The 72,089-nt window shown below is 42.5% G+C and overlaps 1 protein-coding gene across 1 annotated transcript; it reads left to right on the forward strand.

The window, feature by feature from the left end:
- The first annotated feature begins 18,409 nt into the window (after positions 1 to 18,409).
- On the forward strand, positions 18,410 to 21,352 carry LOC132225529 (melanoma antigen preferentially expressed in tumors-like). The gene is made up of 3 exons (XM_059680623.1): positions 18,410 to 18,708; positions 19,094 to 19,699; positions 20,797 to 21,352. Exons 1-3 carry the CDS (start codon positions 18,410 to 18,412, stop codon positions 21,350 to 21,352), a joined length of 1,461 nt encoding a protein of 486 aa, XP_059536606.1.
- Positions 21,353 to 72,089: the final 50,737 nt, after the last annotated feature.

Here is a 72,089-nt window from a genome sequence, read left to right on the forward strand (position 1 = left end):
CCTCTCCACTATGTTTTAAATTGTAAATATATTCCTGGATCCAGTAGAGTTTTGGCCAAAGCTTCCCAATCTAGGGGAATTAGCAAAAATTCTGAGGCATACATAACTAGTAAGTAATCCCATCACAAAGGGAGAATGCATGCCATAAGAGTTAATTGATTCTTTTAAAATTTTGAGCAATTTAAATTCATGAGGACAATGAGCCACATTAACATAACCATTTGTATATTGGGGATATTGTTGCAGGTCCTGTGGCATTTGCTGCCACTGTATCAGAAATGCAAGGAAATCATCATCTCTTCTCCATGTGGGAGGAACAATCTCATCTCCAGGTTCTAAATCGAATAATATTTTGTTTATTTCAGTAGGTAAGGGCAGCTGGAACTGCCTCTGTGCCCCAATGAATAATGTGGTGAGTCTGGAGGAGGAGCCGTGGGAGTTACTCCGGGCTCCTCCGACAGTGGCTGTTGAACTGGAAAAGCATTTTTGATTAATTACTGTAACTTATTAGTGGGTTTAACATGAGGCAGTGGGATAGCACATATTAAAGCCCTTATATGAATCAGCAAATCTTTTAATAACTCTTGTTCGTCATCCCTCGTATTGCTTTTCTTTTTTTATCTCTCCTGTTCACTAGAACTAGAATCAGTGCTACTAGTTTCACTTTCTGACAAATCCTGGATGCCCTCTTTATCAGTCTCGTCTATATCTTCATATCCCTTCAACTTCCGTTCAAAATCTTTCCTTTTTTGGTCCGTAATATTTTCATGAGGCAAAGAAGATAATGGTCTATTAGGCATGTCTTTATCAGTTTCACAAGCAGAGTGAGAAGGAGAGCTAGTAACTTTAACTGGAGTGGCCTTATAATCTGATTTTGACTGCAAAGATTTAAGAGCCATAGTAATCAAAGTACACAAGGACCAAACTTCCTTTCCTATAGGATCTCCATTCTGATGGGCGTGATGTAGTGCATAAACAATCTGTTTCCAAACCTTTAGATTTACCTATTTCTGCCTGTCGGCTCAAACCAATAACAATGCCTTTTTATTTCTCTAGCTAATTCCCTAAAAGTGTCTTGAGACAGAATAACCCCAGTGCTTTAAAGCACTGAATGCAGCAGAGTCATATATTGAAACTCTGCAGTTGGGGAGTTCCCCATTGAGCTGCCTGGCTTGCCAAAGGTTTTGCATAAACCATTGTGGATGTCTTCCCTTTCTGTCTTGTGCATTCCCTGTACTCACCTTAAGGTCCCTGTTCCGGCGCCAAGTATTGAGGGATGTTTAATGAACCAAAGACGCAGAGGTAAGACGAGCACACAGGATGATTGATGCCGGACAGAGGGCTACAGCTCGCTCAGTCATGGAGCAAACTTTCCATTCTCACCCCTATTTTTATTGGCGTTTGGTACAAGGTCAGTGCATCCGCAGTTAATCAATTAAATCTATATTATTATATTTGTTCTATATTATTACAAATCTATATTTGTTCTATATTATTACAATAGCATATTAAGGGCAACTTGTAGGTGTGCCCTCCTTTCTGTTCTACACCTACAACTGTTTAATCTGAGCCTTTCTCAGGGAGGTAAATGTTCTTGGAACTCAAGATTGTGTGCAATGTTGACCCAGCGTGGCTCGCTTGCAATTCCCGCTGTGCTCCTAATAGAACATTCACTTCTTCTTGGCAGGACTTCAGATCCTTGTTTACAAATGTCCAGCTACACAGGTTGTCCATTTTGCTAGAGTAGAGTTGTTTGTTGTAATTTTTTACAATCCTTTGTATATCTGTGGGGTCATTTGTTACTTCACCTCTTTCATTTATAATTTTGTTTATTTGGGTCATCTCTCTTTGTTTCTTGTTGAGCCTGGCTAGCGGTTCATGATTGTTGTGTATCCTTTCAAAGGACCAGCTCTTGGTTTCATTGATATTTTGTGTTTTTTTGGTCTCTTTGTTGTTCCTTTCTGCTCTGATCTTTATTATCTACTTCTTTCTGAGGACTTTGGGTATTTCTTCTTGCTCTCTTTCTAATTGATTAAGTGGCAAGGTTAGACACTTCATTTCCATTTTTTTCTCGTTTTTGGAGGTAGGCCTTTAGAGCTATGAACTTCCCTCTCTGGACTGCTTTCATTGTGTCCCATAGATTTTGGATTGTGTGTTTTCATTGTCATTTGTTTCCAGGATGCTTTTCGTTTCTTCTTTGATCTCTTTGGTAACCCAACCATTGTTTAATAGCATGCTATTTAGCCTCCAAGTGTTTGATTTTTTCATTGTTTTTATTGCTGTGGATTTCCAGATTTATGCCATTGTGACCTGAGAAGATGCTTATTATGATTTCTATGCTCTTGAATTTGAAGAGATGTTGCCCGTGTCCTAATTTGTAGTCTGTTTTTGAAAATGTCCCCTGTGCACTGGAGAAAAATGTATATCCAGTAGCTTTGGGATGAAATGTTCTGAAGATGTCAAGTCCATTTGAACTGAGAGTCAATTAGGGTTGCTGTTTCTTTGGAGGTTTTTTATTTAGAGAATTTATCCAGTAGTGTCAATGGGGGATTAAAGTCCCTGACTATGACTATCTTGCTATCGGTACCTTAATACCTTCCAGAAGTGTGTATTTTATGTATTTGGGTGCTCCTGTATTGGGTGCATATATGCTTACCAGAGTTATATCTTTTTGTTGAATTGCCCCCTTTAGTATTATGCAGTGGCCTTCCTTATCTCTTGTTATGGCCTTCACTTTGAGTTCTGTTTTGTCAGATATAAGTATTGCCATCCCAGCTTTTGTCTCATTTCCATGTACCTGAAACACTTTTATTTTCTATCCCTTCACTATCAGTCTGTGTGAATCCTTTGCACCGAGGTGGGTCTCTTACAGACTGCAAATATATGGGTCATGTTTTCTTATCCATTCACCTACCTTGTGTCTTTTGATTAGAGCATTTAATCCATTTACATTTAATGTTGTTATTGATATGTACTTGTTTGTCATTATTTTTATTCTTTTATTTTTGTTTCATCTTGCCTTTCTGTTTCTTCTTTGTACAGCAGTCCTTTTCGCATTTCTTGCATTGCTTGCTTGGTGCCAATAAACTCTCTTAGCCCTTTTTTGTCAGTGAGTCTCCAGATTCCATCTTCAATTTTGAATGGTAGACTTGCTGGGTATGTATTCAGTCCCTTGTTTCACATCACTTTGTATATTTTATTCCATCCCATTCTGGCCTGGTGTGTTTCTGTTGAGAAATCAGTTGATATTCTAATGGAAGATCCCTTGTAGGTAACTTTCTCTGTCTCTCTCTGACAGCCTTTATGATTCTTACTTTGGTATTGATGTTTAATTATAATGGGGCTTGGTGTTGGTCTTTTTGGGTTCATCTTGTTTGGGACTCTATGTGGTTCTTGCACTTGCATAGTTTTTTCTGGCTAATATCAGGGAAGTTTTCTGTTATTATCCCTTCCAACATGTTTTCTATTCCTTGCTTCACTTCTTCTCCTTCTGGTATCCCTATGATGCGGATGTTGTTTTGTTGGGTGTTATCCCAAAGCTCCCATAGGCTCTCTTCTTGCATTTTAAACTTTCTTAATCTGACCTGTTAGTTGCCTCCATTTCATTTAACTCCTTTTCTGTTGATTGCACTTTATTCATTCCTTTGGGGATTGCTTTTTTGTCTCCCTATGTATTGTTGTAATATTTGCATTGTATCTGTGTGCTAGGTTCAACTGCTTTGCTACCCAGGTTCTTTTCGGTGTGTTTCTACTGGTGTGATCTCTCAGGTCTTCTGCGGTAGGTAATCTAGTGGAGCTCCCTTCTTGAGCTATTTGGATTCTCTTGAGGTAGTTGGATCTGGATTGTTAGTGTCTTACTTGTGAATGAAGTGTTATCATGGGTTAGCAATGTGACTAACCCCCAGCATTGTTTTGCAAGGTGTTTTGGATGTGATTATTGCTCCGGCTCTTGTGGAAAAGGTTGTCTGAAGTCTACTTGGTATGTGCTCACTGTTTGTTCCCAAAGACCATTGCCTGGGATTAAGGAGTCATGGGGCCTGCAGCTCAGGAACTGTGACTTTAGCTGGTGTGGTGTGACGGTTGCTGGATTAGCATGACTCTGAAACTCAACTTGTGGGCACAGTGCCCATGAGTGTGCGTAGGCAGGTATCTCGTAGTTTGTGGTTGAGGCAGTGGGATTCTGGCCAAAGTGATTTCCCTCTCTGAATCACGAAGGAGTTTAGGATCCAGCAACAGACTGTCCTGAGGTAGGAAACCCGGCGCGGATGTGGGGCAGTGCCGTGGATACTACTGAGGGAGCCATGCACCCTTGGTTGGAAAGGCACATGCCCAGTGATCGCACACAGAAGGGCCCAGGAGCTGTGTGCAAGGGGTGTGTGCTTGTGGGGCCCACACACTGGATCAGAGTGATTGTGCTGTGCCTCTGGCCCGTGTAGGTAGAAGTCACATTTTCTGCTTTGGGGGATGAGCTACCATAGTTGGAATTGGATGCCCAATGCCTGCTTACAAAAGTGCCCAAGTATCATCTACTGGGGCACTCGGCTCAGGGGGTCCTTGTGCTGGAGCGACGCTGCTGTGGGGACTGGATGCCAGTATGTTGTGCCTTACAGCAGGCTCAGGGGACTTGTGTGCTGGATTGGTGCAGTGCAGTGACCAGAGATCTGCAGATGGAAAGGAGGAAGTCCGACTATCTTCTGCTGGGTCGTTCAGCCCTTGGTTGGATACTAGTGTGCCCAACCAGCCAGGGCACATCTCCAGTTTTCAGATTCCTCCACGGTGTTCTCAAAGATTTTCACAGGAGCCCATGGCTTCCTATGTACGTGCATTAACTGCTATTTCCTTGTTTGGGGACCATTTGGTTCTTTCTCTGACCTAGGTTGACACAGGTGACTGAGACCATGGTCCACCAGGGTAACCAAGCACTGGAGGGCGTGAGGCCGTTCTGAGCTGAACCAGCATGGATGGGAGAAATCTTCAGGTGAGCTGGTTACTGGAGCTGCCTTAGGTGTCTAGAGAAGCCCTGCGCCTCTTCCATTCTCATCATCAGGGAAATAGTTGGGGTCTGCATCCTCAGTCCCCTCCTGGGGGACCAGAAACAGGAGCAGCCATTGTATTCTCAGGTCATGTCCCCCAAAAATCATTTGTTCTCCTGCCTTTTCATGGGGTAAAAGAGAGCGAGCGCGAGACAAGAAGCTGTAGTGTGTTAGGGACCCCATAGTCAGGCAACTCTGCTTGGAGCAGGGCTGGCATGAGAACCCACAGACTGACTTAACTGGTGTTTGGTGTCAGGTAAGTTTTGGACTCTTCCCCTGAGCTTGCACCACTTAGGGTAAGGGATGGTTCTTGAAACAAAGTAACAGTAGTGCCCAACCTGTCCCCTGGCTACAGCCCAAGGAGGTCAGGGACACCTGGGAGCTAGAGATTGGGGATGGAGAGGCCTCGCCCTCATGCATTGCGAGTATCAGGCCTCACACAGATGCTGCTGGTACTAAGGTCACCTGGTGGTAACCTCTTGTGTTACTAGTGTCTCAGCCACATTGAGAGTGGCTATTTCAGGACATACTGGTCCCAGGATCCTGAGAGGAGAGGTCAAGGCCATAACTGCAGGGTAATTTGAGGCAGAGAGAATTGTTAGCCCTGGGCTGCCAGAAGGTGCCCCCCTTAGTATAATCCACCTGTGCAGAGGATGAGGCGGTGGGGCATAGCGGAGCTCAGGCCAAGAGGGAGACACCCTGGAGCTATGCCTCCTGTGGCCCCAGCGCTGAGCTGGGTTCCCACCCTTCCTTTTCCTCTACCTCAGCTGTGGGAGGGGCCTCCATGCATAACTGCTACCCAGATCTTGTGCGTGACACCTCATCAGATGATTTACATACTTGCAGATCATTCCTTTTTCTCCCTGGGAATATCACACCATCACCTCCCCAATCCTCCTGAAGACCTGACCGGGTCCCTACACCAGGGCTGAGCACGGACCTGCCGAGCACCTGGATTGTGGCGGGTGATTGTCACCTAAATGGGCACTCCTGCTGTCTGCACATGACCCTGATGGTGACCACTGCTGCCACACATAGAGTGGCATGTTCCCATTCTCCGGTGACTTCTCTAGGCACACTCCCATCAGGCTGGCCCAGGTGATGGCCATGGGAGCCTTACATCAGGAACCAGGACCTTGTTCTTGGGTCACCATCCCATGACTCACTCAGAGATACGAGTGCAGGCAACCAATTCAGGCCTCAGTTACTGCATATGGAGAAGGTAGTCAGTTGATGGCCCCGGCCAAGGTCTCTTGTCTGGAGAGAGAAGTAATGAGACTTGGAAAGTGAAGTGCTTCCATAATTTCTTAAATTCTGCCAAACATGAGGAATTACTTTTACTCATCATCATGACTCTGACCCAGCTTCAGGTTCGCAATGGCCAGCTCCCAGAGGAGTGTAAATCAGCAACATGGTTATGACTAAAAAAAGGATGGAGAGGTCCCAGGGCAAGCCATGAGGCCAAAGAGCTTCACACTAAAGGAACTCTCCCAGAGACAGGTGCCCACGTAGGCAGCAGGAAGGATGGGACCTTGGAAGCTTATCCAAACCTAGAAAGCAATGTGACAGTTGACCAAGGCATGGAAAAGACTCTCACTCTGTGTGGAAAGTTGTATGAGCAGAAGACCCGCAAGCCATTTTTAAACTACTCTTGAAATAGTTTACAAAGGTGCATGTCAGTTTTCTAATGCTCAAACATTTAAAATCACAAGGTGCTAAATAGTGATTTTACTACTTTATTTATTTGCATGTATTGTATGTTTCTAACAGTTTTTAATGTTGTGATAAAAATTTGTAATGGCCATTGAAAAATAACAACTTTTCCTATGGTTATTAGGATTGCTGGGCAGGGTATGAGCTGGAGGTACCATTATGTGAGTTGTGCTCTACAGTGCAGAGCAAGACCACCCTGTGATTTACTCATTTTCCAGCCCAGTTGTTTTGTTTTTTCGTTTGTCTACTCTGTCAGGTGAGGGTTCGTGCCTCAGAGATACTCTGAGGAAGACCATGACATTCCCAGGAGGTGTCCCTGCAGATCACCCGGAATAGCAGTGATTGCACCTTAGGCACTCAGTAAATGTTCTTGAGTAAATCAAGGATTAAAGTGAGAGAGGAGAGGAGTCTGTCTTTGGCGGGCCAGGATCAGCCGTCCCGTGGACATCCCTGAGAACATGTCCACTCTGTGCCAGTGCCTCCTGCCAGCCCTCAAACAGCGTCCTTGGCATTCAAGGGCTAGACCCAGGCATGTCCTGGATGTGAGGCATGTTCTCATGGGGGATAAAGAAAGAGAGGCAATCCCTTGTTTAGGTCTAGATGTCATTGGGTCTGAAGTGCAACCAGGTCTTGTTGGGGACAGGCAAGTCAGGTCATGCCAGCAGAGACTTGTGAGTTTGAAAAAGGCACAGAGGACAAAATAAGTCAGGGTAGGAAGAGGTCTGACTGCAGAGGGAAAGAAGCCAGCTGGAAGGGTGTCTGCTCAAAGGCTGGGTTAAGAGAGTGGACGATGGGAAAGCCAATGCATGGGGACTGGTCCCCAGGGTCTCTGAAATCCCAAAGAGGCAGGGCTTGCTCTGGAACCCTGGAAGGGCATCCGCCTGCCTCTCTGGTGCCTCTTTGGATCCAGAAAGGCACCTGGGATGTTGATTTTCTTTCTGTACACTGTAGCTTGTCACGTTCTCCAAAACAGCTCAGAAGAATTGGGGAGAACTCCTGATTTCTGTTATCAGTGGGTGTCCCCAGCATCAGGTTCCTGATGGGCTGAATGATATTCCACGGATGCATAAAGAGGGTCCCAGACTTGGAGCACATTCTAAGGACACCCTTCCTTAAAAAGCGGTCACAAGGGCAGATGACCTGGGATCGCAGTAGGGATTTTGTGACTGGAGAAGGCGGTTGCAGAGGACGGCCCTACTCATCTGCTCAGAGGCTACTGTGTCCTGTACATAAGTGAGGGCCATGATGAGAGCAGGTGGCAGGTGACCAGGATGTGGTGAAAACATCCCCCAAATTCATGTGTGGGTGCTGGGAGTCGGCACAGCCTGTCCAATACTGGGCAGGAAGTTCTCCTGCCCCCAGTGCCACAGCACATGCCCTGGGAAAGCAGGCCCCGTATTGGGGGGAGGGGGTGGATAGAGGAGTATTTCTTGCTCGTGAAGAAGGCATGTTCACTCAGACTTTGTTTCTAGGTCATTCTAAGTGGTCCCTCCTGCCTCCTTGTATCTCCAGGACACTGGGATCTCATAGAAGTTTCCTGAGCTTGGGCTCCTACAATTTTCCAGTTTCTGCCAGTGCATGTAATGTTTGTGTTAAAGAGAAAATCTCACCCCCCAGGTGGCACCACTCAGGCTTTAAGCCCATGATACCAAGTCTAGACTCAACTGCTGACCTCATTACAGTTTGAACCTCTTCCAGAAGCCTCATCAGCCAGTCTGCAATTTTCAGGTCAACACCACTGTGGTAATCTGTTACGTGGTCCCTCTGCCTGGAATATGAAAGTTGTTTGGGCATCACAATGCAGGGCGTACAGAAGAGCCTACAGAAAATTTGCTCCTCTCTGCCTCTGTCTCTCTCTCTCTTTGCCCCCCCTCTCCCCCTCCCCGCGCTCTGTAGCTCTCTCTCTGTCTGTGTCTCCCTCGATTTCATAAGATCCAATGTGTGACTCAGTACAGCATGGGGATATCCCAAACTATGGCAGATCCTTACATGCCAAGTACAGCTTCAAATCTTCTGAAGGGGAAGGTGTATCTGTGCACTGTGCTTTGTCCTGAGAGAGGACATCTTCCCTCACAATCTGAGTAAGAGTTTTAGGCCTGTGCCCAAAAGGAGATTTTTGAAGCCAAATTTGCATGGATTTTTTCCTTGGGGTTGAGCAAACATTAGTTATTTCTACAGACTTTGGCAGTCTTGTTTAGGGCCCCGGCCCCTGGAACTTGGCTGGGACTAAGCTGCTGCCTGTGTAAGGTTGGGATGTGGAAGAGGATGCCTGCGCTAAAGAGAATGCCCTCTGTAGCAGCTCCTTGGTAAGGATACACAGGTCTTTTTGCCCACATTTATTTTTCTCTGTGCCTCCGAGATTCCCAAGAGCCCACGACTCTGAGCCCTCAGTGGCTTTCAAAAGTGTATGTCACATCCCAGATTCAGCTGCCACACCCCTCCTCTGGCCTCTCCACAACCCACGTTTTCACATTTAATTTTCTCAAGCCAGGTTGCTGAGCTGATCTGGTTTTTCTGAGAGGAAATGCCCTTTACCTCCACAGAGGGAGGGTGACAGAATCCCCTGCCTATACTCCCCATCAGCTTGGGTTTAAGGGATCCACCCAGTTTCCTTCTTCACTGCTAGCCTTTTAAGTTCTTAATTTGATGCAGTCAGTGTCTCTGAGTTTCCCCAATGTTCACCTTGTCCTGGGTAATTCCCTAGGTCCCATTCCAAATGTGCAGCCCCTCCCTTCTCCTGATCAATCCCTAGATGTGATTTTGGCCTGACCTGCTCTGGGGAAGGCTTGCTCCTCAAAATATGGAAGACCAACTATCCCTCTGTTCCTCTTTGAATGGGCAAGGGGTTTGCAATTGTAAGTAACCTCAGGTCTCAGGGACTGTTTGGTACTCAATACTGTTGCATTGAAATTCTTTTTCTCTGGAGATGATACCACTGTCTCTCTAAAGGGGTGTTAATGGGAACATTAGGGAATTTTGATGTGGCCCCAACACCCCCATTAAGTCTACTTCCAGGCTGGTTTCCTTTTCTTTTCCTTTCATGAATGGACCTAGGGTTCAGTTGGAGGTGTGGAGAGTGCAAAACCCCATCATGGTTAAATGCCTGGAGATCCAGGACTAAGGTTTTGCTCTCAGGTGGAAGTAGCCATTTCAGCTAGGACCTCAAAAGGAAGGTGTGGTCAGACGGGGTATAATGGCTTCTGAGGAGGCCGAGGAGGGAACAGAAGCTAGAGCGTGAGAGTCAATGTCCAGGTCTGAGCACAGGGCTCCCTGCACCACGCCGCTCTGGTGAGTCAGGAGCTTAAGGTGGTCCCCAAGGTCCTGCAAGCCAGAACCCAGAGATTTGTCCTTTTTTCCTTACAAATGAGCAGAATTTGCCTTTGCCTCTGGATGCAGGTGTGCCTTAAACCAAAATGTTTTGATTTCTGTTTTGATGTTTGCCATTCATAGAGGTTCACAGGGCAAGTTTTCCCGGTGTCTGAAAGTCGAGTATTGCTAAGGAGCCTATTGTAGGCCAAAGTGGCAAAATCCTTTTTGTAGTTTTGTAGAGGCCGGGCTGTGTGTGTGAAAACAGGTATTAATGAATGTCTTTCATAACAGCCAATTGATGTTTAGAAAGAGAGGAAGGGAGTGGGCGGAGAGAGAGAGAGAGAAACATTGATGTGAGAAACATCTATCAGCTGGCTCCTGCCCACACCCTACAGGGGCTAGGAATGTAGCCCTCAAGTGACATTTGTGGGGGCACGAGAGGATGCTTAACGCAGTGAGCAACACTGACCAGGCTTTGCAGTCTCTTATTGAGAGGAGCCTTAGTTGTGACATGTGAGCCCTCTGTTGTCATAGATAAAATGGTCATTCTAATATTCATAGAAGGGACACACAGTAAAATGTACATGTTGGAATTAACGGTTATTTTTCTCACCTCCAGCTCCCCCATGCTTCAGAAAACGTTTGTGCTGCTTTTATATGCCTCATTTAAAATGTGTCAAAGGAGAACCAAGATGGCGGCAATATAGGCAGATGTGTCCCAGGTCGTGTCCCTGAGCAAATGGAATGAGCAGCTGAAACTAGTAACACCCACACCGAATTGGCGAAATTGCTCAGCTGGTGAGAGGGTTTGCAGCCGGGAAGAGCAGAACTCCCCTGGAAAGGTAAAAAAAACCAGGGATTTGGGCAGGAAAGTTTGCCAGACCTCTGAGCCCAGAGAGTCAGAGGGAGACCGCATGGCAGACAGCCGCGTCCCCTGGGACAGGCACAGCCCCTGACGGGGGAAAGGAGAACTGCGGGATTCCTGGCGCCACCAGGGAAATTGAGAGCTGGGTTCTGTGACCGTGGAGGACTGAGCCTAAAGGGGGCAGCCTGAAGAGCTGACCTGACCATACAGTCCCGGTAAGAGAAGAAGCTTACAGAAACCAAGCCTTCCCCGTTTCCGCGGCCGGCGTTTGTTTGTCTGTTTTCACTGAATCCTGTTCATGGGACATTTCGGATACAGACACTCACCTGTGCTGAAGAGAGGGAGAGTGTGCAGAGGAGTGGAATCTGGGGAGAGACTGGGGAGAGAAGGGGAGCCGGGAGAGGTGGCAGCGAATTGAGTGCTGAGACACCCCTGAGCCCAAGACTGGCGCAGCCATTCTCTCCAGAGAATGAGACTCCTCTCCCCGGCCCCCAGGCAAGGAGCACAGCCACACCCAGATTCCACCCTGTACGAGATCAAGGATTAGAATAACCTTATCAGTCCCTGGGAGTTAACAGGGTCTGGCCTATAGAGGGATTTTCAATCCCAGCAACAACATAGTGCCAGTAACTAACTATTACGCAGTCAGCTCTGGGCAGTGAACTTCCACTGGAAAGAGAGGCCCTATAGCCTCAGAGGACAACCCCAGAACACTGCCACCCAGAGGCTGACCCACAAACTGACTCTTTGCTAAACACAAAATAAGGCAGTCTGGGAAATAAATGCGACCTGCTTTAAAATAAGGACTGTGGTTCACAACACAGAGGAACAGTATATCACAGGGAAACTCAACACTCTCCTGAATACCTGGAAGGTCTAAGGCGAGCCACACTGAAGAATAGAAGAACCGAAGGACCTTCACTACTGCATTTTTTTTTCTTTTTTCACTTTTTAACTAAGAAATCAATTTTTTTTAATTTTTTTTTCTGTTCTTTTTTTTTTCTTTTTCCATCACCTGATTTTACCCTTTTAATTACCACCTTCTTATTTTTTAACCAGTATTATTACTGCTACCATTTTACCATTTTTTATAGTGCCATTTTATTTTCTCTTTATTTTATTTTGGGATTAGTGTTCTCCATTCTATTTTCATTGTTATATTATTGGTTGATTCTAGTCTGCATCCATATCCAGGGAGCTGTTGCTGGAATTTGTTGGGATTAATGGCTGTTCTATAGGAGTATTCTCCTCATATAAAAAGTCTCTTCCCTTCTTCCACTTCATTCTCTCTTTTCGCTTTTTTTTTTTCTTTTCTTTTCTCGCTTTTATTTTCCCCTCTGCTTTTTCCCGATTTCATTTTTGCACTCCTTTTTTTGGTCCCTACTTTTCTTTTCTTTTTTTTCTTTTATCTTTTTCTCTTCCTTCTTCTTTATACCCTAATTCTCTTAATTCAGGTGGTCACCTTTATTTGGGGTTATTAATATCGTGAATATATTTGTGTATAGTGCATGGTACGTGGTGCCTTGTTGTGTTGTATTTTGTGCCTTTAAATCAATGCAGCAGATCCAAGCAACAGCAAACTCCTGAGCACCACATCCTCTGCTGAGGAACAGCAGCTGTACGTGAAACCTCGCCCCACCAGCCAGAAGAGCCACCACAGCTGTGAACAGCACCCACCAGAGGAGCTGCTGCCAACTGAAGAGCAGGAGCTACCGCAACCGCCCGAAGAGCAACCACAGACCAAGGAGTCACTGCCACCCAGGGAGCAACCACTGAACGACTCAACATCTAGATATGTCAGTGAGATCAAACATGGGTAGACAAAAAAACCCCAAAGGAAAGAGAAGGAGGACTCTCCAGAAAAGCAGCTAAATAATACAGAGGCATGCAACATGACCGATAAAGAATTCAGAATAAGGGTCCTAGAGTGCATAAACCGGATGGAGGAAAAAATCGACAACCTCTTCAAGAAGCAAGAAGAAACAGATGAAAAAATCGATAACATATGGAAGAAGCTAGAAGAAACAGATGAAAAAATCGATAACATATGGAAGAAGCTAGAAGAAACAGATGAAAAAATCGATAACATATGGAAAAAGCTAGAAGAAACAGATGAAAAAATCAACAACTTAAGTAAGACCCAAGAAGAAATGAAGAGTGATATAGCTGCAATGAAAAACTCCATTGAAAGTATCAACAGTAGACTAGGAGAAGCGGAGGACCGAATTAGTGAATTAGAAGACAAGGAAGCAAAACACACCCAAAATGTACTGCAATTGGAGAAAAAAATTAAAAGACAGGAGGAGAGCCTAAGGGAGCTTTGGGACAACATCAAACGAAACAACATACGAATAATAGGAGTACCAGAACAACAGAAGGATGAACAAGGATTAGAAAACCTACTTGAAGAAATAATATCAGAAAAATTTCCTGCGGTGGGGAAGAAAAAAGTCACACAAGCCCAGAGAGTCCCAAACAAGGTGAACCCGAAAAGACCCACACCAAGACACATCATAATCACCATGGCAAATGTTCAGGACAAAGAGAGAATCTTACAGGATGCAAGAGAGAGACGGAAAGTTACATACGAGGGATCTCCCATTAGATTGTCAAATGACTTCTCAACAGAAACACATCAGGCCAGAAAAGAATGGACTGAAATTTACAAAGTGATGCAAAGCAAAGGACTGAATCCAAGAATACTCTATACAGCAAGGCTATCATTCAAACTTGAAGGGGAAATAAGAAGCTTCACAGACAAAAAAAAGGCTAAGGGAGTTTGTCACCACCAAGCCAGCAATGCAAGGAATGCTAAAGGGACTGGTATAAAAAGAAGAAATAAAAAGCTCAGAAAGAAAACAGCCACACACACACAAAAAAAGAAATGGCTACAAACAAGTACCTTTCAATAATAACTTTAAACGTAAACGGACTAAATGCTCCAACCAAAAGACATCGAGTGGCTCAATGGATAAAAAAGCATGACCCATACATCTGCTGTCTACAAGAAACCCACCTCATTCGAAGGGACTCACACAGACAGAAAGTGAAAGGATGGAAAAATATCTTTCAGGCAAATGGAAAGGAAAAGAAAGCTGGGCTAGCAATACTTATATCGGACAAAATAGACCTCAAAGTGAAGGCCTTAACAAGAGATAAGGAAGGCCACTTCATAATACTAAAGGGATCGATACAACAAGAAGATATAACCCTGGTAAACATATATGAACCCAATGTAGGAGCACCCAAATTCATAAAAAAAAATCCTGGAAGATATCAAAGGAGAGATCGACAACAATACAATCATAGTAGGGGACTTTAATACACCATTGAAAGCACTGGATAAGTCCTATAGACAAACAATCAGCAAAGATACAGCAATCTTAAATGACTCACTAGATCAGATGGACTTAATAGACATCTTCAGAACACTTCACCCCAAAGCCAGGGAATATACGTTCTTCTCAGGTACTCGGGGGACATCTTCAAAAATAGACCACATATTGGGTCACAAGCAAAGTATCCCCAAATTCAAGAAGATTGAAATCATAAAAAGCATCTTCGCAGACCACGATGGCATAATACTAGAAATAAACTACAATAAAAACAACCCAAAATACTCAAACACCTGGAAGCTGAATAGCATGCTACTAAATATTGATTGGGTTACCAATGAGATCAAAGAAGAAATTAAAAACATCCTGGAAACTAATGACAATGAAAACACAACAATCCAAAACCTATGGGACACAATGAAAGCAGTCCTGAGAGGGAAGTTTATAGCTCTACAGGCCTATCTCAAAAAACAAGAAAAAATGGTAGTAAATCATCTAACTCTACAACTCAAAGAATTAGAAAGAGAGCAACAAGAAAACCCCAGAGTGAGCAGAAGGAAGGAGATAATAAAGATTAGAGCAGAAATAAATGACATAGAGACCAAAAAAACAATACAGAAAATCAACGAAACCAAGAGCTGGTTCTTTGAAAGGATAAACAATATTGACAAACCTCTAGCCAGACTCACCAAGAAGCAGAGAGAGAGGACCCAAATAAATAAAATCAGAAACAATAGAGGCGAAATAACAACAGACCCCACAGAAATACAAATGATTGTTAAAAAAATACTATGGACAGCTTTACTCCAACAAACTAGACAACATGGAGGAAATGGACAAATTCCTAGAAAAATACAACATTACAAAACTCAATCAGGAAGAATCTAAAAATCTCAACGGGCCAATAACTATGGAAGAAATTGAAGCAGTCATCAAAAAGCTTCCAGCAAACAAAAGCCCAGGACCAGACGGCTTCACAGGGGAGTTTTACCAAACTTTCAAGGAAGAACTAAAACTTATCCTCCTCAGACTACTACAAAAAATTCAAGAGGAAGGAACACTTCCAAGCTCATTCTATGAAGCCAGCATCACCCTAATACCAAAACCAGGTAAAGACAACACAATGAAAGAGAATTACAGGCCAATATCCCTCATGAACATAGATGCCAAAATCCTCAACAAAATCTTAGCAAATAGGATCCAGCAGTACATCAGAAAGATCATACACCATGACCAAGTAGGATTTATCCCAGGGATGCAAGGATGGTACAATATCCGCAAATCAATAAATGCGATACATCACATAAACAAATTGAAAGAAAAAAAAACCACATGGTCATATCAATTGATGCAGAAAAAGCATTTGACAAAATTCAACACCCATTTTTGATAAAAACTCTCAGCAAGGTGGGAGTAAAAGGATCATACCTCAACATAATAAAAGCCATATATGACAGGCCAACAGCCAACATCATACTCAATGGTCAAACACTAACACCATTTCCCCTAAGAACAGGAACAAGACAGGGATGCCCCCTCTCACCACTCCTGTTCAACATAGTACTGGAAGTGTTAGCCATTGCAATGCAGCAAGAAGAAGAAATAAAAGGCATCCAAATTGGAAAAGAGGAAGTAAAACTGTCCTTATTTGCAGACGACATGATATTATACATACAAAACCCTAGAGATTGCATCAAAAAGCTACTAGACTTAATAAATGGATTTGGCAATGTAGCAGGATACAAAATTAACCCCAAGAAATCTGAGGCATTTCTATACACCAATAGTGAACTTTCAGAAAGAGAGATTATAAAAACAATCCCGTTTACCATTGCACCAAAAAAATTAAGCTACCTAGGAATAAACTTAACTAAAGAGGTAAAAGACCTCGACTCAGAAAACTACAGGACGATGAAAAAAGATATAGAGGAAGACATAAACAGATGGAAGAACATACCGTGTTCATGGATTGGTAGAATCAACATCATTAAAATGTCCATACTACCCAAAGCAAACTATAAATTCAACGCACTTCCCATTAAAATACCAACGGCATACTTCAGAGATCTAGAACGAACTCTCCAAAAATTCATCTGGAATAAAAAAAGACCCTGAATAGCTGCAGCAATCCTGAAAAAGAACAAAGTAGGTGGGATCTCAATACCAGATATCAAGTTGTATTACAAAGCCACTGTTCTCAAAACTGCCTCGTACTGGCACAAGAATAGGCATATAGATCAATGGAATAGAATGGAGACCCCAGAAATCGGCCCGAACCAATATGCTCAATTAATATTTGACAAAGGAGGCAAGAACATACAATGGAGCCAAGATAGTCTCTTCAATAAATGGTGTTGGGAAAATTGGACAGATATATGCAAGAAAATGAAACTAGACCACCAACTTACACCATACACAAAAATAAACTCAAAATGGATAAAGGACTTAAATGTACGACGGGAAACCATAAAAATTCTAGAAGAATCCAAAGGCAACAAAATCTCAGACATATGCCGAAGCAATTTCTTCACTGATACAGCTCCTAGGGCACTTGAAACTAAAGAAAAAATGAACAAATGGGACTACATCAAAATAAAAAGCTTCTGCACAGCAAAAGAAACCATCAACAAAACAACGAGAAAATCCACTGTGTGGGAAAACATATTTGCCAATGAAATATCTGATAAGGGCCTAATCTCCAAAATTCATAGGGAACTCATACAACTTAACAAAAGAAAGATAAACAATCCAATCAAAAAATGGGCAAAGGATCTAAATAGACACCTTTCAAAAGAGGACATCCAGAAAGCCAAGAGACATATGAAAACATGCTCAAAGTCACTAATCATCCGAGAGATGCAAATCAAAACAGCAATGAGGTACCATCTCACACCTGTCAGACTGGCTATCATCAACAAATCAACAAACGACAAGTGCTGGAGAGGATGTGGAGAAAAAGGAACACTTGTGCACTGCTGGTGGGAATGCAGACTGGTGCAGCCACTATGGAAGACACTATGGAGTTTCCTTAAAAAACTGAAAATGGAACTTCCATTTGACCCTGTGATCCCACTTCTAGGAATATAACATAACCCAAGAAACCAGAAACACCAATCAGAAAGGATGTATGCACCCCTATGTTCAGAGCAGCACAATTCACCATAGCTAAGATCTGGAAACAGCCTAAGTGCCCATCAGTAGATGAATGGATTAGAAAACTGTGGTACATCTACACGATGGAATACTATGCTGCTGTAAAAAGGAAGGAACTCTTACCATTTGCAACGGCATGGATGGAACTGGAGAGCATTATGCTAAGTGAAATAAGCCAGTCAATAAAGGAAAAATACCACATGATCTCACTCATTCATGGACAATAGAGACCATTATAAACTTTTGAACAATAATAGATACAGAGGTAGAGCTGCCTCAAACAGATTGTCAAACTGCAGCGGGAAGGCCAGGGATGGTTGGGGGGCAGGAGGTAGGGGGGTAAGAGATCAACTAAAGGACTTGTATGCATGCATATAAGCATAACCAATGGACATAAGACACTGGGGGATAGGGGAGGCTAGGGGACTGTCTAGGGCGGGGGGATAAAATGGATACATATGTAATACCCTTTGTAATACTTTAAGCAATAAAAAAAAATGTGTCAAAGGCCTCAATGGTACCCATTGTGTGGGTGTTCCTTAATCTTCCCCATCTATTTTATTTCCTGGAACTTAGCAAGAGGCAGTCCTGGGCCACGGGCTGCTCCCTACTCCAGGTGTTTTCAGTCCTTCAGTGATCCTCAGAAATGTTTTCCCTGGAAAGGGTGGGATCATCTCTCTGGTTTCCCAGTCCTCACTGCACAGCAGATTTGCAGCTAGCCAGTGGGTAGATGCGGGAGGGGTCCAGTGGTCATCTCACCCCTCCTTGGTGCCTGGTTCTTGTCCTTCCAGTGGCAGAGTAGAGGCAGGGCTGAGTGGCTTTGCAACCCTAAGCAGAAAACGGAGTTGGGGTAAATTGGGGGTGCTCCAGTTGTTGCCAGAGCAGTGCCTTTGGCCCTCAGCTGGTCCCTCTGAAGGGAGAAGGACCGGGGTTGCTCATGCTCAGCCTGACAAGATGCCTTGCTCCCGGCTGTCTCCCAGGATCTCTTTCATAGCAGCTTCATGGGGATGAGCCTCCCAGCTCCACGCCGACTCCTGGAACTGGCACGTCAGAGCCTGCTGCGGGATGAAGCCTCGGCCATCGCTGCTCTGGAGTGGCTTCCTATGGAGCTCTTCCCACCTCTTTTCATCACAGCCTTCACTGGGAAGCACAGCAGAGTCCTGAAGGCCATGGTGCAGGCTTGGCCCTTCCCCTGCCTCCCTCTGGGGGCCCTGATGAACCATCGGCAGTCTTACCAGGATATCTTGCAGGCTGTGCTCGAGGGACTCGATGCCATGCTTGCCCAGGACCCTCGACCCAGGTATGGGGGATTCAGTAGCCGGGTCGCACCCTGGGGATCTGAGCAGTTACAGCTGGGATCTGGGAGTGGGCAGGGCTAAAGGGAGAGCTGAGGCAGGCCTTGGAGCCACTCCTAGGGTCATTCTGGGAACAGGCTTCGGATATATACGGCTGATGAAATTGCCAAGGGTGACCGAAGGGACACGAGCCTACTCCTTCCTGGTGGCACCTAAAGGTACCAGGAATGGGGACCATGAAGGATCCCAGTAGCACCAGGTGCAGTTGATTCCTGGGGCATGGAGTCAAAGTCCAGTGCGATGTCTGGCCCTGCTGCCCAGATGCCTAGCTCATGGTCTTACTCATTGTTATCTTAATGCATCCCAGCATATCTCCTATTTTCTCCACAGGAGATGTAAACTGCAGGTGCTTAATTTACAGAAGAGAGTTCATTTGGAGTTCTGGATGGTGTGGGCAGGAACCAGAGCCCATGTGTGCTCACTGCTGGAGCCTGAGGCCCTGCAGCCCATGAGGAATAGGAGGAAAGTGCACAGCTTAACGGCCAGGCCAAATCCACCCTTGGCCCCCGTGGAGGTGTTAATAGACCTTTGCCTCAAGAAAGGTGTCCTTGATGAGTCCCTCAGCAACCTGATTAAGAAAGTCAGCGAGAGGAGAGGTTTGCTGCACCTTTGCTGTAAGAAGCTGAAGGTTTTTCCGATGTCGAAGCAAAACACTAAAATCCTGGATATGGTGCAGCTGGTCTCTGTGCAGGATTTGGAGGTAAACTGTACCTGGAAGCTGTCCACTCTGAGGAAGTTCGCTCCTTACCTGGGCCAGATGGGCAATCTGTGCCGGTTCCTGCTCTCCCACGTCTTCACGTCTTCTCACACCACCTTGGAGCAGGAGGAGCAGTGTGTTGGTCTGGTCACCTCTCAATTCCTCAACCTGCCCCACCTCCAGGAGGTCAATTTGGATGATATCTCCATTCTCAGAGGCCACCTGGATGAGATCTTCAGGTGAGGGGTGGCGAGCTTTCCCTGCCAACCAGAGTGAGTCCCTTTCCATTTCAGTGCACAGTGACGGGCTCTCCTGTGTGCCGTCCCTCAGCAGTGCTAGAGTGCCTGAGCCACTAGACGGGCCACACAGTCAGTGTCTTGTTCACTGCTCTGTCACCTTGCATGTTGTGACATAACCCCCCAGATAAAGGTAGGACGTATGCACTAGGACAGAGGCTACTAGAGGGACTCCTTGCTAGGAATTCGGGCCAGGGGATGGTAGCTTTGGGCATCCTTGTAAGTGGTGTTGAAGGGAAAATGATGCAATAGAACCAAGTGAGGATTGCAATGACAAGGGGAAAGCCAATCAGAGGTGAGGTTTCATGGGTTAAGTTCCGCACTTAGAGATTTGGCCATGGCAGCCTTTCAGTCCAAACCTGCCTCAGTCACCTGTCTGCCAAGGGTTGCCATAGGCTCTCGCAAACGGAATGCGTGGCAAATGCAGGATTCAGGAGGGAGGCATTACGAAATGGGATAGGTGGTTTGTAGACAATGCAGTGATCTAAGTTCCTGGAGGGTGGCAGCCCTCGCTGGATGTTGCCTGACTGTGCCCAGGTTAGCCCTTTCTGCACATCTGCCAGAGGCCTCATTGGGCTAAGAGATGGTGGTGACAGGGGTCTAGGGTGTGGCTGGAAGGAAACCCGAGTTGCAGGCAGTTCAGGACATGTCTCCAATACTAAAATGCACTGGTTGCCTCCTGCTTCAGACCCTGGGGCAGGCTCCTTTCTGAGCTCCTCCCACCTTTATGTTCACAACACCTGTGTGTTTGGGCTGGAGGGTATGATGTGCTCCACTTGACGGATGAGTAAATGGAGTGTGTGAGGTTTCATCCAGTTGAATCCATCACGGAGCAGATAACAGATGGAGAAAGATGCCACTCAAATTTGCTCGGACTTGAATGTCACTTTTCACTGTGCAACATCCTGGGTTTGATCATCATCCGGAACACTGTAGGCTTTGGTGACATGGGCCTCTTTACCCTGAAGGCCTGCATTATCCTCACCTGCCTCTGCTCACCAGGTCCATCTCCCACATGTAACTGCTCTATGTCTCCCCAGGTGCCTGAAGAGCCCCTTGGAGACCCTGTCCATCACTAACTGCCTGCTTTTCGAAAGAGACTTTAGACATCTCTCCCAGCATCTGAATGTCAGCCAGCTGAAAAGCCTGAGTTTCAGTGGGCTCAACCTGACCATTATCAGTTCTCGGTCACTCCAATTTCTTTTAGAGAGAGCCTCCCCCACTCTCCAGGACCTGGACTTGGATGAGTGTGGGATCATGGACCACCAGTTCCTGGACATCCTGCCAGCCCTGAGCCACTGCTCCCAGCTCACAACCCTAAGTTTCTGTGAAAACCCCATCTCCATGACCGTCCTGGAGGACCTGCTTCGCCACGTTGTCGGGCTGAGCAAGCTGAGTTGCGTGATTTATGCGGCGCCCGTGGAGAGTTATGAGGAAACTAGCAGCAACATCAACCTGGGCCGACTTGCCCAGATGCATGCTGTGCTAAAGCATATGCTGCAGGAGTTGGGTCGTCCTGGCATGGTCTGGCTCTGTGCTTACCCCTGTCCTCACTGTGGCTGTAGAACCTTCCATGACCCAACTCCCATTCTGTGATCCTGTTGCTTGAGTGTCTAGATGGGTGCACATCTCATAGGCTTTACTCAGGGCACTTGGGCACTGAAGCCCAGACATAAGTGTACCGTACAGGAACACAGCAGCCAGTTTCAGACAGCTACTCCGGGTTGGGGGGAAATGCTCACAGGGGACTGGATGGTTTCTTTGGGGAGATTTGTCCTAAGGAGTTAGAAATATGCACCTGAATCTCTCAGGGGGAGGAATTGAGGCTTGGGTGGTAGATGCGGGAATTACATTTCTTGAATGGTTGTGAATAAATGTAAGTAATAAAGAGAACTGGATGTTAACAGTCTGATGTCCTCAATGACATGTTAGCCCAACTCTCCCACCTGCAGTTACTGGCAAAGTAAGAAGGCATGAGCATTGTGATGCACAGACATTAGGCTGGTTGAGGTTGATTCCAGGAGATCACATCATCATTTATCCTTTTTGGTTTGGTGGTTCTTTCTGGTGCACCGGTACCTACTCACCTCTGTGACAGTTCAGTGGGTCAGCGCACACTTGTTGCGTCCACAGGGACTGGAACAAGTGGCTTCCAGTGAGCACCACCGAGGTACAACTACTCTGGGGCCATCAAGGGTAACTAGTCCAGTCCCTGGACTCAAACACTCCTCCCCACTGGGAGCCTCCATTGCTGGCCTGTGTCTCCTCCATGGTAGGGCTTCCCTGTGCACAAGTTAGGCCCCCAGTACTGAAAGGGACATCAGCCTGCCAGGGAGCCAGAGCCCTGGCCTCACAAGTCCATGCCTGTCATTCCCCTGGATCCAGCCCCTTCTTGAATTCAAGTTCCTGTGGCCTGTAAACACATTTACATTCTTTTCAGCAAAATACTGAGCTGGAATAAACCTCTGCTTTGTTCTGTGTCCTGTCCTAAGAATAGGACATCCTTTGGTAAAGGATGGCCTAATGTTCGAAGACTTTCCCCTCATGATCCTCCTTCCCATCAATCAAGGAGGTGGTAAAGCAACTCTGAACCAGTGACAGGCCCTGGGTCTGAAGAGTGGACAACCCCAAGCCAGTTCCCGGAGAGCACTTAAGTGGACACAGGTGAAGGTCACCCCGGGGATATGGGGGTATGGAGGGCCACTCTGAGGGTCAATACAACCAAGTGAAGGGGAGATGTCTTAGTGTGCTGTTGGATCCCACAGTCAGTGGACAGTTAGCTGGCCATAGAGGAACAGGCTCCCTGCCCACCTGCCACTGCATTCTGGCCCTAGGCTGTCTCAGTTTGCTCACTGAGTGGCCTGCCAGAGGAGCACCTAGGGAGAAGCCCACACATCCAGGCCCAGGGGCAGGGCTCCATTTGCCTGTATGTCTCCCTAATTGTGAGGAAGTCAATCCTGCTTTTTCTCCTTCTACTGCCTCTCATTCAGTGCCAGCCACTCATGTGCTTGCTGCTCTCTGCTGGGTCTCAGCAACTTCCTAGCTTGTCACATACAGCACCTGGCCCTTCGTTCTCTTTTTATTGCCATTCCTTTCTTTTCTTCTACCTTCCACTCTTCTAGCTTGGGTCCATCATCCTACGAGCTCATTTTTCCGTTTCTTAGTACATTTCCTATTGATTTCAGAGAGGAAGGGAGAGGGAGAGATGGATAAAACATCAATAATGAGACAAAATCATTGGTTGGCTTTCTCCTGCACATCGACCTGGGGATCGAGGCGTAAACTCCAGCTCCTGCTCCAACTGAGAATTGAACTATGTCCTCTTGGTACAAAGGCCTACTGAGCCACACTGGCCAGGCACACTCTGCTTCTTCGAGTGGGAAGAGAAAATGCTGAAGTCTCAGTAACAGTTGCTGAGCTCTCCCCCCCCCCAAAAAAAAAGAGGATAAGAGAACAAGGGTCAGAAAATGTATATCTCTTACAGCAAACGCTCTCTTTCTCTTCCTCTCTCTCTCTCCTATTCCATCTCCCTCTCCCTGTCCCTCTGTCTGACATGCACCTTGTCTTCCCATCCCCGCCTTCACAGGAAATAGTGTCCATAATATGAATCAGAACCTCTAGAATTTGAGGAAAAGCATAACAATTTGCAGGTTCTGAGGGAGGAAGGGCAAAGGCAAAACATCCTGTGGTCTGGGTGTTAATTCCTCCACACACAGAGCTCGTGCCCATTACCTTGTGTGGAGATTCACCTGTGGGGCCAACTTATGTAAAGCTCTTGTCAGCATGTCCTCCTCTGGAATTGCCCACTGTTATTAGCATTGATAGTATTTATTAACCACCAGATGCAAGATAAGGAAGAAAATAGAAGTCAGTGCACCCTGGCCAGGGTTTCTGGGCATTGTCCTGTGCACCAGAAAGTTACCCCATTTGATTTCTGGCCAGGGCACATGTCCAGGTTTCTGGTTCAGTCCCCAGGCATCCAATATTGTATCCCTCTCACATGAATGCATGCTTCTGTGTCTGTCTCACTCCATTTACCTCTCTCTAAAGAATCAATTTTAAAAACCCACCATATTAAGACAAAACAAAAGGAAACTCATTGCTGTATGTTGCCTCTAAAACAGAGTGTCCTGCACTTGACGCTTTATTTGTTCTGTAGACCACAACTGAGAATTAAAGCAAAATATTGGAATCTGGACTTTTCCATCAAAATATTCAGAAAAGCATAGTATCAAGGCAATGAGGCTTATAAAGCTTAGACAGTGATTGCATCTGTGAAGATGGGCACAGAAGGGGCATGGGTAGGAGGTGACTGCTGGTGCACAAGCATCTTATACATGAAGGCCCTATGGGCAGGGTCTCTAGGATATCAGAAAGCAAGCAGGGAGAGGAAGGCACACATAGTAGGTTCCTTAGTACTAGAATGTACCCCAGAGTCCCCCAAACTGCACAGCAGTAAGGCAGGCTGGATACAGGGCAGCTGGAGCACACGGATTCCAAAGGGAAGACTCTGAATAAAGAAGAGCCAAAGCCTGGACTGCTTGTCTCAGTGGATGAGTTTCGACCTGTGTACCAGGAGGTCAGTTCAATTCCCAGGCTGGGACATGTCCCCGTTGTGGGCTCTTAGTCCAGTAGGTGTCTTGTAGGAAGCAGCCAATCAAGGATTCTCTCTCACCATTGATGGTTCTCTCTTTTTTTTTTAATTTTATTGCTTAAAGTATTACAATGGGTATTACATATGTGTCCTTTCCCCCCCACCCTGCCCTTGACAATACCCTGGCCTCCCGTATCCCCCAGTATCTTATGTCCATTGGTTATGCTTATATGCATGCATACAAGTCCTTCGGTTGATCTCTTACCCCCTACCCTCGTGCCCCCCAACCATCCTCGGCCTTCCCGCTACAGGTTGACAATCTGTTTGGGGCAGCTCTGCCTCTCTATCTGTTATAGTTCATCAGTTTATAATGGTCTTTATTATCCATATATGAGTGAGATCATGTGGTATTTTTCCTTCATTGACTGTCTTATTTCACTTAGCATAATGCTCTCCAGTTCCATCCATGCCATTGCAAATGCTAAGGGTTCCTTCTTTTTTACAGCAGCATAGTATTCCATCATGTAGATGTACCATGGTTTTCTAATCCATTCATCTACTGATGGGCACTTAGGCTGTTTCCAGATCTTAGCTATGGTGAATTGTGCTGCTATGAACATAGGGCTGCATATGTCCTTTCTGCTTGGTGTTTCTGGTTTCTTGGGTTATATTCCTAGAAGTGGGATCACAGGGTCAAATGGGAGTACCATTTTTAGTTTTTTGAGGAAAGTCCATAGTGTCTTCCATAGTGGCTGCCCCAGTCTGCCTTCCCACCAGCAGTGCACGATTGTTCCTTTTTCTCCACATCCTCTCAAGCAGTTGTCTTTGTGGATTTGTTGATGATAGCCAGCCTGACAGGTGTGAGATGATACCTCATTGTTGTTTTGATTTGCATTTCTCATATGATTAGTGACTTTCAGCATGTTTTCAAATGTCTCTTGTTTTTCTGAATGTCTTCTTTGGAAAGGTGTCTATTTAGATGCTTTGCCCATTTTTTGATTGGATTATTTATCTTCCTTTTGTTAAGTTGTATGAGTTCCCTATAAATATTGGAGATTAAGCCCTTACCAGATATGATGGTGGTAAATATGTTTTCCCACACACTGGGTTTTCTTGTTGTTTTGTTGATGGTTTCTTTTGCTGTGCACAAACTTTTTATTTTGATGTAGTCCCATTTGGTCATTTTCTCTTTAGATTCAAGTGCCCTGGGTGCTGTATTGGTGAAAAAATTGCTTTGCCATATGTCTGAGATTTTATTGCTTTTGGATTCTTCTAGAATTTTTATGGTTTCCCATCGGACATTTAAGTCCTTTATCCATTTTGAGTTTATTCTCCTGTATGGTGTAAGTTGGTGGTCTAGTTTCATTTTCTTGCATATATCTGTCCAAATTTCCCAGCACCATTTATTGAAGAGACTATCTTGACTCCATTGTATGTTCTTGCCTCCTTTGTCAAATATTAATTGAGCATATTGGTTCGGGCTGATTTCTGGGCTCCCTATTCTAATCCATTGATCTATATGCCTGTTCTCCTGCCAGTTCCAGGCAGTTTTGAGAACAGTGGCTTTGTAATACAGCTTGATATCTGGAATTGAGATCTCACCTACTTTGTTCTTTCTCAGGATTGCTACAGGTGTTCTGGTACTTTTTTTATTCCAGATGAATTTTTGGAGAGTTCGTTCTAGATCTGTGAAGTATGCCATTGGTACTTTCATGGGAAGTGCGTTGAATTTATGGATTGCTTTGGGTAGTGTGGGCATTTTAATGATTTTGATTCTACCAATCCATAAACACGGTATGTTCCTCCATCTGTTTATGTCTTCCTCTTTCTCTTTTTTCAAAGTCCTGTAGTTTTCTGAGTAGAGGTCTTTTACGCCTTTAGTTAAGTTTATTCCTCGGTAGATTAATTTTTTTGGTCCAATGGGAACTGGGATTATTTTTATAATCTCTCTTTTTCAAAGTTCACTATTGGTGTATAGAAATGCCTCAGAGTTCTTGGGGTTAATTTTGTATCCTGCTACATTGCCAAATTCATGTATTAAGTCTAGGAGTTTTTTGATGGAATCTCTAGGGGTTTCTATATATAATATCATGTCTTCTGCAAATAAGGACAGTTTTACTTCCACTTTTCCAATTTGGATGCCTTTTATTTTTGTTCTTGTGTAATTGCAATGGCTAATAATTCCATTACTATGATGAACAGGAGTGCTGAGAGTGGGCATCCCTGTTTTGTTCCTGTTCTTAGGGGAAATGGTGTTAGTTTTTGTGCATTGAGTATGATGTTGGCTGTGGGCCTTTCATAAATGGCTTTTATTATGTTGATCTTTCTACTCCCACCTTGTGGAGAGTTTTTATCAAAAATGGGTGTTGGGTTTTGTCAAATGCTTTTTCTGCATCAATTGATATGATCGTTTGTGTTTTTTTTTCTTTTAATTTGTTTATGTGATGTATCACGTTTATTGACTTGCGGATATTGTACCATCCTTTCATCCCTGGGATAAATCCTACTTGGTCATGGTGTATGATCTTTCTGATATACTGCTGGATCCGATTTGCTAAGATTTTGTGGAGGATTTTGGCATCTATGCTCATGAGGGATATTGCCTGTAATTCTCTTTCATTGTTTTGGTATTAGGGTGATGCTGGCTTCATAGAATGATCTTGGAAGTGTTCCTTCCTCTTGGATTTTTTTGTACTAGTCTGAGGAGGATAGGTTTTAGTTTTTCCTTGAATGTTTGGTAAAACTCCCCTGTGAAGCCGTCTTGTCCTGGGCTTTTGTTTGATGGAAGCTTTTTGATGACTGCTTCAATTTCTTCCATAGTTATTGGCCTGTTGAGATTTTTAGATTCTTCCTGATTGAGATTTTGATTGATGTATTTTTCTAAGAATTTGTCCATTACCTCCAGGTTGTCTAGTTTGTTGGAGTAGAGTTGTCCATAGTATTTTTTAACAATCATTTTGTATTTCTGTGGGGTCTGTTGTTGTTTCGCCTCTATCGTTTCTGATTTTGTTTATTTGGGAACTCTCTCTTTGCATCCTGGTGAGCCTGGCTAGAGGTTTGTTAATCTTGTGTATCCTTTCAAAGAACCAGCTCTTGGTTTCCTTGATTTTCTGTAATTTTTTTGTGTGTTTATGTCAATTATTTGGGCTGTAATCTTTATTATCTCCTTCCTTATGCTCACTCTGGGGTTTTCTTGTTGCTCTCTTTCTGATTCTTTGAGTTGTAGAGTTAGATGATTTACTACCATTTTTTCTTGTGTCTTGAGAAAGGCCTGTAAAGCTATAAACTTCACTCTCAGGACTGTATTCATTGTGTCCCATAGGTTTTGGATTGTTGTGTTTTCATTGTCATTTGTTTCCAGGATGTTTTTCATTTCTTCTTCGATCTCATTGGTAAACCAATCAATATTTAGTAACATGCTATTCAGCTTCCAGTGTTTTAGTATTTTGGGTTGTTTTTATTGTAGTTTATTTCAAATATTATTCCATGGTGGTCTGAGAAGATGCTTGGTATGATTCCAATCTTCTTGAATTTGGGGAGACTTTGTTTGTGACCCAATATGTGGTCTAATTTTGAATCTGTCCCATGAGCACTTGAGTAGAATATATATTCTGTGGCTGTGGTGTGAAGTGCTCTGAAGAAGTCAATTAAGTCCATCTGTTCTAGTGATTCATTTAGGATCGCTGCATAATGATTATGAATAAGACAAACTCCCAATTTTCTACCACAGGCCTAGCGCTCAAATTTGTGCATGGGTGCAGTCTGGCCAGCCCGGCCCCAAACCAGTCCTTCGGTCATCCCTCAATTTGGTCATGATGAACATAGATTTTAAAATCCTCTACATATGGTAAAATCCTTTACCATAATGCTGTCCATCTCCTTCCATGCTTTTTGGAAAGGGAAGGGTTCTTTCCTTTTTACAGCAGTGTAGTATTCTGTTGTGTAGATGTACCCCACCATTTTTATCCATTTATCTGCTGATGGGCACTTAGTCTGTTTCCAAATCTCAGCTATTGTAAATTGTGCTGCAATGAACATATGGGTGCAAATATGCTTTCTGATAGGTGTTTCTAATTTCTGGGGAAAGACCCCTAGTAGTGGGAGTACTGGATCAAATGGCAGTTCCTTTTTAATTTTTTGAGGAAACTCCGTACTGTTCTCCACAGTGGTTTTACCAGACTGCATTCCCACGAGCAGTGCAGGAGAGTACCTTTTACTCCACATCCTCCTCAGCCCTTGTGGTCTGTTGATTTGTTGATGATAGCCATTCTTACCAGTGTGAGATGGTATCTCATTGTCATTTTGATTTGCATCTCTAGGAAGATTAAGGATTTTTAGCATGTTTTCATATGTCCCTTGGCTTTCTGTATGTGCAATTTTCAAAAGTATCTATTTAAGTCAATTTTTTGATTGCATTGTTTATCTTCCTTTTTTTTTTTTTTTTTTTAAGATGTCTGAGTTCCCTATGAATTTTGGAGATCAGGCCCTTACTGGATATAGCATAGGAAAATATGTTCTCCCAAGCCATGGGCTTTCTTGTTTTGTTTTTTGTTTGTTTGTTTGTTTGTTTGTTTGTTTGTTTCGTGTGTGTGTGTGTGTGTGTGTGTGTGTGTGTTGCTGATGGTTTCTTTTTCTCTGCAGAAGATTTTTATTTTGATGTCGTCCCAATTGTTTCTTTTCTCCGTATTTTCCATTACCCTAGGAGTTATATTGGTAAAGGGCTTCTTTGAAATATGTCATAATTTTCTGCCTATGGATTCTTCCAATATTTTTATGGTTTCCATCTTACAATTAAGTCCTTTATCTATTTTGTGTTTATTTTCCTCAATGGTGTGAGGCGGTGGTCTAGTTTCATTATTTTGCATGTATCTATCCAATTTCTCCAACCTCCTGTATTGAAAAGACTGTCTTGACTCCATTGTATGCTCTTGCCTCCTTTGTGAAACATTAATTGGGCATAAAGGCTCAGGTCTATTTCTATGTTCTCAGGTGTGTTCCATTGGTCTACTAGTACACGTCTGTTCTTGTGCCAGTACCAGCAAGCTTGAGAACAGTGGCTTTGAAATATAACTTGACATCCGCAATTGTGAACGACCAACATTGTTCTTTTTTCTCAAGATTACTCTGACTCTTGCGGGTCTTTTTATTTTTTATTGTATACGAATTTCTGGAGACTTTGTTCTAGGTCTGAGAAATATGTCATTGGTATTTTAATGGGGGTTACAGTAAATCTGTAGAATGCTTTGTGTAGCGTGGCCATTTTAATGAGATTTATTCTACTAATACATGAACATGGTATATTCTTCATTTGTTTATGTCTTCTTCTACCTGTTTTTCAATGTCCTGTAGTTTTCAGAGTAAAGATCTTTTACTTATTTAGTGAAGTTTATTCCTAGGTATCTTCATTTTTTTGTTGCAATTGTAAATCGCATTGCTGTTTTTGTTTATTTTTCTGTGAATTCTTTATTGGTGTATCAAAAAGCCATAGATTTCTGGGTGTTAACTTTGTATTCTGGTACATTACCAAATTCATTTATTAAATGAAGAAATTGTTTTATGGTACACTGAAGGAGTTCAATACATATTGATCCTTTTACTTTACATTTATCTTTTAGTATTTGTCGACAGCCAAGATTTGGATTTGTCTCATGATTTTTCTTTCTTTCTTTTTTTTTTTTTTTTGATAGAGCAAATTACTTGATCTTTCTTTTTTTTTCCAATGATTCTTTTTTCAATTTTTTTTTGTTTATTAAAGTATTACAAAGGGTATTACATACGTGTCCTTCCCCCCCGCTCCCGCCCTTGACAATTCCCTGACCTCCCCTACCCCCCAGTGTCTTATGTCTATTGGTTATGCTTATATGCATGCATACAAGTCCTTCGGTTGATCTCTTACCTCCCTCCCTCCTGCCCTCCAACCCCCTCCGGCCTTCATGCTGCAGTTTGACAATCTGTTTGAGGTAGATCTGCCTCTCTATCTATTATTGTTTAAACGTTTATAATGATCTCTCTTATCCATGAATGAGTGAGATCATGTGGTATTTTTCCTTCATTGACTGGCTTATTTCACTTAGCATAGTGCTCTCCAGTTCCATGTCATGAGTTTTCTTCAGTTCAGAAGTCCATTTATTTGATTTATTAAGAATAGTTGATTTTGTTTCTCAAGTGGTAAGCAGTAGAAAATGTAGTTTGTGTACACATTATTCCTAAGTGTCTTCTTTCAAGTGATATTTAGTAGCCTACACACTATGCTGCATAATGATTATGAATAAGACAAACTCCCCATTTATTGGGTAGTTATATTTTACCAGAGGCCTAGTGCTCAAATTTGTGCATGAGTGCAGTCTGGCCAGCCCGGCCCCAAACCAGTCCTTCGGACATCCCTCAATTTGGTCATGCCACACGCAGCCTGATTGATATGGTGGCACTTCCAGTACTCACTCAAACAGGAGTGGTGACAGTGGGCATCCCTGTGTTGTTCCTGTTCTTGGGTGACTTGTTTTTTGTTTTGGCCTATTGAGTATGGTGTTGTCTGTATGTTTTTCATATAAGGCTTTTATTATGTTGAGTTATGATCCCTCTATTCCCAGTTTGCTGAGAGTTTTTACCCAAAAGTGTGTTGGGTTTTGTCAAATTCTTTTTCTTCATCAAATTGTATGATTATGTGATTTTTATCTCTCAATTTGTTTATTTTTACCTCTCAATTTGATGTATCATGTGTATTGATTTGGGGATGTTGCACCATCATTTCATGCCCAGAATAAATCCATGTGCTCATGGTGTATGATCTTTCTGATGTAATGCTGGTTCTGATTTGCTAGGATTTTGTTGAGGATTTTTGAATCTATGTTCATCAGAGATACATTGGCATGTAATTCTCTTTCTTTGCAGTATCTACATCTGCTTTGGGATTAGGGTAATGCTGGCTTCTAGAAATAGCTTGGAATTGTTCCTTCCTCTTGAATTTTTTGGAATAGTGTAAGGAGGAAAGGTTTTAGTTTGAACGTTTTGTAAAACCTCCTATGAAGCTGTCTGGCCCAAGGATTTGGTTGCTGGAAGTTTTTCAATTACTGCTTCAATTACCTTCTGTTTATCCGTCTATTCAGACTTTTTTATTCTTCTTGATTGAGTTTCAGAAGGTTGTACTTTTCTAGGAATACATCCACTTGTTCTAGGTTGACCAGTTTGTTGGAATAGTATTTTTACAACCCTTTTCATTTCTTTGGGGTCAGTTGTTATTAAGCCCCTTTCATTTCTGATTGTTTATTTGGGATGTGGGTCCCCTGTCTGTGCTTCCTGGTAAGCCTGAAAGAAGTTCATCAATCTTATTTATCCTTTCAAAGAACCAGCTCTTGGTTTTGTTGATATTTTGTAGTGATTTTTTTTTTTGTCATCATGTTATTTAATTCTGCTGTGATTTTTACTATTTCCTTCCTTCTGCTCAGTCTGGGTTTTCTTGCTGCTTTCTTTCTAATTCTTTAAGTTGTAGAGTTATATAATTTATTACCAGTTATTTTTTGTGTTTTTGCTTTTTTGTGGCTGTAATGCTATGAACTTCTCTCTCAGAACTGCTTTCAGTATATACCATTGAATTTGAATTATTGTGTTTTCATTGTCATTACTTTGCAGGATGTTTTTAAATTCTTTTTTGATGTTTTTGATAACACAAACAAACATTGTTTAATAATGTACTATTTAGCCTGCAAGTATTTGAATTTTTGTTAATTTTTATTGGAGGTTATATCTAATATTAGAGGCCCAGTGCACAAAATTCTTCCATGAGGGGTGGTGGTGTTCCTTCAGACCAGCCTATACCCTCTCCAATCCGGGATTGCTGTCTCCTAATTGCTCACCTGCCGGCCTGCCTCACTGCCTGGTCACCCCTAACTTCCCCCCCGCCCCACCTATAGCCTGATCGACCCTCACTGCCTCTACCTGCTGCTCTAATCACCCCTAATTGCCCCACCAGCTGGCCTGGTCTCCCCTAACTGCCCTGTGATCGACCAGGTCACCTGCACCTGCCCCCTACCTACTAGCCTGGTCGCCGACAACTGCCCCTTCAACAGCCTAGTCACCTTTCACTGCCCCTCCACACACACACTGCAGGCCTAATCGCCCCCAATGAAGCCCCTGCCAGACTGGTCACCCCTAACTCTCCCCCTGTCAGTTTGGTCACCTCTTACTGCCCCATCACCCGCTAGCCTTGTCACATTCAACTGGTCCCCTAATGCGCTGGTTTCATTCTACAGTCCCCCTGTCTTCCTGGTTGCCCCTCAGAGCACCCCCACAGGCCTGGTTGCCCCACACAACTTGCTGTTCAGTTGTTTGTTTGTCCCTCACTAAGCCGCAACTGGCCTGGTCGCCCCAAGTAGCCTGCTGTCTAGTCGTTTGGTCGTGGCTCATTAAACACCCCCCTCCCGCCCCCCCCCCATGCCAGTCTGGTCTCCCCATGCAGCCTGCTTGTTCAGTCATTTGGTTGTCCCTCACTAAACTCCCTGACAGCCAGGTCATAGGCAGCAATCTTGTTAGGGTGTGAGGAATAATTTGCATATTACCACTTTATTATATAGCAGTATGCCTTTGTAATCAGAGAAGATGCTTGATATGACTTCCATCTTGTTTAATTTGAAGAGACTTTGCTTGTGTCTCAAGTGGTCTATCTTTGAAAATCTCCCATGTACACTTAAGTAGAATGTATATTCTGTCTCTTTGGGATGAACTGTTCTGAAGATGTCAATTAAGTTTGTCTGATCTAGTGAGCTGTTTAGGATTGTTGTCCCCTGTGGTGGCCTTCATGTTAAAGTCTATTTTGTCAGATATGTTTATTTCTAGCCTAGCTTTTCTTTTCTTTCCCATTTGCATGCAAAATTCCCTCTCATTCTGTATGAGTCTTTTGTTTTGAGGTGGGTCTCTTATTGGCAGCGTAAAGGTGAGTCATATTTTTGAATCCATTCTGCAACCCTACGCCTTTTGATTGGAGCATTTAGTCCATTTACTTTAAGGGTTATTATTGATGGATACTGATTTATTGCCATTTTAATTCTGTATGCCTAGGTTTCCCTCTCATTTCTTCTTCTCATTACAGCAGTCCCTTTAGGATTTCTTGTAATTCTGGTCTGTGGTGTTGTATTCTTTAGCCATTCTTTGTCTGGGAAGCTCTTTATTTAAACATCTATTTTGAATGACGGCCTTATTGGATATAGTAATCTTAGTCTAAGAACCTTGCTTTCCATTACATTAAGTACTTCATGTCATTCCCTTCTGGCCTGTAGAGTTTCTGATGAGAAACCAGGTGTCAGCCCTCATTGGAACTTTATTGTAGGAAACACATTTCTTTTGCTGCCTTGACAATTATCACTTTTTCTGTAATTTTTGGCACTTTAATTATTATGTGTCTGGGAATGGGCCTGTTTGAGTTCTTCTTGTTTGTGGTTCTCTGTGGTTCCTGCACTTGTGTGACATTTTCCTTTAAGAAGTTAGGGAAGTTTTCTGCCATTGTTTCTTCAAACACCTTCTCTATGCCTTTCTCCCTTTCTGCCTCTTTGGGCACACCCACTACTGTAATATTGTTACATTTCCGGTAGCCTCACAGTTCCTTTAACCTGTCCTCCTGTTTATTAATTGTTTTATTTTCTGGTTTTTCTGATTGAGTGATATTTTCTCTCTGACTAATAATTCACTGATTTGATCCTCAGCTTCCCTAATACGCTGTGTATTTCTTCCAATTGGTTCTTTACTAGTGTTATGTCATATTTTTAATCTATAACTTTTCTTTTTTTATAGCTACTATATTTTTTTTCATGCTATTGAGCATTTTTACCATGAATGCTCTGAACTCTGATTCAGATAAATTTCTTATCTCTACTTCATTTTTCTCCTCTGAGAATTCTCTAGTTCTTTCATTTTGGGATTGTTTCTTTGTTTCCTACTTTTGGCTTTCTGTTTGAGATTGTGATGATGAGTTATGTAGATCCTCTATCAGTGGTTCTTCATCTTATGGCCCTTTAAATACACTTCCACATGTTGTGACCCAACCATAAAATTATTTTAATTGCTACTTCATAACTGTAATGTTGCTACTGGTATGAATCGTAATGTAAGTATCTGATATGCAGATTTGTCTTAGGCAACCCCTGTGAAAGGGTCGGCCGAACGCCAAAGGGTTCGTGACCCACAGGTTGAGAACCGCTGTTCTACACCTCTCAGTCTGTCATGCTGGACAGTGTTAAAGGCTGTTTATGACTAATTAGGTCAGGCAAAGACTCAAAGCCTCAGGAGACCACCTCTGGCTACACACTTGTAGGCTTCTGACTTGAATTGCCCCTGTAGGCAGTCATCCTCAGGCAAGAGATTAGAAACAGAAAAGTGAGTTCCTATGCTGATGGGCCCAAGCTAGAAGAGTGGAAGGTATAAGAGAAAGAAAGGAATGGCAATAAAAAGAGAACGAAGGGCCAGGTGCTGTATGTAACAAGCTAGGAAGCTGCTGACACACAGTAGAGAGCAGCAAGCCCATGAGTGGCTGGCACTGAATGAGAGGCAGTAGAAGGAGAAAAAGCAGGACTGACTTCCTCACAATTAGGGAGACATACAGGCAAATGGAGCCCTGCCCCTGGGCCTGGATGTGTGGCCTTCTCCCTAGGTGCTCCTCTGGCAGGCCACTCAGTGAGCAAACTGAGACAGCCTAGGGCCAGAATGCAGTGGCAGGTGGGCAGGGAGCCTGTTCCTTGCTGGCCAGCTAACTGTCCACTGACTGTGGGATCCAACAGCACACTAGGACATCTCTCTTTCACTTGGTTGTATTGACCCTCAGGGTGGCCCTCCATACCCCCATATCCCCGGGGTGACCTTCACTTGTGTCCACTTAAGTGCTCTCCGGGAACTGGCTTGGGGTTGTCCACTCTTCAGACCCGGGGCCTGTCACTGGCTCAGAGTTGCTTTACCACCTCCTTGATTGATGGGAAGGAGGATCATGAGGGGAAAGTATTCCAACATTAGACCATCGTCTACCAAAGGATGTCCTATTCTTAGGACAGGACACAGAGCAAAGCAGAGGTTTATTCCAGCTCAGTATTTTGCTGAAAAGAATGTAAATGTGTTTACAGGCCACAGGAACTTGAATTCAAGAAGGGGCTGGATCCAGGGGAATGACAGGCATGGACTTGTGAGGCCAGGGCTCTGGCTCCCTGGCAGGCTGATGACCCTTTCAGTACTGGGGGCCTGACTTGTGCACAGGGAAGCCCTACCATGGAACAGCCAGAGGCCAGCAATGGAGGCTCCCAGTGGCGAGAATTTTAGTCCAAGGACTGGACTAGTTACCTGTGACGGCACCAGAGAAGTTGTACCTTGTTGGTGCTCACTGGAAGCCACTTGTTCCAGTCCCTGTGGACGCACCTTGTGTGTGCTATCCCACTGAACAATCACAGAGGTGAGTGAATAAGTACTGGTACACCAGAAAGAACCACCAAACCAGAAAGGATAAATGGTGCTGTGATCTACTGGAACCAACCTCATCCAGCCTAGTGTCTGCGCATCACGATGCTCATGCCTTCTTACTTGGCCAGTAACTGCAGGTGGGAGAGTCGTGTTAACATGTCATGGAGGACACCAGATGGTTAACATCCAGTTCTCTTTATTACTGACATTTATTCACAACCATTCAAGCAAAGGTAATCACCGCATCTACCACCCAAGCCTCAATCCCTCCCCCTGAGAGATTCAGGTGCATATTTCTAACTCCTTAGGACAAATCTCCCCAAAGAAACCATCCAGTCCCCTGTGAGCATTTCCCCCCAACCCTGAGTAGCTGTCTGAAACTGGCTGCTGTGTTCCTGAACGGTACACTTATGCCTGGGCTTCAGTGCCCAAGTGCCCAGAGTAAAGCCTATGAGATGTGCACCCAGCGAGACATTCAAGCAATAGGATCACAGAATGGGAGTTGGGTCATGGAAGGTTCTACAGCCACAGTGAGGACAGAGATAAGCACAGAGCCAGACCATGCCGGGCCAACCCAACTCCTGAAGCATATGCTTCAGCATGGCATGCATCTGGGCAAGTCGGCCCAGGTTGATGGTGCCGCTCGTTTCCTCGTAACGAAGATTTTTTCTTCACTATTTCTTTACCACCTCAAGACTAAGAGAAATTTGCATTTACTGTCCCGGCTTTAAATCAGGCTCAACCCACTCAACGGTATCAATAGAACGTCTTACCACAAGAAATGTTCAACAGTCCCACTATATGTCAGGCATATGTGCATCAACCTTTAGGAATAGTCAAAAAAAGATTTCTTAAGACTCGAATTTATCAATAAATAGATGATATTTTAATAGCTTCTGAAATTCAATCACAATTACAGGAGATTTACCAATACCTCCTTGAAAATTTCTAAGACTATAGATTAGAAGTAGCCCCAGAAAAGAAACAATGGCAGGAGTTATGGAAATATATGGGGCAAAAATTAACAGATGTCTCCATTATTCCACAGAAGGTTCAAATTAGAAGAGACAGTATAGAGACTCTAAACGATTTTCAAAAGTTATTAGGAGACATTAATTGGTTGAGACCCAGTCTTGATATACCTACTTATCAATTGACTAATTTATTTCAAATACTAAAGGGGCCATATGAATTAAATAGCCCACGTGTTTTAATCCCTGCTGCAGAAAAACAATTAACTTGGATAGAACAGCATATACAACAAACACAATTAAATAGAATTCTCTCCATAGACAATTTTAAATTATTAGTTTTCCACACTGAGCATTCTCCTACAGGGTTACTTGTTCAAGATAGTAATGTTATTGAATAGATTTTCTTGTCTCATAAATCACAGGAAAAAAAAGACTTATATTCAAACAATTTGCCAAATTATTTACAAGGGAAGATTAAGCTTAAGACCATTATGTGGTTAGATCCATAAGAAATTACAGTATCTTTTACTGTCAAAAAATTCAAAAATTGTTTCAAATATGTGACAATTAGCAAACTGCTTGTGCTCATTTTTTAGAGAAAATACATAATCATTATCCTACAAACAAAAGGTTACAATTTCTTAGGAAAACTCAATGAATATGGCCTCATCATATTATAGCTAATGAACCAATTCAAGGCCCTACTGTTTATACCAATGCTAACAAGCTAGGAATAGCTCGGGTTTTCATTTTCAACAGCTAGCAAAGGTAATTCACTCTCCATACACTTCAGTACAATCCGCAGAACTATTTGACATTGCTTTATTACTACATTTTCATCAAGCTGTAAATATTGTCACTTATTCTCAATATGAAGTAGTTACTCACTTACTAAAAGCTTTTGCAGTAATGGAAATACCTCAAAATATTAAGACTGACAATGTTTCTGCATATCTATCTACAAAATGTCAAACATTTTTTTCAATTTCATCATTTCACTCACATCACTGGCATCCCTTGTAACAATACAGGACCAGATATTATTGAAAGATAAAAATCACACCTTAAAGGAAATGCTCAAAAAACAAAAAGGGGGAGAATCCCCTAAATGAATACTATTAACAGCTCTATTTACTTTAATTTTTTTAAATCAAGATGAGACTGACAGTACTGCTGTTCAGGGACATTGGGTAAAGGAAGTTTCAAAAGAATTCAATCAACCTGTGTTTTATCATAATGAGTCCTCTCAGTCGTGGGATCCTGCATGGATCCTACGATGGGGGCAAGGTTATGCTTATATTTCCACAGGTAAAGAAAACTTCTGGGTTCCACAGAGGTGTCTTCAGTGGAGACATGGGAACCAAAAGGAAGTTCTACTTAAGTGATCTGACCAAGGATTTCTCAGAGATGAGGTTGACGGGGCCTCCTACCCGCAAAGCTCTAAGGTCAATGCAACATTCATCTGTACCAACCTGGGGTCAGGTGAAGAAGCTTACCCAAGAGGGAGAACAACTGGTTTGGTGTCATGCTAATGAAGTGACGCCATCGACTTTGTTCCTTGCTATGCTTGCACTAATAACCACTCAGGTAAATGCTGAGAATCACACATACTGGGCTTACATTCCTAATGCCCCACTAAATAGAGGTGTTTCTTGGTTGGATTCAAAGGTTCGAATTTATGTTAATGACTCAAATTGCTTACCCGGACCTTATGATGATCGAGGTCCATTAAAACCAGAAGAGGAAGGTAGAGTCATAGAAAATCATACCACTGGAACGCAGGGAGTGCCAATATGCTTAGGTCAAGGAGACCATTGTTTAACAATACAGGCACAAGCCCTGCTGAACATTTTGGAAACACTACTACTGAAACAAAAAAAAAAGGCATTTGATTCTTCTGAGTGCCCATGGGTTTAAAAATGTTAGTTGGGATAACAACAGTACACATCCATTACTTCCCCCATGTCATGTTCCAACTTTTATGCACTTGTCTGATTGGGTCCATTGGGAATCCTGTCGAGGAAAGAAAGTTCTGTTTTTATCTAATACTTCCTATGGAAGCGTCATTGATTGGAGCCCTTCAGGTTCTGCCCGTTCCAAAGCCAATGGAGCTGATATATGATAGCGTAGAGGAGAGAACAAGCCCATATCCACGCAAGCGAATGTGAGCATTGTATGGCATGATGGAGGATTTGCTCCCCCAAAACCTCATCAAGAAGGACATCCTGTTGAATCTAATTTATGGAAACTGGGGTCTGCCTTACACTCTTTGAAAACATATATTTTCATAAGATAAGCAAAACTATAAAAATAACTCTGGGAATCACACCTTACAATTTTATGCTATCAAACTGCCTTTGTACAAACCTGTGTTCGATTACCATTTTTATTAATGATAGAAGATCAAATTGTAAGTCTGCAAAGACAAATGCATATGAAATATAACTAGAATTATTCATCAATTTGCATTACTCCTGTACCTTAGAAGGAAAGTATCTTTCCATGGGAAAAGGTTAAAAAATATTTGTTCAATCATAAAAATCTAACACAAGAAATTCATAAATTTAAATTCTCATATACAAAAAATATTTCAAAAGAAATTGCATAAATTAACTGGGCAAAATGTGTTTAAAATATGGTTAAGGAATTGCAACAATTAAATCCTATACCCCATTTACAAGCCACTTTAGGAGCTTCTGCTGGAATACTATTATTAATACTCTATCTCTGTATCATTTTATATTTAGTCTTCCAAGGACTCGGGAAAGCCAAGCAACTAATTAAGAGAAAAACAGCTGTGTTATCTCTGATGCTCCATCTAATGAAGCAAGAAAAAAAGGGGGATTTGTAGCTGGACATTTGTAAACCAGGATCTGAAGTCCTGCCAAGAAGAAGTGAATGTTCTATCAGGAGCACAGTGTGACTTGCAAGTGAGTCATGCTGGGTCAACACTGCACACAATCTTGAGTTCCAGGAACATTTGCCTCCATGAGAAAGGCTAGGATTAAATAGTCATGGGTGTAGAACAGAAAGGGAGGGCACAGCTGCAATTTGTCCTCAATAAGCTCTTGTAATAATGGAGAACAAAACAATATTTAATTGATTAACTGCTGATGCAATGACCTTGTGCCAAACACCAATAAAAGCAATGGTGAGAGTGCAAATTTTGCTACATTCCGAAGCGAGCTGTAGCCCTCTGTCCAGCATCAATCATCCTATATGGCCGTCTTACCTCTGCGTCTTTGGTTCATTAAACATCCCTCATCAATCTGGACAAAATAGATATATTCCTAGAAAAATACAATCTTCCAATACAAAATCAGGAAAAGGCAAACAACGTGAACAAGCCGAAAACTAGTGATAAAATTGAAACAGTAATCAAAAAGCTTCCAGAAAACAAATCCCTGTACCAGATGACTTCACAGGGAATTTTACCAAACATTCAAAAAGAAGTAAAACCAACCTTTCCCACACTCTTTCAAAAAATTCAGGAGAAAGGAACGCTTCTGAGCTCTTTTTATGAAGCCAGCATTACCCTAATCTGAAAAATAAAAAAAGACACCACGAAGAAAGAGACTTACAAGCGAATATTCTCGTTGAACAGTGATGCTGCAATCCTCAACTAAATTCTAGCAAACTGGATCCAGTATTATATTAGAAAGATCATACACCATGAACAAGTGGGATTTATCCCAGGGATGAAAGGCTGGTACAATATCCGCAAATCAATAAGCATGATACATCGCATAAAAAAAATTGAGAGACAGAAACCACACAATCATATCATTAGATTCAGAAAAGGCGTTTTACCAAGTGCAACAGGCTTTTCTGATAAAAAACACTCAGCAAAGTGGGAATAGAAGGATCATCCCTCCCCATATAAAAGCCTTATATGAAAAACCTACAGCCAACATCATACTCAATGGGCAAAAACTAAAGCCATTTACCTCAAGAACAGGAACAAGACAGGGATGCTCGCTTACACCACTTCTGTACAAAATGGTACTGGAACTGCTAGCCACAGTGATCACACAAGAAAAAGAAATACATGGCTCCCAAATTGGAAAATAACAAGTATATTGTCATGATTTGGAGATGACATGATACTGTACATAGAAAACCCCAAAGACCCCATCAAAAAATTAGTAAACTTCATAAATGAATTTGGCAATATAGCAGAGTAAAATATTAATGCCAAGAAATGTATGGCATTTTATACAAAAATAATGAACTTACACAAAGAGAGTTTGAAAAACAATCCCATTTATCATCCCACCAAAAACATTAAGATACATAGGAATAAACTTAGCTACAAAAGTAAAAGACCTCTACTCAGAAAACTGCAAGATTTTGAAAAAGAGATAGAGGAAGACAAAACAGATGCACGAACATGCCATGTTAATGGCTTGGTAGAATCAACATCTTGAAAATGGCTATACTACCCAAAATGAACTATAGATTCAATACACTCCATGTTAAAATACCAACAGCATATTTCACAGACCTAGATTGAACTCTCCAAAAATCCATCTGTAATAAAAAAATGACCCTGAGCCCGAACAGGTTTGGCTCAGTGGATAGAGCGTTGGCCTCCAGACTGAAAGGTGCCAGGTTCAATTCTGACCAAGGGCATGTACCTTAATTGGGGGCACATCCCAAGTAGAGGGTGTGCAGGAGGCAGCTGATCCATGTTTCTGTCTCATCAGTGTTTCTATTTCTCTATCCCTCTCCTTTACTCTCTATAAAAAAATCAATAAAAGATGTTTAAGAAACAAACAAATCCCAAATAGCTGCAGCGATCCTGAGAATGAAGAACCAAGTAGGAGGGATCTCAGTACCAGATATCAAGCTGTTTTACAAAGCCACTGTTCTCAAAACTGCCTGACAATGGCACAAGAATAGACATATAGGCCAATGGAATAGAATTGAGAACCCAGAAACCAATCCAAACCACTAAGCTCAATTAATATTGACAAAGGAGGCAAAAACATACAATGGAGACAAAACATTCTCTTCAGTAAATGGTTCTGGGAAATTTGGCCAGATTCATGCATAAAATGAAACTAGGCCACCAACTTGTACCATACACAAAAAATAAACTCAAAATGGATAAAGGATTTAAACATAAGATGGGAAACTAAAAATATTAGAGGAAGCCACAGGCAGCAGAGTCTCAGATATATGCTGAAGCAATATCTTCACCGACCCAGCTCCTGGGGCAATGGAAAATAAAGTTAAAATAAACAAATGGGACAACATCAAAATAAAATGCTTCTTCATAGCAAAATAAATGACCAACATACAACAACAAAGCCCACTGCATGGGAGAACATATTTGCCAATGTTCTCTGTGATAAGGGTTTCATCTCCCTTATCATTTACAGGGACCTCATACAACTTAACAAAAGGAAGATAAACAACCCAATCACAAAAATGGGCAACGGAACTAAAAAGATACTTTTCCAGAGAGGACTAAAGGAAGGCCAAGAGACACATGCTCAGAATCATTAATCATCTGAGAGATGCAAATCAAAAGGACAGTGAAGTACCACCTCACAGCTTTCAGAATGGCTATCATCAACAAATCAACAAAGGGCGAGTGCTGGTGAGGACGGGGAGAAAAAGGAACCCTCCTTCACTGCTGGTGGGAATGCAGACTGGTGCAGCCACTATGGAGAACAGTATGGAGTTTCCTCTAGAAACTAAAAAGGGAACTCCCATTTGACCCAGTGATCCCACTTCTAGGAATATATCCCCGGAACCTAGAATTACCAATCAGAAAGGATACATGCACCTCTATGTTCACTGCAGCACAATTCACAATAGCTAAGATTTGGAAACAGCCTAAGTGCTGGTCAGCAGATGAGTGGGTTAAAAAGCCGGGGTACATCTACGCACTGGCATGGTATGCTGCCACAAAAAAGGAAGGAGCACTGACCATTTGCAACAGCATGGATGTAGCTGGAGAGGATTATGCTAAGTAAAGCCAGTCAGTGCAAGAAAGATAAATATCACATGACCTCACTCATCTGTGGATTATAATGAACAATATAAACCTATGAACAAAAACAGATCCAGAGACAGAGAAGCATGGATCAGACCATCACCCTCAGAGGGAAGGTAAGGGAGGGTGGGACTGAGGGGGAGAGATCAACCAAAGGACTTGTATGCATGCCTAAAACCTAGCTAATGGACGCAGACACCAGGAGGTGAGAGTGAGGGCATGCTTGCGGGCGTCGGGGTGGGAGTGTGGGGGCAGTGGGAGATAAGAACACATATGTAATACCTTAATCAATAATAAGAAAGAAAGAAAAGGAACCCAGGAACATAAGATCAGGTGAGAATTCACACACTCATACTCATGCACACCCAGGCACAGGCACACTCACACCAGGAAAGGGCTCTGCAGCTCTCAGTGGGAATCACCTCTTATCTCCTAGCCTGGTCACTGCTTTCTCGCCAGCTGAACCAGAGGACAAGGATGAGTGACGGGCCTGTTGCTCTGCGGAAAGTGACCTCTCACTCCTGGATATTGCCACTGTCGAGAAGCCACTTTTCTGCCCCTTCTCTGTCCCGCTCACCCTGAGCAGGGCCGGGCTGGCCTGAGAGCCCACAGACTTCAGGAGCCAGATCCCTGGGGAGCTGGCGCAGGGTGCTGTGGGGACCCCCTTTGTCAAGTGCAAACTCGGCCAGCTGAAGTCACACAATAAAGGCAAATGCCGGAGTTCCATGAACTGTTGCGTGTAAGTCTTCTCAGCAAGCTCCCACTCTGGCACAGCAGGCAGACAGCCTAACCCCAGGGAGCCTGGTTTGGACCTCAGGCTTTCACTCCAAACAGGTAGGAACTCATTTTCAGATGGAAAACGCCGGCGGGGGAGGTGCTGCGGGTTATCAGTGACTATAGCAAGTGCACCCCTGGAGACAGCAAGTTCACCAACAGAGACAGCAAGAACCCAGAGTGTGTGCTTACCTTTCCCAAAGGCCATGCTCCTCACCAGGTGGTCTCCTGCTCAGCAGGGAGGCTGGCAGGAAGGAAGCGGTGACAGGTGCCACCTGGCAAGCATCCTAGGGCTCTACCCGGGTTCCTTTGGGGGCAAAATCTCGTGAGATCACGAGATCAGGAGCAAACAAAGTACCGGGGAGAGAAGGGGGGCTGTGTCTTAACAGGCACAGAGAAGGTGGGCACAGGGGCATCTGTGCTACACCCACCAGGCTGCAAGGTGTGGCAGAGGGTGGGTGGTTGTTAGGGGGACCCTGTGCTTCCAGGTATGAGGGTGGAGGTGGTCTCAGATATGGAGGGAGAAAGAGGAGGTCGCGACCCCCAGCTAACCCCCCACTTGCCACCCCTGGTCTGTGTTTCTGGGGACCACTTTCCCTCTGTGGGTGTGCCTGCTACTTACCTACCTCGTTCCTGGGCCAGGCTTGTTGCCTCACTCCCACCCCACCGCAGCCCTCTGTATAGAAAAGAGCTCCCTGCCCTGGGCTAGTCCACTGTCCCTACTGTCTGGATGGGGACATGTTAGTAACCCCTGGGGCAGAGGAGAGCTGGCCAGATACAATTACATTGTCTCTCTCCACAGGTGCTCTCCTCAGACTTCCCCTGAGGTTTGGGTCACCAGAGCTCTTTGACAAGCCCTGAATCCAGCCTTTGCTCTGCTTACCTCCCCTAAGCCTTCAGGTGATGGCAGCCGACCTGCCTTCCTCCCCCCTCATGAAGGGGTTCTCATCTCACCAACAAATCCCTTTGGCAAAGTCACACCTGGGCCTGAAAGCAGAAGGAGTGGGCAGGCCAACAAAGCTGAGGAGAGGTAGGGAGGCACTAGCCACAGCCTGGTGCTCAGGCTCTGGCAGAGCTGCCCCTTAGCTGAACCTTAACCCAGGGCTATCCTCTCAGGTGGCACCTCCAAGGGGCACAGGGGTCCTGGCATGCTCTGTCTGACAAGTTTTGCTGCCTGCTTTTCCATAGTCTCTTTAGGAGATAAATTCAGGCTTGTGAGGAGAGAGGGAGAGGGGAAGAGCAAAGCTGAGGCCCAGCCCTTTCATCCAAGCTGGCCTGAGGCATCTCCTGAGGGTCTTTGGAAATCAGCTTCTCATAGTGGGGAAGGACTTGTAATAAGAATAGAGCCACAGTTGTTTAATAATTACTTGCAAACTATAAATACGAGACCCTGGGGCACTGGAGGATGAAACAGTCTCTACTGAAAACATAGGCTGCCTCCATGGCCCATTATTCAGAAAATAATTGCATTTTGGGAAGAGACCAGGCACAGGACAGGCTTTGATTTGGCAGCAGTGCCCACATCCTGATCACCTCCTGGTGTCTTTCTCAGGAAGGCTGACCATTCCAATCTCATCCCAGGAAGGGCCTCAGATGATCCTAAAGTCATAGAAGTTTAGCCATCTTGTGGTCAGACTTTGAGCTCCTGAAGGGCTAGACAGCAGGCACTCCCCTCCCCTTTCCATGTTACACTTGCAGCTGGCAGCTACAGGTAGCTATCTTCACTCCTTAGTGGCTGAGAGCCGAATTTCCAGGGTGAGCAACTGCTCTCCCCATACTGACCGCATCCTTGGATAAATACTCATTGTGTGGATCAACCCTGTCTCTGCTTAACTTGGCTCTAGTAGTGACAGGCAGCCTCAGACACATTGTGCTGCCTTGCTCTAACTCACTCAGACTTGGGGAATATTCAGAATCTGCAAACTGTGAGACCTTTTCTGAGGGTGAGCATGGAGTGAGGACACTATGTCCCTGTCATGCAGGTGATGCTGCATCTCTTCAACATAGGGTATGCGGAGGTTGTGGGGGCGGAGCATAACAGCAGGGTGGTGAGGCTGGCTTCTTGTGGGTCCCTACCCTGCCATTCCTCCAGAGGTTCCCCATGCCTATGAAGTAGCAGAGTTTAAGTTTTCCAGCTACATAGATGGAGGAATGAGGACAAATGAGGCGACTGCACTCAGTTCCAGTGGATCTGGGATTGTCACCTAGAGCAGAGCAGATAAAAAGCAGAAACAGAAACAACTCCACTATTTCACCTGGGAACTAGAGATTCAGCCTAGCCCTCCCACCTCTCTCCTAGATGCATTTGGCAACTATTTGACCTGGGGTGGCTGCTAATATCATGCTCAGCGCTACACACAGTCTCTCCTCACAGAGTTTAGGATGAAAATAGAAAACACACACACACACACACACACACACACACAATCAAACACAGCAAAACCCAAGAAGACCATTGTCTACAAATGGCTCTTTGTAACTAATTCTTTCATGAAAACAAAGGTCCTGGTATGGAAAGATACAGATGCAGGAAGACTCCTGCCTGAGGGTTGTACAAGGAGGGGCCATCAGGGGCTTAGAAGGATCCTGTTCAGGGCATGAGGACAGACTGCACAATTTCTGAGAGAGTAAAGTGCTTGGCCAATTTCAGAATGCAAGAGACACTGGGGCACAGGGGAGGGTCATAGAGTGACACAGACCGCAATGGATGCACCCTGGAAGGTGAAATTCAAAGGGAATCTATTTGAAGTTTGTCCACCCTTATATTCATGATGATCCGGTTGCTTGTCAGCATTGCAGAGGTTGATGCACTAAAAAGACAAGGTCTGTTATATGAAAAGCAAAATGCAGGCCACCCGACTGATTACATAATACAACCCTATTCTTGTAAAATTAAATGTGAATGTAACATTCATTTATTCCAGTCCTTCACCCATTGCCTCACAATGTTAACTATGTTCCTAGGTCACAGTAAGCCTGCATAAGGAAGGGGGAATGAAAGTTCCCGGGCCCCACTCTCCTGGGAAATCAGCAATTCATATTTATGAATCTCTTAAAGCAGTCCACATGTCCACTAAAAATGCTAATGCTAGTTATTGTAAATTATCTTCCTGTGTTTTTTTTTTTAGAAGGCTCTCTATCACAATTGCCTCTTCTGGAGTAGTGATGTAGAGCTGTTTTCATTTTAGAAACATTAAATGTGTCAATCCAACAGCACTGCATTGTAATGATCACCCTTGTGACTTAAAAACCCTTCAGTGATGGAAGAGAGGGAAGCTGGAATGTTTCTGAAAGAGCTGCTCTGTGTGTTTGTGTGTGTGAGTGTGTGTGTGTGTGTGTGCGCGCACACACACTCCTGCACAGCTGAGAGAGGCTGAGTCTAGCCCATCCTGTGAGGGGATGAAATAGAGATGAGGTGAAAGGGGTACATCCTTTTGTCTACAATCACCTACAGTAAGCCTAAGGGGGAAAGAAGCTGCATTCTCAAACTAAGCATGCTTTACATGGATAAAACATACAGTCCTTACTGACTAAGGAAAACTTAGCCTTTTGATGTTGTAGCCAGACTAATGAAAGGACATTTTGAACTTTAATGCTGTCAGTTGTTTTCAGGTGGAGACAATAAGAAGAGGAAGAATAAACAGGGGTCCAAAGCAGGGAGGGTCAGACAGAATTCAGAAGACAGAAAGACACAGAACTTAGAACACAGGGCTTGGAAGACAGGACCAAGAGAGACAGAGCCTAGGCACAGAACCTACACAGAACGTTCTCTAGAGACAGAAGATGGACCCCAGCATCTGAACCTGACTACAGAAATTGGCAAGAGAACCTGACTAGAACCTGGTGACTGAACCTGACTGGAGTACCTGGACAGAACCTCTCTGGAGAGCCTAAGCAGAACCTCTCTGGGGATCGAGACCAGAACTTGGCTGGAGATCCTGGCTAGGCTGCTGATCAACTGAACGCTGCCTCTGTGTCATTCCTTCTTCGCCAACTCCGTCCACACCTTTGGGGACCCCTGGACCTGCTGGGGCCGGACCCCGGCATATGGCGCCCGAACAGGGACCCCTAGGGAAAAATGCAAGACTTTAGAGGCCAAATTAAGAACACTTACTTAAGGGGAGAACCAAGATGGCGGCGATATAGGCAGAGGTGTCCCAGGTCGTGTCCCGGAGCAAATGGAGCGAGCAGCTGTAGCTAGTAACACTCACACCGAATTGGCGAAATTGCTCAGCTGGTGAGAGGGTTTACAGCCAGGAAGAGCAGAACTCCCCTGGTAAGGTAAAAAAAAACAGGGATTTGGGCAGGAAAGTTTGCCAGACCTCTGAGCCCAGAGAGTCAGAGGGAGACCGCATGGCAGACAGCCGCGTCCCTTGGGACAGGCACAGCCCCTGACGGGGGAAAGGAGAACCGCGGGATTCCTGGCGCCGCCAGGGAAATTGAGAGCTGGGTTCTGTGATCACGGAGGACTGAGCCTAAAGGGGGCAGCCTGAAGAGCTGACCTGACCATGCAGTCCCGGTAAGAGAAGAAGCTTACAGAAACCAAGCCTTCCCCGTATCTGCGGCCGGCGTTTGTTTGTTTGTTTTCACTGAATCCTGTTCATGGGACATCTCGGATACAGACACTCACCTGTGCTGAAGAGAAGGGAGAGTGTGCTGAGGAGTGGAATCTGGGGAGAGACTGGGGAAAGAGGGGGAGCCGGGAGAGGTGGTAGTGAATTGAGTGCTGAGACACCCCAGAGCCAGGGGCTGGGGCAGCCACCCGCTCATGAGAGGGAGTCTCCTCCCCCCAGCCCCCAGGCAAGGAGCACAGCCACACCCAGATTCCACCAGGTAGGAGATCAAGGATTAAGATAACCTGATCAGTCCCTGGGAGTTAACAGGGTCTGGCCTATAGGGGGATTTTCAATCCCAGCAACAACATAGCTCCGTTAACTAACTATTACGCAGTCAGCTCTGGGCAGTGAACTTCCACTGGACAGAGAGGCCCTATAGCCTCAGAGGCCAACCCCAGAACACTGCCACCCAGAGGCTGACCCACAAACTGACTCTTTGCTAAAAACAAAATAAGGCAGTCTGGGAAATAAATGCGGCATGCTTTAAAATAAGGACTGTGGTTTACAACACAGAGGAACAGTATATCGCAGGGAAACTCAACACTCTCCTGAATACCTGGAAGGTCTAAGGCGAGCCACACTGAAGAATAGAAGAAACGAAGGACCTTCACTACTGCAATTTTTTTTTCTTTTTTCACTTTTTAACTAAGAAACCAATTTTTTTTTCATTCTTTTTTTTTCTGTTCTTTTTTTTTCTTTTTTTCTTTCTTTTCTTCTTTTTCCATCACCTGATTTTACCCTTTTAATTACTACCTTCTTATTTTTAACCAGTATTATTACTGCTACCATTTTACCATTTTTTAAAGTGCCATTTTATTTTTTTATTTTATTTTGGGATTAGTGTTCACCATTCTATTTTCATCGTTATATTATTGGTTGTTTCTAGTTTGCATTCATATCCAGGGATCTGTTGCTGGAATTTGTTGGGATTAATGGCTGTTCTATAGGAGTATTCTCCTCATATAAAAAGTCTCTTCCCTCTTCCACTTCATTCTCTCTTTTCGCTCTTTTTTTTTTTTTTCGTTTCTCGCTTTTATTTTCCCCCTTCCTTTTTCCCAATTTCATTTTTGCACTCCCTTTTTTTGGTCCCTACTTTTCTTTTCCTTTTTCTCTTTTATCTTTTTCTCTTCCTTCTTCCTTATCCCCTAATTCTCTTAATTCAGGTGGTCACCTTTAATTGGGGTTATTAATATCGTGAATATATTTGTGTATAGTGCCTGGTATGTGGTGCCTTGTTGTGTTGTATTTTATGCCTTTAAATCAACACAGCAGATCCAAGCAACAGCAACCTCCTGAGCACCTCATCCTCTGCTGAGGAACAGCAGCTGTACGTGAAACCTCGCCCCACCAGCCGGAAGAGCCACCACAGCTGTGAACAGCACCCACCAGAGGAGCTGCTGACAACTGAAGAGCAGCTGCTACCGCAACCGCCCGAAGAGCAACCACAGACCAAGGAGTCACTGCCACCAAGGGAGCAACCACTGAACAACTCAACGTCTAGATATGTCAGTGAGATCAAACATGGGTAGACAAAGAAACCCCCAAAGGAAAGAGAAGGAGGACTCTCCAGAAAAGCAGCTAAGTAATACAGAGGCATGCAACATGACAGATAAAGAATTCAGAATAAGGATCCTAGAGTGCATAAACCGGATGGAGGAAAAAATCGACAACCTCTACAAGAAGCAAGAAGAAACAGATGAAAAAATCGATAACATATGGAAGAAGCTAGAAGAAACAGATGAAAAAATCGATAACATATGGAAGAAGCTAGAAGAAACAGATGAAAAAATCAACAACCTAAGACCCAAGAAGAAATGAAGAGTGATATAGCTGCAATGAAAAACTCCATTGAAAGTATCAACAGTAGACTAGGAGAAGCGGAGGACCAAATAAGTGAATTAGAAGACAAGGAAGCAAAACACACCCAAAATGTACTGCAATTGGAGAAAAAAATTAAAAGACAGGAGGAGAGCCTAAGGGAGCTTTGGGACAACATGAAACGAAACAACATACAAATAATAGGAGTACCAGAACAACAGAAGGACGAACAAGGATTAGAAAACCTACTCGAAGAAATAATATCAGAAAACTTTCCTGAGGTGGGGAAGAAAAAAGTCACACAAGCCCAGAGAGTCCCAAACAAGGTGAACCCGAAAAGACCCACACCAAGACACATCATAATCACCATGGCAAATGTTCAGGACAAAGAGAGAATCTTACAGGCGGCAAGAGAGAGACGGAAAGTTACATACAAGGGATCTCCCATTAGATTGTCAAATGACTTCTCAACAGAAACACATCAGGCCAGAAAAGAATGGACTGAAATTTACAAAGTGATGCAAAGCAAAGGACTGAATCCAAGAATACTGTATCCAGCAAGGCTATCATTCAAACTTGAAGGGGAAATAAGAAGCTTCACAGACAAAAAAAGACTAAGGGAGTTTGTCACCACCAAGCCAGCAATGCAAGGAATGCTAAAGGGACTGGTATAAAAATAAGAAATAAAAATCTCAGAAGGAAAACAGCCACACAAAAAAAGAAATGGCTACAAACAGGTACCTTTCAATAATAACTTTAAACGTAAACGGACTAAATGCTCCAACCAAAAGACATCGAGTGGCTGAATGGATAAAAAAACATGACCCATACATCTGCTGTCTACAAGAAACCCACCTCATTCGAAGGGACTCACACAGACTGAAAGTGAAAGGATGGAAAAATATCTTTCAGGCAAATGGAAAGGAAAAGAAAGCTGGGCTAGCAATACTTATATCGGACAAAATAGACCTCAAAGTGAAGGCCTTAACAAGAGATAAGGAAGGCCACTTCATAATACTAAAGGAATCAATACAACAAGAAGATATAACCCTGGTAAACATATACGCACCCAATGTAGGAGCACCCAAATTCATAAAAAAAAATCCTGGAAAATTTCAAAGGAGAGATCGACAACAATACAATCATAGTAGGGGACTTTAATACACCATTGACAGCACTGGATAAGTCCTATAGACAAACAATCAGCAAAGATACAGCAATCCTAAATGACTCACTAGATCAGATGGACTTAATAGACATCTTCAGAACACTTCACCCCAAAGCCAGAGAATATATGTTCTTCTCAGGTGCTCATGGGACATATTCAAAAATAGACCACATATTGGGTCACAAGCAAAATATCCCCAAATTCAAGAAGATTGAAATCATAAAAAGCGTCTTCGCAGACCACGATGGCATAATATTAGAAATAAACTACAATAAAAACAACCCAAAATACTCAAACACCTGGAAGCTGAATAGCATGCTATTAAATATTGATTGGGTTATCAATGAGATCAAAGAAGAAATTAACAACATCCTGGAAACTAATGACAATGAAAACACAACAATCCAAAACCTATGGGACACAATGAAAGCAGTCCTGAGAGGGAAGTTTATAGCTCTACAGGCCTATCTCAAAAAACAAGAAAAAATGGCAGTAAATCATCTAACTCTACAACTCAAAGAATTAGAAAGAGAGCAACAAGAAAACCCCAGAGTGAGCAGAAGGAAGGAGATAATAAAGATTAGAGCAGAAATAAATGACATAGAGACCAAAAAAACAATACAGAAAATCAACGAAACCAAGAGCTGGTTCTTTGAAAGGATAAACAAGATTGATAAACCTCTAGCCAGACTCACCAAGAAGCAGAGAGAGAGGACCCAAATAAATAAAATCAGAAACGATAGAGGCGAAATAACAACAGACCCCACAGAAATACAAATGATTGTTAAAAAATACTATGGACAGCTTTACTCCAACAAACTAGACAACCTGGAGGAAATGGACAAATTCCTAGAAAAATACAGCATTCCAAAACTCAATCAGGAAGAATCTAAAAATCTCAACAGGCCAATAACTATGGAAGAAATTGAAGCAGTCATCAAAAAGCTTCCATCAAACAAAAGCCCAGGACCAGACGGCTTCACAGGGGAGTTTTACCAAACATTCAAGGAACAACTAAAACCTATCCTCCTCAGACTACTACAAAAAATTCAAGAGGAAGGAACACTTCCAAGCTCATTCTATGAAGCCAGCATCACCCTAATACCAAAGCCAGGTAAAGACAACACAATGAAAGAGAATTACAGGCCAATATCCCTCATGAACATAGATGCCAAAATCCTCAACAAAATCTTAGCAAATCGGATCCAGCAGTACATCAGAAAGATCATACACCATGACCAAGTAGGATTTATCCCAGGGATGCAAGGATGGTACAATATCCGCAAATCAATAAATGTGATACATCACATAAACAAATTGAAAGAAAAAAACCACATGGTCATATCAATTGATGCAGAAAAAGCATTTGACTAAATTCAACACCCATTTTTGATAAAAACTCTCAGCAAGGTGGGAGTAGAAGGATCATACCTCAACATAATAAAAGCCATATATGATAGGCCCACAGCCAACATCATACTCAACGGACAAAAACTAACACCATTTCCCCTAAGAACAGGAACAAGACAGGGATGCCCCCTCTCACCACTCCTGTTCAACATAGTACTGGAAGTGTTAGCCATTGCAATTCGGCAAGAAGAAGAAATAAAAGGCATCCAAATTGGAAAAGAGGAAGTAAAACTGTCCTTATTTGCAGACGACATGATATTATACATACAAAACCCTAGAGATTCCATCAAAAAGCTACTAGACTTAATAAATGGATTTGGCAATGTAGCAGGATACAAAATTAACCCCAAGAAATCTGAGGCATTTCTATACACCAATAGTGAACTTTCAGAAAGAGAGATTATAAAAACAATCCCATTTACCATCGCACCGAAAAAACTAAGCTACCTAGGAATAAACTTAACTAAAGAGGTAAAAGACCTCGACTCAGAAAACTACAGGACGTTGAAAAAAGACATAGAGGAAGACATAAACAGATGGAAGAACATACCGTGTTCATGGATTGGTAGAATCAACATCATTAAAATGTCCATACTACCCAAAGCAATCTATAAATTCAACGCACTTCCCATTAAAGTACCAACAGCATACTTCAGAGATCTAGAACGAACTTTCCAAAAATTCATCTGGAATAAAAAAAGACCCCGAATAGCTGCAGCAATCCTGAAAAAGAACAAAGTAGGTGTGATCTCAATACCAGATATCAAGTTGTATTACAAAGCCACTGTTCTCCAAACTGCCTGGTACTGGCACAAGAATAGGCATATAGATCAATGGAATAGAATAGAGAGCCCAGAAATCGGCCCGAACCAATATGCTCAATTAATATTCGACAAAGGAGGCAAGAACATACAATGGAGCCAAGATAGTCTCTTCAATAAATGGTGTTGGGAAAATTGGACAGATATATGCAAGAAAATGAAACTAGACCACCAACTTACACCATACACAAAAATAAACTCAAAATGGATAAAGGACTTAAATGTACGACAGGAAACCATAAAAATTCTAGAAGAATCCAAAGGCAAGAAAATCTCAGACATATGCCGAAGCAATTTATTCACTGATACAGCTCCTAGGGCAATTGAAACTAAAGAAAAAATGAACAAATGGGACTACATCAAAATAAAAAGCTTCTTCACAGCAAAAGAAACCATCAACAAAACAACGAGAAAACCCACTGTGTGGGAAAACATATTTGCCAATGACATATCTGATAAGGGGCTAATCTCCAAAATTTATAGGGAACTCATACAACTTAACAAAAGAAAGATAAACAATCCAATCAAAAAATGGGCAAAGGACCTAAATAGACACCTTTCAAAAGAGGACATTCAGAAAGCCAAGAGACATATGAAAACATGCTCAAAGTCACTAATCATCCGAGAGATACAAATCAAAACAGCAATGAGGTACCATCTCACACCTGTCAGACTGGCTATCATCAACAAATCAACAAACGACAAGTGCTGGAGAGGATGTGGAGAAAAAGGAACACTTGTGCACTGCTGGTGGGAATGCAGACTGGTGCAGCCACTATGGAAGACAGTATGGAGTTTCCTTAAAAAACTGAAAATGGAACTCCCATTTGACCCTGTGATCCCACTTCTAGGAATATATCCCAAGAAACCAGAAACACCAATCAGAAAGGATATATGCACCCCTATGTTCATAGCAGCACAATTCACCATAGCTAAGATCTGGAAACAGCCTAAGTGCCCATCAGTAGATGAATGGATTAGAAAACTGTGGTACATCTACACGATGGAATACTATGCTGCTGTAAAAAGGAAGGAACTCTTACCATTTGCAACGTCATGGATGGAACTGGAGAGCATTATGCTAAGTGAAATAAGCCAGTCAATAAAGGAAAAATACCACATGATCTCACTCATTCATGGACAATAGAGACCATTATAAACTTTTGAACAATAATAGATACAGAGGCAGAGCTGCCTCAAACAGATTGTCAAACTGCAGTGGGAAGGCCGGGGAGGGTTGGGGGGCAGGAGGTAGGGGGGTAAGAGATCAACTAAAGGACTTGTATGCATGCATATAAGCATAACCAATGGACATAAGACACTGGGTGATAGGGGAGGCTAGGGGACTGTCTAGGGCGGGGGGATAAAATGGATACATATGTAATACCCTCTGTAATACTTTAAGCAATAAAAAAAAATTAAAAAAAAAAACAAAGCAGGGAGGGAAAATCAAGAAGGAATTTGGGGCTGATTTGTGTTTCCATGACACCCACTCTACAACAGGCTCCTGATGTCCTTACGGGCACATGCAATGGACTCTGAACGCCCAGTTCTCTGCAAGAATAGCCGATATGAAAGGTCTTGTAGAGAATTCCGGGTGGCCAGATTGCATTCGCCACAGTGTGTGTCCCAATTTGTGTGAACCACACCTTTTGAAAATTCTTTTCGCATATCTATCTAGGAGCCCAGAGGGAAAGGCAGGAACCTTCACCCCTGGGCGGCATCCCTTCTCCCAGATTCGGGCCTCACAGAGACTGGACTTGAAGAGGATAGAGCCATCCCCATTTGGGTAACTGTTGGGGGAGAGGTTGGGTGTATGGAGAGGAACCCTCAGCTGAAAGCCAGCTGCTCACTGACAGGCGGGGTCTCTCACAGCTCCAGGGCCTTGGCCCAGCCTCAAAGCAAATTTTTGGGAAGGCGATGTAGCCTGCCCTACCAGTCCTGGTCCAGTCCTGCGTGGACAGGGTGTCCACTGGTACCTCCCCTTGTTGCTAAGCCTCAAGCTTGTAACAAAATTCTTAGAATCCTCAGAGTTCAGGATCAATTTGCATGGAGATCCCTCCTCCCCTGCCTACCTGGTTGGGGAGGGGATAAGAGAGTCAGTGGTGAGTGTCCTTCCAAGTGTCAGAGTGTCAGTGGGCAGAGCCCTGAGGTTTCTTCCCCATGGCTGGGCTCTACTCCCCTCTCTCTCCTCAGGACACAGGTGACCTTTCCCAAGGACAGTTCATGTGGGTATCTGCACTGACACCTCTCCCTCCCCTCCAGGTTCACCTGAGTCACCCCCCTCTGTTTTCCCCCTCTTCTCCAGGTCCTAGGCCCAGCCAGCCTGGAGCCAGCCTCTGCCTTGTCCAGCTGTGGCTCAGGAGGTGTTCTGGGTGTGCTGGGTGAGCTGAACTGCAGCCGCTGGAAATTATAACCTTGCTTCTTGGGAACAACAATGACTGTGAACCGCTCCCACACTCCTGATTGATGGTGTCACAGGGGAGGAAGGGAATATAGCTAATAGACATCTGCTGAAGCCCTCCTGTTTACCATGTTTCATTCCAATCAGGCAAATGCAACAGCCTTCTGAAGAGGGTCTATCTCTCTGAATGATTTGGGCAGGAGCAGGCAGGGGTTGCCCAAGGGTGCTCTCTGACTCTTGGCTTCTAAATAAACAGCTGAAAATCAATATCCCAAAAGGCAGCTTAGGGTGGAAGAATCTTGGTGGCCTTTTTTCTTAACTATTGGCTAAGAGGGTAGACTTGTGTCAGTCATTCATATATATATATATATATATATATATATATATATATATATATATATATATATGAATGAAACAATCAAATGAGTAAACAAAACACAAACAATGAAACTTTTAGAGGACTTTGAGAGCCTGAAAACAGGACAGTCATAGTAGAAGACTTTTATCACTCCTCTGACTTCACTGGATAGGTCTTCCATGTGACAAAATAATGATACAGAGACTCTAAAGGACACACTGTATCAGATTGATTTAATTGACATTTTAGAACATTTCACCCCAACAGAGCAGAATATACATTCTTCTCAAGTGCACAGGGATCATTCCCAAAGATAGACCACATCTAGGACACATAACAAGTCCCTACAAGTTCAAGAAGATTTAAATCATATAAGCATCTTCTTGGATCACAGTGGAATGAAATGAGAAATCAAGTAGAGTAAAAACACCCAAAAACATTTAAATACTTAGAGGCTAAATAGCATGCTATTAAACAATGAATTTGTTACTATGAGTTCAAGAAAATATCAAAGACTTTTTGGAAAAAAGGAAAATGAACAAATAACAGCACAGAATCTCTGGGAATCAGCAAAAGCAGTCCTGAGAGGGAAGTTCATAGCACTATAGACATATCTCCAAAAATAACAAAAATCAGCAATAAACTATTTATCCCTACAACTTAAGAATTAGAAAGAGACCAACAAGAAGAGTGCAGAGTAAGTAGAAGGAAGGGAAAAATAAAGATTATAGCAGAAAAAAATAACAGAGACAAAAAATTCAATGAAACCAATAGCTGGTTCTATGAGAGGATAAACAAAATTGATATACCATTAGCCAGACTCATTAAGAAACAAACACACATGATTCCAATAAGTAAAATCAGAAACAAGAGTGGAGGAGTAAGCACTGGCACCGCAGAAATTAAAGGGATTGTAAGAAAATACTATGAACAACTATATGCCAAAATGCTGGACAGTGTGCATGAAATAGATGAAGTCAGTAAAAAATGCAATCTACCAAAAGTGATTCAGAAAGAATGAAGAAACCTGAATAGACTCATAACAACTAATGAAATAGAAGCAGTAATCAAAACACTTCCAACCAACAAAAGCTCAGGTCTGGACAGCTTCAAAGGGGAGTTCTACCAAACATTCAGAAAACTACAATCTATACTCCCCAAATTATTTCAGAAAATGAAAAGAGGAAAGAATACTTCCAAACTCTTGGTAGGAGGCCAGCATTATTCTAATTCCAAAACAAGGTATAGACACTACAAAGAAAGAGAATTACAGGCCGATATAGCTGATGATGACAGATACTAAAATCCTCAACCAAGTATTAGCAAATTGCATCCAGCATTATATTAAAGGACCAAATGCCATGATCAAGTTGGATATATTCCAGGGATGCCAGGCTGGTATGATATTCACAAATCAATAAACATAAAACTCATAAACAAACTGAGAGACAAAGATCACGTGATCATATCGATAGATGCAGAAAAAGAATTGAAAAAAAACCCAACACCCAATTGTGATAAAAACTCTCAGCAACGTGGTAATAGAGAAGCATACCTCAACATCATAAAGCTCATATATGAAAAACCCACGGCCAACGTCCTACTAAATTGGCAAAAACTAAAACCATTTCCCGTGAAAGAACAGGAAAAAGACGGTGATGCCAATTTTCACCATTCCTGTTCAACATAGTACAGGAAGTGCTACCATAGTGTTCATGAAGAAATAAAAGTGATCCCAACCAGAAAAGCAGGTAATAAATGAATTTGGTCATGTATCAGGATACAAAATTAAAACCCCAAAATATATGTCTTTAGATACACCAAGAATGAACTCACAAAAAGAGAAACTAAGAAAAGAATCCCACTTACCATTGCAGTAAAAGAATTAAGGAAAAAACTCAATGAAGGAAATAAAATAACTGCACTTGGAAAACGACAGAAAATTGAAACGGAGATAAAGATATCAACCAATGGACTAATATACCGTGTTGATGGGTTGGTAGAACTAACATCATTAACATGTCTACAAGTACAGAGAGTCCCATGCAAGGTGAACCCCAAAAGACCCACACCAAGAAACGTCATAATAACGATGGCAAATGTACAAGACAAAGACAGAATCTTAAAGGCTGCAGGAGAGAAACAGAGAGTTACCTACAAAGGATCCCCCATCAGATTATCAAATGATTTCTCAACAGAAACACATCAGGCCAGAAAAGAATGGACAGAAATTTACAAAGTGATGCAAAGCAAAGGACTGAATCCAAGAATACTCTATCCAGCAAGGCTATCATTCAAAATTGAAGGGGAAATAAGAAGCTTCACAGACAAAAAAAAAGGCTAAGGGAGTTTACTACCACCAAGCCAGCAATGCAAGAAATGCTAAAGGGACTGGTGTAAAAAGAAGAAATAAAAATCCTAGAAAGAAAACAGCCACAAAAAAAAATTGGCTACAAACAATTACCTTTAAATAATAACTTTAAACATAAATGGACTAAATGGTCCAATCAAAAGACATTGAGTGCCTGAATGGATAAAAAAAAAAAAAAGCATGACCCATATATTTGCTGTCTACAAGAGACCCACCTCAGAAGAAGGGACTCACAAAGACTAAAAGTGAAGGGATGGAAAAATACCTTTCAGGCAAATGGAAAGGAAAAGAAAGCTGGGGTAGCAATATTTATATCGGGCAAAATAGACCTCAAAGTGAAGGCCATAACAAGAGATAAGGAAGGCCACTTCATAATACTAAAGGGATCGATACAACACGAAAATATAACCCTGATAAACATATATGCACCGAATGCAGCAGCACCAACATACATAAGAAAACTCCTGGAAGATATCAGGGGAGATATTGACAACAATATCATAGTAGGGGACTTTAATACACCATTGTCATCACTGGATAAATCAAGCTAGACAAAAAGTCAGCAAAGAAACAGCAATCATAAATGACTCACTAGCTCAGATGGACTTAATTGACATCTTCAGAACACTTCATCCCAAAGCCACAAAATATACGTTCTTCTCAAGTGCTCATGGGACATCTTCAAAAATAGACCACAAATTGGGTCACAAACAAAGTCTCCCCAATTCAAGAAGATTGAAATCATACCAAGCATCTTCTCAGATCACAAGGCCATAATATTAGAAATAAACTACAATAAAAACAACTCAAAATACTCAAACACTTGGAAGCTCTATAGCATGTTATTAAACATTGATTGAGTTACCAATGAGGTCAAAGAAGAAATTAAAACCATTCTGGAAACTAATGACAATGAAAACACAACAATCCAAAACCTTTGGGACACAATGAAAGCAGTGCTGAGAGGGAAGTTTATAGCTCTACAGGCCTATCTCAACAAACAAGAAAAAATGGTAGTAAATCATCTAAATCTACAGCTCAAAGAATTAGAAAGAGAGCAACAAAAAAGCCCTGAGTGAGCAGAAGGAAGGAGATAATAAAGATTAAAGCAGAAATAAATGAAATAGAGACCAAAAACACAATACAGAAAACCAATGAAACCAAGAGCTGCTTCTTTTAAAGGACAAACAAGATTGACAGACCTCTAGCCAGGCTCACCAAGAAGCAAAGAGAAAGGACCCAAATCAACAAATTCATAAATGATAGAGGCAAAAAAACAACAGATCCCACAGAAATACAAATGATTGTTAAAAAAAATACTATGGACAACTCTACTCCAACAAACTAGACAACCTGGAGCAAATGGACATATTCCTAGAAAAATACAACATTACAAAACTTAATCAGGAAGAATCTAAAAATCTCAATAGGCCAATAACTATGGAAGAAATTGAAGCAGTCATCAAAAAGCTTCCAGCAAACAAAAGCCCAGGACAAGACGGCTTCACAGGGGAGTTTTACCAAACATTCAAGGAACAACTAAAACCTATCCTCCTCAGAATACTACAAAAAATCCAAGAGGAAGGAACACTACCAAGCTCATTCTATGAAGCCAGCATCACCGTAATACCAAAACCAGGTAAAGACAACACAATGAAAGAGAATTACAGGCCAATATCCCTCATGAACATAGATGCCAAAATCCTCAACAAAATCCTAGCAAATCAGATCCAGCAGTTCATCAGAAAGATCATACATATAAATCAAGTAGGATTTATCCCAGGGATGCAAGGATGGTACAATATCCACAAATAAATAAGCGTGATACATCACATAAACAAATTGAAAGAAAAAAACCACAAGGTCATAGCAATTGATGCAGAAAAAGCATTTGACAATATTCAACACCCATTTTTGATGAAAACTCTCAGCAAGGTGGGAATTGAAGGATCATACCTCAACATAATAAAAGCCTTATATGACAAACCCACAGCCAACATCATACTCAATGGACAAAAACTAACACCATTTACCCTAAGAACAGGAACAAGACAGAGATGCCCAGTCTCACCACTCCTGTTCATCATAGTACTGTAAGTATGTGACATTGCAATTTGACAAGAAGAAATAAAAGGCATCCAAATTGGAAAAGAAGAAGTAAAACTGTCCTTATTTGCAGATGACATGATATTATACTTAAAAAACCCTAAAGACTCCATAAATAAACTATTAGACTTAATAAAAGAATTCAGCAATGTAGCAGGATACAAAATTAACGCCAAGAAATCTATGGCATTTCTATACACCAAAAGTGAATGTGCAGAAAGAGAGACTAAAAAAGCAATCCAATTTACCATCGCACCAAAAAAATTAGGCTACCTAGTAATAAATTTAACTAAAGAGGTAAAAGACCTCTTCTTAGAAAACTACAGGACGTTGAAAAAAAAGATGGTGGAAGACATAAAGAGATGGAAGAACATACCATGCTCTTGGATTGGTAGAATCAACATCATTAAAATGTCCATACTTCCCAAAGCAATCTATAAATTCAACGCACTTCCCATTAGAATACCAATGACATATTTCACAGACCTAGAACATACTCTCCAAAATTTCATCTGGAATAAAAATCGACCCCGAATAGCTGCAGAGATCCTGAGAAAGAACAAAGTAGGTGGGATCTCAATACCAAATATCAAGCTGTATTACAAAGCCACTGTTCTCAAAACTGCCTGGTACTGGCACAATAACAGACATATAGATCAATGGAATAGAATAAAGAGCTGAGAAATCGGCCCGAACCAATACACTCAATTAATATTCGACAAAGGAGGCAAGAACATACAATGCAGTCAAGATAGTCTCTTCAATAAATGGTGTTGGGAAAATTGGACAGATACATGCAAGAAAATGAAACTAGACCACCATCTTACACCATACACAAAAATAAACTCAAAATGGATAAAGGACTTAAATATACGACGAGAAACCATACAAATACTAGAAGAATCTAAAGGCAACAAAATCTCAGACATATGCCAAAGCAATTTCTTCACCGATACAGCTCCTAGGGCATTGGAAACTAAAGAGAAAATAAACAAATGGGACTACATCAAAATAAAAAGCTTCTGCACAGCAAATCAAACCATCAACAAAACAACAAGAAAACCCACTGCCTGGGAAAACATATTTGCCAGTGTCATATCTGATAAGCGCCTAATCTCCAAAATTTATAGATAACACATACAACTTAACAAAAGAAAGATAAACAATCCAATCAAAAAATGGGCAAAGGATCTAAATAGACACCTTTCAAAAGAGGACATTCAGAAAGCCAAGAGACATATGAAAACATGCTCAAAGTCACTAATCATCTGAGAGATGCAAATCAAAACAACAATGAGGTATCATCTCACACCTGTCAGACTGGCTATCATCAACAAATCAACAAACGACAAGTGCTGGAGAGGATGTGGAGAAAAAGGAACACTTGTTCACTGCTGGGGGGAATGCAGACTGGTGCAGCCACTATGGAAGACACTATGGAGTTTCCTCAAAAAACTAAAAATGGAACTCCCATTTGACCCTGTGATCCCACTTCTAAGAATATATCCCAGGAAACCAGAAACACCAATCACAAAGGACATATGCAGCCCTATGTTCATAGCAGCACAATTCACCATAGCTAAGATCTGGAAACAGCCTAAGTGCCCATCTGTAGATGAATGGATTAGTAAACTGTGGTACATCTACACGATGGAATAATATTCTGCTGTAAAAAAGAAGGAACTCTTACCATTTGCAACAGCATTGATGGAACTGGAGAGCATTATGCTAAGTGACATAAGCCAGTCAATGAAGGAAAAATACCACATGTTCTCACTCATTTCTGGATAATAAAGACCATTATAAACTTATGAACAAAAATAGATACAGAGGCAGAGCTGCCTCGAACAGACTGTCAAACTACAGCAGGAAGGCTGGGGAGAGTGGGAGGGCAGGAGGGGGGTGGGTAAGAGATCAACCAAAGAACTTGTATGCATGCATATAAGCATAACCAATGGACATAAGACACTGGGGGGTAGGGGAGGCCAGGGGATTGTCAAGGGCGGGGAGAAAAAAGGAGACATATATAATACTCTTTGTAATACTTTAAGAAATAAAAAAAGGAAAAAATGTGGAAGGATCAAAATACCAGATATTAAGATATATTATAATGCCACCATTCTCAAAACTGCCTGCTACTGGTACTAGAAAAGACATATACACCACTGAAACAGAACAGAGAACCCAGAAGTGGACCCAAGTCATTACGCTTTATTGTTAATTTACAAAGGAGGCAAGAGCATACAATGGCGTCAAGACAGTATCTTCAATAAATGATGAAAATCAGACAGAAATATGCAAGAAAATGTAACCAGACCACCACCTTACACCATACACAAAAATAAACTCAAAGTGGATAAAGGACTTGAACGTTAGTTGGGAATCTATATAAAAAAATCTTAGCAGATTGCATAGGCAGCAAAATATCAGACATATGTCTTAGCATATCTTTACTGACACAGTTTCGAAGGCAATGCCCACAAAGGGGAAAATAAACAAATAGACTACATCAAAATAAAAATCTTTTGCACGGCAAACTAAATCCTGAACAAAACAACAAGAAAGCCCACTGCATAGGAGAACATATTTGCCAGTGGTATCTCTGATAAGTGTTGAATTCCAAAGTTTACAGGGAACTCACACAAATTAACAATAGGAAGATAAACAATCCAATTAAAACATCGGCAAAGGACTTAAATGGACACTTTTTGAAAGGGGACCTACATAAGGCCAAGAGACATAGGAAAAAATGCTCAAAGGCACTAACAGTCCAAGAGATGCAAATCAAAAGGAGAGAAGTACCAGTCCACACCAGTCAGAATAGCTGTCAGAAAAAAATAAAAAAATAAAAAACCACAAGTGCTGGAGAGGATGCGAAGAAAAAGCAAACCCTTGTGCACTGCTGGTGGGAATGCCGACTGCTGCAAAAATTGTGGAAAACAGTATAGAGTTTTCTCCAAAAATTGAAAATGGAGCTCCCATTTGATTAAGTACCCTCATATATATATATATATATATATATATATATATATATATATATATATATATATATATATATATATATATATATCCCAAGAAATGAGTAACATTAATCAGGAGAGATATATGCAACTGTATGTTCATACCAGCCCAATTTTCAATAGCTAAGATTTGGAAACAGTCTAAGTGCCCATTAGCAGATGCACGGATTATAAAACGGTGGAACACCTATACAATGGAAAACTCTACTGCTATAAAAAAGAATTAACTCTTATAATTTGGAACAGCATGGATGGACTTGGAGAACATTATGCTAAGCAAAATAAGCCAGTCACAGTAAGATAAATATCACATTGTCTCACTCATTTGTGGAATATAATGAACTATGCTAACTGATGGGCAACAAGACATCCAGACACAAAGAAGAATCTATCAGACTGTCAAACCTCAGATTAAGGTGCTGGAGGCAAAGACCAACAGTAGTTAATACATATACATATACATATACATATACATATACATATACATATACATATACATATACATATACATATACATAAACATATCCTTTCCAATAACAGACAAAGATGTTAATTAACCGTACCTCTGACATGCTTCCCATTGGCTCATCAGGGCAATATACAAATTAACTGCCAACCATGGTGTTGGTTGGCCGCCAGGCAGCTGAAGCGAACAGGAGGCAATCTTGCTCCAGTGAAGGAAGAAGCCAAGGTTCCCCGCCTGCCACTGCTGGGCTGTGTGCTTGCACTCTAAGCAACTATGTTGCAATTATAGACACTAAACAAACCCCATTCTTTCAGCCAGCTGGCAGAACTGGAGTTACAACAGAGTTTTGATAATAGATCCCTAAGAAACCCAGATACCTGCTTTTAGCAGCCGAGGCCTCCGCACTGGAGCCAAGCCTCAGAGCTAAATTTGGCTCTCAGTTCCAGTGACAGCCATAGAAGGTAAACAAATCCCACAATAAAAAAGAAAAAACGGACAGGTTGGGTGCTTCAGTCACCGCCAACCTGAAAACGGCCCTCAGCCCCTCACCCAGACTGGCCAGGCACCACAGTGGGGACCCCGACCCTGAAGGGGGTGTGTCCAGCTGCAAACAGCTATCATCCCCTCATCCAGGCTGGCAAGGCACCCAAACGGGAACCCCACCCTGATCCAGGACACCCTTAAGGGCAATCCAGCCAGCCCCCACCATGCACCAGGCCTCTATTCTACATAGTAAGATGGTAATATGCCTCCCAGCACCGGGATGAGCAGAGAAGTGAGGCCTCCTGAAACCGGGATCAGTGGAGCCTGCCAGCACCTGGATCAGTGGAGCAGTGAATGCTCACTGCCCCTGTGTCAAGCGGAGCCGCAAGGCCTCACAGCAAAGGGATCAGAGGAGCAGCAAGTCCTCACTGACACTGTGTCAAGTGGAGCTGCGAGGCCTCCCAGCACTCTGATCAGCAGAGCCGTGAGTCCTCCTGGCCCCTGGAGCAGCCTGAGGGGGGGCAGTGCCCAAACCCCATGATCGCCCTGCAGCTCTGTGTGTGACAGGGTGAGGCACCCCAAACCCCCCATGGGCCCTATTCTGTGTGTGACAGGGTGGAGCCACCACCACCTCCTGGGCCCTGCCCTGAGTGTGACAGGGGGTGGTGCTCCAACCCCCTATTCCGAGCTGCTCTGTGTGTGACAGGGGGCGGTGCCCCAACTCCCCTATAGGCCCTATTCAGTGCATGACAGGGGGGAGCTCCCAAACACCCTGATTGGCCCTGCTCTGTGTGTGACAGGGTATGGAGCCCCTACCCCCATGATGGGCCCTGCTCTGTCTATGACAGTGGGTGGTGCTTCTACCTCCCCATCAACCCTGCCATGAGTGCTACAGGGGGTGGCACCCCAACCCCCCAATCGGCCTTACCCTGAGCATGATTGGGGGTGGCATCACAACCTCCCGATCCGCCCTGCTCTGTGCATGACAGTGGGCAGCGTCCCAACTCCCCAATAGGCCCTGCTTTAAGCCCGACCAGAGGTTGCACCTAGAGATTTGGCCTGCCCTCTGCCATATGGGAGCAGGCCTAAGCCAGCAGGTCGTTATCTCCCGAGGGGTCCCAGATTGTGAGAGGGCACAAGTGGGGCTGAGGGACACCCCTGCATCAGTGAACAAAGTTTTGTGCACTGGGCCTCTAGTATACACACACACACACACACACACACACACACACACACACACACACACACACATACCTACATATATTTATGTATATGTATATGTATATGTATATGTATATGTATATGTATATGTATATGTATATGTATATGTATATGTATATGTATATGTATATGTATCTCCCATAGATGGCTAATGAACTTTGATATTCAGCAGGGCTGAAAATCAGCATTATATTACCCTGCTGTTGGCAAATGCCTGAAGGTAATCTCCTAACCTGATAACCCTTTTAATGTTTTGCAATCTTGACTGCTGATATGCCTGTTTGCTTTGCTAAAGGGCATATATGAGAAACGTAAAGCCAAGTCAATAAAAGCTGATGGGTACTGGGTTTCAGAGAGCTTCTCCGCTAGAAAGAAAGGTCTCTGCCTGGCTCCCAAATGTCTTCTAAATTTATATTTGTTGTCTAGTGTATTCATTTTTGTGCACCTCCTTTCCCATATCCTGAATCCTTGCTGCAAAAGGTTGCAGCATTCTGGCGCCCAATGTGGGGCATCTGGAGAAGAAATTTCACCAGAGTGAAAAAGGAAGACATTTCACCAGAAAGCTGAGAAGTGCATTGAAAAGGAGGGGAAAATTCTCTGTGCACAAAGCCCATGCCAGCTTTGGAAACTGTGAAACATAAAGTGGGCGGAAAATCTTTTATTTCTGCCAGGCTATAATGAGGAAAACTTTGAGTATAAAGCAAATAAATAAATAATAATAATAATAATAATAATAATAATAATAATAATAATAATAAATTGTAAACATTTACTTGCATGCTCAAGGATAAAGAAATTAAAATATCAAAAGATACTCTCTTAAATCAGGCTCAAGGAAAAAAGGTAACCTTCTCATCTTAAACTATGTGGGCTCTTGTTCGCACTGCATTATGCCTAATTCGTATTGGGGATCAAAAGTCTGTAATACCTAAGCCCTGGTTCCTCCACCTTTAGTGTGGAAAGGCTCAGCAGCTAGAAAAAATGGGGTTAACAGTCATTTTAAAAAAAGGACTCTTTAATGCTTTGTCTGAAAATTACCATATGACACCTTGGGACAGGCAGATTTTATCAAAAATAACTTTAGAGTACAGTCAATGCCATGAAGAGCAGAATACGATAAGACCCATGAAAACTACTCTGATTTATGAAGCCTTGTCTCTATGTTATGGGCACTGGTCTGTTGATTATTATCAATCTGTCTTGGTTTTTTATTGTTAGTCTATTAAGCATGCGTTCAATTTAATTTAATAAGAAAAGAAACAGTAGATGGACAGGTCATTATTAATATCTAAAACACCTCCCAACCCATTAATTACTAGTCTTTTGGTGATCCCGTAAAATGTATGCCCACTCTCGAGAGTGTTATTAAAAGCCTCATTTTATTTCCCAGACCGTCATTTGAAATTTGGATAGATGAGACATTCCTCACAATTTAAGGGATATCTCTGGGGTTTCTGTACCCGTGAAGAGAAAAACACTACCTTAACGTGAAGTCGCATCCCACCCGATTTTGGGTGGCCTCTTGGACTGACCCCTATCTCCTCACAGATGCTATAGTACAAACCCAAGACTGTTTTTCTTTATAAGATGGAGAAAATGACACAAGGAAAATATACAGGCTGTGTTTAGGCAATAAGATTAGTGTTTCCATAATAAGGGGCAGTTCTTAAATAATAATGGACCATATTCCAAGGTTAACATTAAAGCCAATGAAAGCCAGTAAGTTTTCTCTGCTGCAAAATTTGCCAAAGTAAAACACCTTAGATGGTGATAACTGGCTTTGGAATCTCAAATTGTTAAAAGTTAAATAGATAGATATAACTAATATGAAGGCTTTGTGGCAAAGCTTTTCAGTAGTAATGATAAATTAATATATTGATGGTGAGGGTGCAGTCACTGAGGAGAGGCTGACTGCACTCTCTGTTGGAGGAAAGGACCAGTGGATCTTCTCCCTGTAAAAGCAGAGAACCTGGCAGAGCAACCTTATATCTAACCTCTGAAGGAAAAATGTGGTGGTTTTAAAATTCAAATGCCTACAGGCCTTCTTCCCTTCTCCCCCTACTTCTTTGGCAACCTCATATGTGTAAACATACACTTCTAAAGTTTTGGTAACTTAAAAATTTGGAGTTGGTTACATTAAGGAATAAAACTTAATAAATCTCTAAATGTTTTGAAATAACAAACTACTGAAATATTAATTTGAGTTTGCCTAGAATGAAAAAATGAAGGACAGATTTGAATGTATTAATTAAATAAGTCTTTGTTAATTTTATTGGAAATATATCCTTAAAAATGTGAAGGTATTACTAATCTAAGAAATGCTAAGTATTTAACTTGCCACCTAAAGTTTAAGGCTTCCAAGAGTTAAAAGTTCAAATTAAATTGGGAGAAATTATATGGTTGTAATGATAAAATGCATAAAGTATAGAAATTCATTATCAAGAAAAATAGATAGAGAGAAAACCAAGATGGCGGCATAGGTCAACGCCGCAGATTGCTGCCTCGAACAACCACTTCAAAAAACAACTAAAGACGGAACGGACATCATCCAGAACCACAGGAAGGCTGGCTGAGTGGAAATTCTGCAACTAGGAGGAAAGAGAATATCATACCCAGACTCAGAGGAGGCACAGTGCTGAAGTGAAATACTCAGGTGTGGAGTGTGTGCGGAGCGGGCTGGCAGCGGAGGGCGCGGTTGTTGTTTTCAATCGGGAGGGAGTTTCAGACTCTGAAATCCAGATCCAGGCGAGTCTCTAGGGACCCAGACTCAAACGGGAGAAGCGGGACTGTCGGGCTTCGGTCAGAACTCGAAGACAGCTTTCTCTCTGAGGTTTGCAGCGGTTGCTGGGACTCTGTGAGGCAGATCCCCCAGGGACGGAACTGAGAGCAGCCATAACTGCTTGCTCCGGCACGCCCTGTAGATCCCCGGGGACCCGCCCCACCCAAGCCCTGCACACAGCCATTTGCGGGATAGCCTCAGGCAAATGCTAGGTTAGCACCGCCCTAGAGAAGCTCTCCCACTGCACAGAAGCTCTCCCACTGCAGACACAGCAGACTCTCAGCCAGTTAGCCTGGAGGTCAAATCACCCCCGGTATTGCCAACAACAATCAAGGCTTAACTACAACAAGACTGTGCACAAAGAACACTAGGGGGTGCACCAAGAAAGCATAAAAAATGTGGAGACAAAGAAACAGGACAAAATTGTCCATGGAGGATATAGAGTTCAGAACCACACTTTTAAGGTCTCTCAAGAACTGTCTAGAAGCCGCCGATAAATGTAGTGAGAACCTCAAGAAATCTAATGAGACCCTCGATGTTGTGATAAAGAACCAACTAGAAATTAAGCATACACTGACTGAAATAAAGAATATTATACAGACACCCAACAGCAGACCAGAGGAGCGCAAGAATCAAGGCAAAGATTCGAAATCCGAAGAAGCAGAAAACACCCATCTGGAAAAGCAAAATGAAAAAAGAATCCGAAAATACGAAGATAGTGTAAGGAGCCTCTGGGACAGCTTCAAGTGTACCAACATCAGAATTATAGGGGCGCCAGAAGATGAGAGAGAGCAAGATATTGAAAACCAATCTGAAGAAATAATTACAGAGAACTTCCCCCACCTGGTGAAAGAAATAGACTTACAGGTCCAGGAAGCGCAGAGAACCCCAAACAAAAGGAATCCAAAGAGGACCACACCAAGACACATCATAATTGAAATGCCAAGAGCAAAAGACAAAAAGAGAATCTTAAAAGCAGCAAGAGGAAGAAACTCAGTTACCTACAAGGGAATACCCATACGACTATCAGCTGATTTCTCAACAGAAACTTTGCAGGCCAGAAGGGAATGGCAAGAAATACTCAAAGTGATGAATACCAAGAAACTACAACCAAGATTACTTTATCCAGCAAAGCTATCATTCAGAACTGAAGGTCAGATAAAGAGCTTCACAGATAAGGAAAAGCTAAAGGAGTTCATCACCACCAAACCAGTATTATATGAAATGCTGAAAGGTACCCTTTAAGAAGAGGAAGAAGAAGAAAAAGGTAAAGATACAAATTATGAACAACAAACATGCATCTATCAACAAGTGAATCTAAGAATCAAGTGAATAAATAATCTGGTGATCATAATAGAATTAGGGACATAGAAAGAGAATGGACTGACTATTCTTGGGGGGTGGGGAAAGGGGTGTGGGAGATGCGGGAAGAGACTGGAAAAAAATTGGACAAAAATCGTGCACCTATAGATGAGGACAGTGGGTGGGGAGTGAGGGCAGAGGGTGGAGCGGGAACTGGGAGGAGGGGAGTTATGGGATGAAAAAAGAGGAACAAATGTAATAATCTGAACAATAAAGATTTAATTAAAAAGCAAAACAAAATGAAGAATAAAAAAAAAATTCCTGTGATTTCTCTGGAATAAAATAGTAGTACAAAATATATTGTAGTACTTATGTGTACCATGTGTGGTAAAATTTCATCCTAGGATATAATATTTAATTGGATTGATTAAAAAAGAGGAATAATTCTTTGGTCTGAACAAAATTTTTAATATAAAAACAAGTTTAAATTTAATTGATCTGTTTTAGAATACTTACAACAAATGTATAATGTAATGTTTGGGTTACACATATTTATGATAGTCTTTCCATGTTAAATTTCAAGACTTTAACCAAGAAATAGCATTGAAACTTTCCAAGTGCCCTGGGATAATTCAAGGGTTTACTCTTCTTAAAAGAAATATTTTGGAAAAGAAATATTTTTAAACCAATTTACGCCGATCTTATATTCTTGAAATCACTTGAAGCTTCATCAAATAAAAATTAATAACTGTGTTCTCTTTACATACACATATTTTAAATGTTATAAAAGTATCAACCTCTAAGGGAGGGCAGGACAAAGTTGCTGAATACTTCTTAAGCAACATCGGATTATTCAGCAGCAGAATTTTTACATGCGAGCCCTGACAGCCTGATGTTTAGGTAGGCCAGGGGGTAGTGCAACATCTGGACTTCATAGGTCAAACGTATAATTTTACTTACTTTGCTTTCTCAATAAAGATGCATACTTTAGTCACTTAACAAATTAGCTTTTTACAATATAATCAAGGTCTCATATAAACTCAATTATATGAGAAGCAGATATTTGATTAGCCGTTGGTTATGACACAGTCCAGAGTAAAATTTCTGTACCTATGCAAATGAGCACTAGCCAAAAGAATGCTGTTTAAAAGTAAATTTTAAGCTTAATAAAAAGGAGAATTTTTTAAATCTCTTCTGCTATTTACAAGGTAAACAAAGAGTTATTATTCAAACATTAAATCTCACCATTAGTAAGAACCATAAAAAAGAGAGTTACTTTTGCTTGATCTGAATGCACTGCACTATTGGCCAGCATACGTCACTCTTATAGGTATTTCTGAAAAGGAACCAAGTTTGTAGCTCTATTTAAAAGAAAGAAAAAGGCTTTGAAAAGAAACTCCCTAATTGTGGCCTATAAATTTCTCTGGAAGAAAAAACGGAAGGAGATTCCCTTCAAATATCTAGAAAACTGTAATTAAAAATAAATGTATTAGGCCTCAGAAAGAAAAGTAAACAATTTGCATTTTACCTCCTTAAAGAAAGCTTATGTGAATATACTCAAAGACTGATAGCAGAAACCCTATTAGTGTCATTTACTGTCCCCACCCAATGACAAAGGAAGTTAGGAAAGAAGCCTTATGTTAGACTGATTTAAATTAGCAAATGAAAATAAAAGAATATTCAGGAGAACTTAGTTGTAATAGGCAGAAACCTATTCCTGGAGCAGTCACTGTTTTTACTGATAGTTCATCTCATGGTAAAGCTGCTTATGATGCAATGAATTCAGATCAAGTCACTCAGACCAGTCATACTTCTGTGCAAAGAATCGAATTAGAAAGGATCAATGCTGACTTGCAGGATTTCCAAAAGCCTCTTCATATTATCTCTGATCTGTGCCGGGGTCCAACACCAGCAGGTCCAGGGGTTCCCAAGGCGTACACGGAGTCGGCAAAGAAGGAAGGACACGGAGACAGTGTTCAGTTGATCAGCAGCCTAGCCAGGATCTCCAGCCAGGATCTCCAGCCAAGTTCTGGTCTGGATCTCCAGAGAGGTTCTGCTTTGAATCTCCAGCCAGATTCTGTGTCCATGTTCTCTTGCTAGGTTCTCCAGGTTCTCCAGCAAAGTTCTGCCAGTTTCTGTACAGGATCTTTTGCCATGTTCTCTCCAGAGAAGTTCTTCTGTCTCTAGGTAATGTTCTGTGTCGGTTCTTTG

Source organism: Myotis daubentonii, chromosome Y (assembly GCF_963259705.1).
Source record: "Myotis daubentonii chromosome Y, mMyoDau2.1, whole genome shotgun sequence".
In the NCBI taxonomy this organism is placed as follows: domain Eukaryota; kingdom Metazoa; phylum Chordata; class Mammalia; order Chiroptera; family Vespertilionidae; genus Myotis; species Myotis daubentonii.

Coding starts and splice junctions, on each gene's coding strand:
- LOC132225529 (XM_059680623.1), top strand. CDS start 18,410: ATGGGGATGAGCCTCCCAGCTCCACGCCGACTCCTGGAACTGGCACGT. Junction 18,709..19,093: donor GCCCAGGACCCTCGACCCAG/GTATGGGGGATT, acceptor TTTTCTCCACAG/GAGATGTAAACTGCAGGTGC. Junction 19,700..20,796: donor CACCTGGATGAGATCTTCAG/GTGAGGGGTGGC, acceptor ATGTCTCCCCAG/GTGCCTGAAGAGCCCCTTGG.